A 72,089-nucleotide genomic window follows, 5' to 3' on the forward strand; every position below is an offset into this window, starting at 1 on the left:
GAGCTGGTGCTCTACTCCGTGGCCGTTTGACTCCACTGACACTGCTGCGACCCTGCTGCCTCCTGGGCAACCCACCGACTGTTTTGCTCGCTGGCAAGCTGGCACCCTCTTCTCCTGATGATGCGGAAGCAATAGCCTGATGACGATGAGGCTGCCAAGTGCGATCAGCCTCATCATCAATTAGGGTCTCCGCGTCACTACTAGCCCCCTTGGCTGCGTGTGGGTCAGGAGACAGACCTGTCTCTAGACCGGCTACCGAGCCACTCTCCTCGCCAGTACTTCTTCGCCTGGCTGCTGAAGAGGCGGATGTCTCCCCCCGTTCCTGACCGCCCTCTGTTAGCTCTTCCTCACTGTACAGTGGGGCTGAGCCCACAGCATGCGATACTTCGCTTGGTGAGGGAACACCAAAGGACAGGGGCAGGTCGAGGACACGTGATTTCAGTGGGCTTGCTCCCGGGCCATGCCAACTAACGGTTGTGTCTGACGTACCCACCGACCGTTGGCTGTAGGTGTCAGAGGTGACCTGGGAAGAGGAAGACGACCGAGTCAACCAATCCATGACGGCAGGGTTGTCGGTGGAGACACGACCGCTGGATGACACCAGGAGCACTGGCCTCTGACTGCGACTAGTGCTGCCTCGACCCCTTCCTCTGCTGCCACGTCTGCTCGCTCCTGAAACATTGCCTCCTCTGCCACTCCTCTGCGTGTTGTCTGACATACTCTTTAATTTAATAAGCACCCCAAAAATAAAACCGGATTTAACTCTTTGAACGTACAATAGTGGTTGTGAAGCAGAAAGTCAGTTTATTTAGCACAAATCGGTCAATTGCAGCTTGCCGTTGGCTGGAAACTGTACGTTTATGTCACTGGAATGCACTAATCACCCAAAAAATATTACCGCCAGCCGGCGTGTAAATGGATCTAACTCTTTGAAAGTACAATGGTGGTTGTGAAGCAGAAAGTCAGTTTATTGTACACAATCGGTCAATTGCAGCTTACCGTTGGCTGGAAACTGTACGTTTCTGTCACTGGAATGCACTAATCACCCAAAAAATATTACCGCCAGCCGGCGTGTAAATGGATTTAACTCTTTGAACGTACAATAGTGGTTGTGAAGCAGAAAGTCAGTTTATTTAGCACAAATCGGTCAATTGCAGCTTGCCGTTGGCTGGAAACTGTACGTTTATGTCACTGGAATGCACTAATCACCCAAAAAATATTACCGCCAGCCGGCGTGTAAATGGATCTAACTCTTTGAAAGTACAATGGTGGTTGTGAAGCAGAAAGTCAGTTTATTGTACACAATCGGTCAATTGCAGCTTACCGTTGGCTGGAAACTGTACGTTTCTGTCACTGGAATGCACTAATCACCCAAAAAATATTACCGCCAGCCGGCGTGTAAATGGATTTAACTCTTTGAACGTACAATAGTGGTTGTGAAGCAGAAAGTCAGTTTATTTTGCACAATCGGCAAACTGCAGCACCAACTGTGCACGACAGCCACCAAAAAAAAAAAAGGGTGTATGTCACTTTAAATTTTCGATTCTTTGATAGCTGTGGCCCTGAGTAACGATTCTGTGTCCCTGAGTAACGATTCTGTGTCCCTGAGTAACGATTCTGTGTCCCTGAGTAACGATTCTGTGGCCCTAAAGTCTCTGTGGCCCTAACTCTGTCCCTTAATACAGACAGGTCTGTCTCTCTTGAATGACCGGAGGCTAATGGAGAATTCTAAGATGGCCGCGATTTATAGCTCCACCATTACACAGTGCTGGCTGGCTGCTGATTGGCTAATGCGATCACATGTCATGATTCATGACTCATGAATGCATTATGGGTCAGCGCGCCTTGTCTGCGCGCCTTCCCAGAGATCTCCGCCCCATCTTCTCTGTCCATTTTCTCCTGTCGCCACACATGTCGCCGCCATTTTTGGGAAAATTCGATTCGTGCATCCGAAGTTTGCTAATCTTCGGATTCGTCGCGAATCGAATTTTTCCAAATCTTCGGAACGAATTCCACTTCGTCATGTTCGATTCGCTCATCTCTAGTCTTCACCATAGTGGAGTTTGGAGTGTGACTGTTTGAGGTTGTGGACAGGTGTCTTTTATACTGATAACAAGTTCAAACAGGTGCCATTGATACAGGTAATAAGTGCAGGACAGAGGAGCCTCTTAAAGAAGGTACAGGTCTGTGAGAGCCAGAAATCTTGCTTGTTTGTAGGTGACCAAATACTTATTTTCCACCATAATTTGCAAATAAATTATTTCCAAATAAGCCAATGTGTTAAGTGGGAGAACTTGCACAATTGGTGGCTGACTAAATACTTTTTTGCCCCACTGTAGATATCTGCTTTGCTGGCAAATTCGATCTAGAGTTCAGTCAGCCATCGTAGTGAGGGAGCCTTTAAATAGTGGATCTCACATCATTTGGGCACGCTTTGAGTGAGTGGCAGGTTAGGTCAAGGAACTCGCTGGTTAGGGACAGTGCTTGGAGCAGGGAGAGGTTCCTGGGAAGTAGGGACAGAGTAAAAGTGCTGTACACTGCCGGGTGCTATAACAGCCTTCCGAAGATTCCTTCTGATTAGTCAGTGCAGTCCAGTCCAGTAGAGCCCGCCTTCTAGTAACATTATCATGAATAGCACTACAGAGAACTGTGTTAAAACTGTCACCAGTGTGCCATAACGCTCTTACATTGTGATTGCTATAACTCTGAACAACTACTATAAAACTACTGCAGTGCTATAGGACCTGTGTGTGTGGTTCTTCCCAAGTGGGTACCTTGTTTGAGACATAAATTGTATCTTTTGCTGCTCTAAAGTCCGCATTTGCATCTGCATTATACCTGACCCTGACCACTTACACTTGCCAAGCCAAGTGTCAGCTTTCTGTGGCAAGTTATTCAGGAGGCTTTGAAGCCATCTAATCAATTCCACACATCCCAGAAGGTACTGTCCCCTCACAGTGTATCTTGGGCTCTGCTGTTTCATTAATAGGCCCCAGATTGGCATGTCGGCCGGTAGTTACATTTGCCTTCTGATCTTCCCTCCTATTAATAAACTGGAAGAGACGTATTGCTTCCTGGTCACTTCCTGGTTCAGAGCTGTCATTCCCTGGCTTCTGTGGTTGGGGAGGAAGCTGATCAAGCATGATCGCTGCTTGATCAACTTCAATGGCCTCCAGGGGTAAAATCAGGATTCTAATGGGCTCCTGATGTCTCCTTAAAGAGGATCTGTCATGTCCATTAATCTATCACATAGGGGGATATTAGCTACCTATGTGATAGCAAAAAGTTAAACAAATTAAAATTACACATAACAAATAAAAAAAACACTCAAAATGATATGTAAAACCAATTTCCTGTCTGTATGCACATACCTAAACATGCATTTCTGGTGACCCTACATAAGAAAATGATAACTGCACTACACATATTAGGTGTTTAATATTAAATTTTTTTCTTCAAGGTCTCTTCTTACTTCTAAATATGCAGGGACTGCCCACTCATGGCCCCAGTCCCCACAATCAATGCTTTACTGTGCATGTGTAGTATGCCACCAAATAATGTTGGTGCTGTGATCCCAACAGCATTGGCAAGATAGAGAGGCAAGAAGCAGGACTGCCATGGAAAATGTGGGACAGTTGACATCTATGCAATTCTGTGGTTTACCATTTGTTGTTGGAAATCTTTCCTACCTCTAGCATCCAGCTCAGTCCAACTCAGATATACTTATGATTTCTAAACTGTGAAATGTGTTATTCCGGAAAAACCATCAACTGATGGTCCCTACTGGACAAAGCTATGGCATTCCCTGGTAGTGTCAAACCTTGACCCTCCTCTTCCTGCCTCAAGCACATTTTTATTGCCCAGTGAGGCAGCCCATCAAAGTGATGGACCAATAGCCAACTCCCATGGCCTGCAATATTTACCTGATAGCAGTTGTTTTGTATTTTTTTGAATGACAGATTGCTTCAAAATTAACCTGATGCCCAACCAGTTTTTATATAACTTTGGACAGAATAGGATGGTTAAAGGCCCTCTAAGGATATTTTTCTGTTGCTCTCTGTGGCCCTTTGGGGAGATTTATGTTTACCTCCTGCCTTGATATGTAAGAAGTGAAAGGAAATCTGTTGCAGTCATTCCACAGTATTAACAGCAGTTTAGGTTTTTTTGCACCTTTCATAACATTGATTCATTACCTATTTTTCCACTTCCTGTAGCAGGCCAAGCTGTCCAGTTAGAGGGTTGGGGTATGTAAAACTGCCAGTGGTGTTTACAATTGTCAGTTTTTATTCACATGGTTTAGACCTTTTTTACCAAATGAAAAAAAAAATATAACTGCTTAAAATGTGTAAGCTGGACCTGGAGTTGGGTTTTAAAATGACTACATTATCAAAAGGGTAACAATAGTGCTGTGTGATTTCAGTGCAGAATGAACAGCATTGTCACCATTTAAAAGGAAGTGAAAAAATAATGCATCACCTTGCAACATAAACAAGTAATCAATCTATATTATAGGGCAGTTCAGAAAACCTGCTGGTGACAGAGAGCAAAATATGTCATTTTTTTTTCTTTTGCATAGTGTTCTACAAAAAACTTCATACATCATAATGTACTCACTCTCTTTTCTTTGCCAGGCTGTGGTGTCTATGATCCTTCCCTATGACCAGCTTGAGGAAGCCATCAGATTGTTGGAGACTCGTCTAGACAATGTGGGCCAGCTGAATAATTACACCGTTCTGAAACCTGCTGAAGTTCTCAAACTCTTTGAGACAAAGACTACAGAAGATCTGCTTCCTGGTGGTCTCCTGATCCAGGGATGGCTTCCTCTTACCACCCAAAGGTCCAATTTGGAGAAGCTTTTTGAAATGAATATCACTTGGATCTACTCACAAGCACAAAATACAAGCTACAGTGAAAAAGAACATCAAACTAACCATGAAGACAAAATGACCAGAGGATCTCCATCCCTACCACCCTCTTCTGCTGGGTTCCTCAGCCTTGGTACTCCAGCATACCCGGTGCCTTATGCAGATGCCACATATCGATTCGATATTGACATGTTTGGCAATGAACCAGTCAACGCAAAAATGCATGTCATACAACAACTTAAGTTGTGTATACAGTCCCTGCCTGCCAAAAGCAGTATAATCTGCTACATGTATGGAGAGGAGCGACTGCGAGCTGAATTCAGTCAACTACGTGAGGGACTGACACCGTTCTTTTATGTAAAGGATCAGCTGGTCCTAGAAATGGACGTTTAACCCCTTGAGTGGCAATTTTTCAAGATCATTGGGCTAAAAGTTAGTGGATATCTGATCATCACACCTACCTATATGGCCATAAATATGTGGACACCCCTCAAAATTGTGAATCTCTGGTGTTTCTAGTCAAGTGTACCTTTTATTGCTACAGCATAAAATGAAATTTTGGACAAATGTGTGCTTGGGAAAGTTCCTTCTCTGTTCTCTATGCACAAAGCCACCCCTTGAGTGGCAATTTTTCAAGAACATTGGGCTAAAAGTTAGTGGACATCTGATCATCACACCTACCTATATGGCCAAAAATATGTGGACACCCCTCAAAATTGTGAATCTCTGGTGTTTCTAGTCAAGTATACCTTTACTGCTACAGTATAAAATTAAATTTTGGACAAATGTATGTTTGGGAAAGTTCCTTCTGTGTTCTCTATGCACAAAGCCAGCTCATAAAGCCATGGTTTGATATGTTTGGGGTGAAAGAACATTATTGGCATTTAGAGATCCCTGATCTCAACCCTACCAATCACTTTTGGCATGAATTGGATTGCTGATTTCTAGCCATGCCAGGGACCCCACGGTATTGCTCATGGATTTGGAATGGGATGTCCAAAAATCTAATTTAGATGTGATGGCCAGGAGTTCACATAATTTTGTCCATATAGTAGTAAAGGGAATTTTTGGGAATTATAGATAGCCAAGGAAGTTTCAGTTGTTTTTGAAGGCTATGGGCCATGCCATCTATTTTTTTTTCAGTAGAGTTCTATCCAGGGGTGGACTGACAACTCATGGGGCCCTTTGGCAATAGGGAATCATGGGGCCCCTGTGTCCTCACCCACACTCAAACCACACCCAAAAAAAGCCTATGAAAGGTACTAGGGGCATCTCATGGGGCCCCCTACTGACCATGGGCCCTGGGGCAGTGTCCGAGTGCCCAAATGGGCAGTCTGCCCCTTGTTCTATCCAAACATGTCAAGATAAAACTGAATACCAGCTTATGGTACAATAGTGGCCATTATTTTTTTTCTCCGACTACAAGTCTGACGGTCAGTATCATTCAATCCATTTTCTCTGGGCCTAGGGCATCCTGCATCCACCTCAGTTTGTCACTGGACAATGAAAGGAAAAGAAACACAGTGATGAGTTCATCTGTCACTCTGCTCTCTTCTCCAGTCAGCATGCTTTTTGTCAGCACATGTATTGATTAGATCCTTGTGCTGCCTTTTCCTCTTACACGCCAGTCTTGCAGTACAGGGATTGCACTGGGCTGATATCAGGTTAAGTTCACATAAATGATCAAAGAGTGCAGTGCTACACTCTTTGATCATTTATGCTATTGAAGATTTTTGGTTCCTTTTTAGTGCATTTGCTGCTGATCTTACCTTAAGCGCTCGCTGATTTTCTTCACTGTATTTGTCTAGGTTAAGTTCACATGCTTACATTGTTTGCATCTAAAAAATTAATGTATTAATGATTACAGAGTTGCACAATTTTGTGTCTTTAATATTTTGTTTGCAGTTTCATGTTATAAAATGCATGGCTATTTTTTTGCCCTCATTAAAGCGCTACTAAACCCAGGACCCTGCATTCACTATATCCGGTCTCCCAGGACCCTGCATTCACTATATCCGGTCTCCCCAGGACCCTGCATTCACTATATCTGGTCTCCCCGGACCCTGCATTCACTATATCTGGTCTCCCCAGACCCTGCATTCACTGTATCCGGTCTCCCCAGACCCTGCATTCACTGTATCCGGTCTCCCCAGACCCTGCATTCACTATATCTGGTCTCCCCGGACCCTGCATTCGCTAAATCTGGTTTCCCCAGACCCTGCATTTGCTAAATCTGGTCTCCCCGGACCCTGCATTTACTATATCTGGTCTCCTACAGTACACACATGGAAATACAATTATTTTAGTAAATATAAAGTGCTAAATACCTTTTCCCATCAGCAGTTAGAGCAGTCTTGTGACTTCTATCAGTGTCCAGCAGAGCACTGGTTAAAGCTTGTAGGAGGAGTTTTCATTCTCCTCTAGGAGGCTGCAGGACCTGTGACCCTCTGTCTGGACAGTGCTGATTGGCCCTGTGCTGATCACATGCACTTTCCCAAGAAAAAAAAAACCTCTCAAGCATTACACACCAAATTGAGTATGTGCAGAATGACTCCAAACCTATGTTCTATCAGGAGATATTTAGGGGACAATTAAAGAAGGGGAGGATCAGAGAAGAGAGGATCAAAACGCCTTTTTATACAATGTGGAGAGTTAACTCTTAGGTTCCACAGTGAGTATAACAAGCACGCTTTACTGCATATACAGACTGATTGTACTGCTGTGGGTTTAGTGACACCTTAATCTCTGATGTCCAGTCCATATTGGTAGTTCCCCAAAGTCATCACATTACTTTTAAAGTATCTGCAATCTTTTCTATGAAAGACTCGTCTTTTAAAAAAAGTGTCATGATACATGTCCACCACAGGGACTCATTTTCCTTTTGCTCACACATGTTGACTGTTGTACTACTTTCTGTGGCAGTCAACAAGCAACCCTTTGAATAAATGATTGTTATTGTGTAGGGCCCTGTTAGAGCTCCTTGATGGGTGGAGGTCCTTTTAGTTCGATGAAGTCCCCATTTCCCTTCCATTCGGGGATGAAGGTAAAGAAGATGAGTGAGTGTGGAGAGGATTTTGAGTTTTATTCCTCATGGGATTGTGAGGGTGGCTGCAGATTATGTAATACACTTCAGGGGGCATTTTTATTTTAAAGCTGAACTGGGGGCAAACAGCTAAATATACAGAGTTTAAATACATATATAAAAACTGTTTTACCTGCCATAGGATATGTAATTTTGCTCTTCCAATCCTGAAATTTTACACAGCAAGTTGAATGACACCACTTACAGTTAAGGAATACAGTGCTTTCACTGCCCCCTGCTGTTTGGACCATGAAAGTGCAGCAGAAAATGGATGAGGTCAACCCTCCGCTCAATTTTTCTCCTCCTGGAACCATGACAACTGAGAAATAGTAGTGTTGCATTTCCTTCCTACAAGGGTGGCCCTATGTCCTCAATAATAGTGCAGAAATGAGCAGATGATGAAGAAGCAGTTTAAAGTGAATTTAGGGTTGGGACTACTGAACTCTTGGTGCCCCACCAGCAAGCCTGAACATGCCTATTTTCTCTCCCTATTAAGAGTTTGTCGTAGCTCTATCGGCCGTTTTGCCTTGCCATCTTTCACTGATTTTGACTCTAAAGCAGAGTTCCACTCAAAAGCGGAAGTTCCGCTTATTTGCCTCCTCCCCCCCCCACTGCCATATTTAGCACCTTTTGGGGGGAGCAGATATCTGTTTTTGACAGGTACCCATTCCCACTTCTGGCTCAGTTCACCGCAACGAAGTGAGACAGAATTTTGGCCCCCTCCTCCCTCCCATAGTCTCCTGGGAACTTTCACAGGTCCCAGTAGACTGCCGGATCAATTAGGAGGCGCAGCACGACTTACGCATGTACAGTGGGCACTAGGCTGTGAACCTGCAAGCTGTCACAGCCTGGTGCCCACAATAGAGATGCCAGCACCGTGGAGGAGAGAAGGGACAATGCGGATGAGCACATCGCTGGACTTCGGGATAGGTGTGTGTTTACTAAAAGTCACGCACTTTTCTGTCTTCATAATATTGGAGTTGGACTATCACATCTTTGGGGCTTTCTGCCGACACTCCTTCTGGCCGCCTAATCCTATGCACTCTCTCAACTTTCAGGTGATCTGTCACTGATCTTCTCAGCAATGGATTGAACACTCTCTTAATTTTATCACGTAGGTCCTCTCTTTGCTCTTCTCCTGGCAGACCCCGAATCCTTAAATGACCTCTATCACAGTTCTCTTGGTCCTCCAGGATATATGAGAGTATTCTCTGTTCCCTACATATCTCCTCCACCTGCATTTCTAGTTTAACTGCCTTGGCGCTGGCCAAGGGTTTCAGAAGCCGAGAGGCGAGGCGGGGTTTTAAGGTTATGTGACTGCCGTGATTCGCCGTCACATGATCGGGAAAGGTCCCGATTGAAAGAGGAGATTGGGACCTTTCCATGAGTACTGGACATGTGTAGAATGAAATGAAAATGAGAAGCGCACCAACCTTGCGCATTACCTCAGTAACCAAAATTTATTAATTGTAAAAAATATACTCACAAACAGCGAATGAAATCAGGCATGTAAGTCCTCACAGGGACTTGAAGCGCGAGTCCCATCAAGGGAATGGGTGTTCAGTATAGCTGACACGTTTCGAAGGGGGTCCCTTCTTCATCAGAGCTTACTGAACTGTGAGTGCTCTCTCCTTTATATACTCCTGGACTGAACATAGGCCCTCCCCTCTGGGTTGGGCAGTCTCAGGTTAGTAGGTGGGGCCAAGGTATCGTCAACAGACAATAGCTATTTGTAATGTCATCAGGGAGAAATATAAAAAAACATAAAATATATAATATATAAAACCACATTTTGCCACAGCCCTTTATGCATTGGTGGACTATTTCTCCAGGCCTGGTTCCATCTATTCGCCACCTGTCTGAGTCTTAGAGCGCAGGAGAATGCGTTTTTGATTTACTGGACATGTGTGCTGGGAGCGAGCTCTCAGCACATATGTTTTTCTTAATTGCGCACAAATGTGCGTCAAGGCCCAGACGCCGGGAGGCCACACATTTGCGTGCGGCTGGCACAAAGAGGTTAATTAATTGAGCTTATGCCTCCATAGTCTCCTCTGCTTCTTCCACTTTGTCCGCAGTCATTGCGTAGCTCCCCCATCTCGCATTTCATGGATAACTCCAATTTTACGAACATTTCCACCATCTCGTTTTTTGTGGGTAATTGTAACGAAGCACCTTGATGTTCCATGCCGCTTAGTGCCGTTCCACTGTCCGCATTTATCGATTCATTAATCTGGTTCCCCGCCTGGGCCCCAAATGACAATCTAGATTGATCTCCAACCAAGTTTCTACTTCCTTCTTGCTTTTTATCCCAAATGTGTTTTTTTGGGCTATTCACCTGCGGATGGATGTATATTTTAATTGTGCTAACATTTGTACTCTGTTGGGGGGTTTTAGAGCCCCCCCCCTTTCACTGATCTGCTCTTCATACCTATTTTAGTTCTCTGAGTACTTTCTTTTTTTTAATATACAAGTGTATTTGTGCTGTCCCCAGAAAAGTTCTTATTTATACTATTTTTCTATACAGTCTATGGCTCTGCCGGGTGACTTTAGGGGCAACAAGATGCACAACAGTTCCACCCTTCACTGAGAACTCCCAATATATGTTGTTTCCCTGCACCCCCCACTGTTCCAGGTTTCAAATTTTTACTGCCAAACCTTCTATGTTAATAAACATTTTAATGTCCTACTGTGAAGCACAGCAACTCACCATCCCCGACCATGGTCCAGGTACATAGGCAGCCGTCTTGTAACGCTTTGTAACGCTCTCATGTATACGGCAGGTGTCCGATCCTTTGTCCTGTATATACTATTTTGCCCATGGGGGGGGCCATTTTAGTAGGTCTGAGTAAGGAGTTTCAGGATCCCCAGTTTCCCAGTGATGTTTCCCTGAGAGTAGGGGGGAGACTCACCTCCTGTGCTCAACCCCCTCCTCATCTGCCGGGTTCCACTCTTCAGACTCACCCAGGTGTCTGAGCATGGTCTTCTAGGCCGTCTCCACCTGCTGCACTCTCCTGCTCACCAGTCCCAGTATCTTAGGGAAAGAGAGTCTCCTACCGCCACTGTAGCCACCTTCTCACGGTCCATTACAGACCTGACTCCGGCTCTATCCGGCCACCAGGCCGGCACCTCTCTCCAAAAATCCCAGCACTACAGCTGTCACCTCCATGTCCCTAGCACACGATCCCAGCTTGGACCGTGAAAAGATCCCGGGCAGCCTTCCCACTTCACGGGGAAAGAAGCTAGCAGGCTGGGATCTAGGCACTCCTCCAGCGATAGGTGCCCAGAGCTCCTCACACACATGGCGCCATGTTCCGGCCTCTCCCCATGCAGAATCTTTAGAAGTTCCTGCCCCATGTCAGCACCTGTGGTAGTGAGCTCTTAATCCACAGCTTGGGATTCCCCAGGGCGCGGAGTCTAAGCCCCAACCTGCTTGTTCACCAGAGCCCCTGATGGTGGGGATGGACTTGCAGCAGGCTGGGACCAGGTCGCGGCCCCCAGGTACACCCAGCTGAGGTAGAAGAGACCGCTAGCAGGAGCAGAGTATGATCGGAGTAGACTCAGGAGATCCAGTAGACTAGCCGAGGTCAGGACAGGCAATGTCAGGAACGAAGCCAAAGTCGGTACACAGATAGACAATATAGGAGGAATGTCAGGGACAAGCCGGGGTCAGTACACCACTATACTAGAACAGCCTCTCAGAGGAGTACAGACAACAACCGTTGCTCAGGCAAAGTGAGACAGACTGAGCATGTCTTAAATAGACAGGCCAGCTAGGAGGTGGGCCAGGAAGTGATGAAAGGAAAGCACATAAAACCCAGGGAATAGCAGACGACGCCCGTAGGTGAGGACAGAGAAACACATGTGAAAGAACAGCAAGGAGGTAAGACAAACAAACGAGGCTGCAAGCTAACTTGTGACACCCCAAGGTTTTGGTGTGTATTTTGCGAAGTGGCTAGTGTAGGGACAGTTTACCCGCCCGTTAGGGGCAGCACTAGCGATAAAGAGAGGTTCTGGAGGAGTAGGAAAAGCTCAGAGACCATGTCTACCCTTCCACAAGCTCCTTCTTGGGTTGGACAAACCAGGCTGCATTTCACATACCTTGGCAAGCGCGGTCTTCAGCTCAGGCCTACTACTGTTGGCTCTCCAGTGCACTGATTGTTCCCAGTTGGGTGAGCTTCTCCACTGGGCTGTGTTCTTCAATACATCCGTACACTTTGGGCCTCTGTATAATTACTGCAGCTACCCAACACCTATGCATCTCAACAGTCAAGATGTTTAAAGATACAGTAGAACAGAAAAATGTTCTGAAGAAAAGGCCCTCAAGTGGTGTTGGGGAAGTACTATGATTAAAGAGTCTGCAATGATGTGGAAAGATGAGTGACCAAGAGAAGAAGACCCTGTGGTAGATAACTAAAGCTAAAGTTGGAAGGAAGAGAAAACCGTGTAAGAAATCATTTGCAAGGCAGGACTTTCTCAAAGTCAAAAAGACAGCATAATGTCACCAAAGAAATAGTAAACGCTACAAAGCAAATGTTTTGTAACAGTGCAGGGAATGTATTGAGAAAAAAGGTTAGTTTAACAAAGAGCACCCAAAGAAATGAATTTAAAGTAAAAAGAAGTTCCTTTAAAAAGGGTTTGACATTTGGTAACTGTGCACATTCCAGGTTGCTGGTAAGTGGATCTTGGAAATGATAAAGAAGCAGAGTGTGATAAAATAATTATATATGTAGGACTACCCCCACAGGAGCCACTTTGTAGATTGGGTGTCAGAACCGGGGTCTGATCCTTCAACCTCTGCTGTGTCTGTGCTTGCTGAGGCACCTGGAATGCTGGACAGCTCCCTGGACAATTCCTTGAATAATCCTGCTTTGAACCTTCTTTCTCTTGAACTTTAAATCCTTTGCACCTCCCATGAACATCCTATTTTACCCAAGCCTTTGCACTTCCTGTTTGCCAGGTTATTGTGCTCTCTCCAGCTGATATCTTGCTCTTGTCATTCATGATGCCATCCTTATCTCCCCTGCCACTTGTTACTGACCTCTATGCATATTTACCCCTAACTCCTGTACTCTACTACTGACCTCTAAACTCAGTGTTATTACTCCTGACCCCTGCACTCTGCATTACTACTGCCCTCTGAATCCTGTGTTACATACTACTGACTTCTGAATCTGGTGTTACATACTGCTGACCTCTGAATCCTGCGTTGCATACGACTGACCTCTGAATTTTGTGTTATATACTACTGATCTCTGAATTTTGTGTTACATACTGCTGACCTCTGAATCTAGCATTACATACTACTGACCTCTGAATCCTGCATTACATACTACCGACCTCTGAATCCTGCATTACATACTACCGACCTCTGAATCCTGCATTACATACTACTGACCTCTGAATCCTGCATTTCATATTACTGAGCTCTGAATCCTGCATTGCATACTACCGACCTCTGAATCCTGCGTTACATACTACTGACCTCTGAATCCTGCGTTACATACTACTGACCTCTGAATCCTGCCTTACATACTACCGAGCTCTGAATCCTGCGTTACATACTACTGACCTCTGAATCCTGTGTTACATACTGCTGACCTCTGAATCCTGTGTTACATACTGCTGACCTCTGAATCCTGCGTTACATACTACTGACCTCTGAATCCTGCGTTACATACTACTGACCTCTGAATCCTGCGTTACATACTACTGACCTCTGAATCCGGTTTTGCATACTACTGACCTCTGAATCCGGTGTTACATACTACTGACCTCTGAATCCGGTGTTACATACTGTTGACCTCTGAATCCTGCGTTACATACTGCTGACCTCTGAATCCTGCATTACATACTACTGACCTCTGAATCCTGCGTTACATACTACTGAGCTCTGAATCCTGTGTTACATACTGCTGACCTCTGAACTCTTTGAACTCTCCTTACTTTTTTAATGGGGCCTTGCAAGGTTATTATTATTATTATAATACAGGATTTATATAGTGCCAAGAGTTTGCTCAGCGCTTTACAATATAGTTATCCTCTTTTCAGGTAGATCTCCACCTCTCCATGGGTTGCCTACCCCTTTTTTATAATGACAAAAATGCACACATTTAAAAGAAAAAAAAAAGAAAAGCATACTGTTGCTCCGTGTTATCAGGAATGTATTGAAAACTCATAAAGTTACTGATAAGTCCTCTTTCAGATTAATTATTTGCACTGGGTAATTGCACACTTGCTACTTTGTACTTTGATTAGAAATAACTTTCAAGAGGATTTAAAAAAAAAGATGACCCCAATATGTGCCATGATTGATCTTGTTCAGATATTACTTTTTGGACTTGTTCCCGCTTGCAGAGGGTGTGACGTGTTTGCTGAACTTTGCGCATTCATATCCTTTTCTCTCATGATCTTCAGCAGCCACACATCTCTCAATATGTCGGAATCACCCAATGCACACATTGATTTTGTACCGGCCACTGCTGAGGACTATGAGGAGCTGATGTCTATCTCGGGTGGTATATACAAAGGAGCAGACTATCTGCCATTCAGTTATCATGCATGGCTGAAGGATCATCGACGACACATGTTTATGGCCAAGAGTGAGGGGAAAATAGTGAGTATTGAAGGCTACAGAAAGAAATGTTCTTTGTTGTCTCACATGTTGCAAGAAAATGTCAGTTAAAGTGATTCTAAAGATTAAAATGAAAAAAAAATATATATTTAAAAATATATCTCCCTGCTCTGTGTATTGGTTTTGCACAGAGCACCCCTGATCCTCTTCTTTTTGATTCCCCTGCCAGCAGTCCTGGTTTCTTCCCCTTGCCGGGTGCCCTCAATAGCCTTTTGCTGTGGGAGCACTCGAGCAGGCTTGCTCCTGAGCTGCACTTCTGTGAATGCACATTGTCCATTCAAAAACAGGGCAAGGCACGGCCCTGCCCCCTGCTCTCTCCTCATTGGTTCACTGGCTGTGATTGAAAGCAGCAGGAGCCAATGGCTCCTGCTGCTGTCTGAGCCAATGAGGAGAGATAGACCAGGAGAGCCGTAGTTCTCATGTGCATCACTGGACCGAGATAGGGCTCAGTTAAGTGTAAGGTGGGGGTTGAGGGAGCAGATGCACCCAGAAGGTTTTTAATCGGGCAGCACAGTGGCTAAATAGTTAGCACATCCACTAGGCAGTATTTGGGTCGTTGGTTTGAATCCCAGCCACGGCACCACTTGCCTGGAGTTTGCATGTTCTCCCTGTGCCTGCGTGGGTTTCCTCCGAGTACTCCGGTTTCCTCCCACACTCCAAAGACATACTGGTAGGTTAATTGGATCCTGTCTAAATTGGCCCTAGTATGTGTATGTATGAATGTGAGTTAGGGACCTTAGATTGTACGCCCCTTGAGGGTTAGGGACTGATGTGAATGTACAATATATATGTAAAGCGCTGCGTAAAATTGACTGCACTATATAAGTACCTGAAATAAATAAATAAAAGAATGCATGAAGGTAAAACAAACTTCAGTCTTTAGAACCACTTTATCTGCTAGATCACTTCATGCTGGCCCCTTTTGCACGTATAGCTATGTAAAACATTAAAAATAAGTGTCTATACTGTTTAGAATCCAGTAGTACCCTATCTCACCCTGCTCTGCACATGCTCAGTTGCTCTCCACATTTAGGCATTTTTAGGCACTGCTGAATTTGTACTGGCCAATCTGCTAACAGCCTTAGGCTAGGTTCACACCTATGCTATTTGCGTTTGATGCGTTTCTGCAGTGCCTTTTGTGGTGCATTTTGCGTTTTTGCACATGCGTTTTTGCTGCTTTTTTTATGTCTTGTTGCTGGGCAGAAAAAAAAGCATCAAAAATGCATTACATGCTTTTCTGCAGTCTCCATTGAAGTCTATAGAACCAAAAATGCAACATTTTGCGTTTAAAGAAATCCCTGACCCTTTCCAAAAAATGCACGGGGTGAAAAAGCGAAGATGTGAACCTGTCCCATAGGAAATCATGTTAAATGGGCTACTGTGCGTTTCTGCAAAATGCATAGGTGTTACCTAGACTTAATGCGGAATTAATCCCTCCTGTCCTTTACAAGCAAGGAATCTGCTTCTGTTTGATCTGCAACTGCCATGGTGCTGCACACGTGATCAGTTATGACACCAACCATTTGATGGTTTGACACTTTGGTTGAGGAGACAAGTAAATGTGACATTCCAAGAATGTAACTGTTTTTTAATCACTTGCCGCCCAGCCACTGTAGAAATACGGCGGCAGGGCGGCACTGGCAGGCAAAACCACGTTTTAAAACGTGTTTTGTAAACAAATAGGGGGCGCGCGCGCGAGGCGCGCCGCCGCCTTATCTGTCCCGCCGATCACCGCCGCGGATGTCAGTCGCCGGGTCACAGCCGGTCCTTCGCGGCTGTTTCCCGGCGATCAGCGGTAAACAGTGACAGAGAGCACAGCTGCAGTAGCTGTGCTGTCTGTCACTTCCCTGTCAGCTCGAGGATGAGCTGATCGAGAGAAGAGTTTCTCTCTCTCGATCAGCGGTGTCCCGCCCAGTACACACCCCGCCCCCTAGTAAAACACCTCCCTCAGACAGATAACCCTTCCCTGCAAAATAAAGTTAACCCCTTCCTCCCCATTGCCATTAGTACAGTGTCAGTGTTTTTCTTTTTGCACTGATCACTGTATTAGTGTTTTTGGGGATGTCAGTGACCCCAAGTCAGTACCCCCCAATGTCAGAATGTCCGCCGCAGTCCCGCCATAAGTCGCTGGTCGCTGCCATAAGTCCCTGATCGCCGCCATAATTCACTGATCGCCGCCATTATTAGTATAAAAAAAACTCTAAAAATCCCAGTATCTTTCCCACCATTTGTAAACGCTATAACTTTCACGTAAACCAATTAATTTACACGTATTGGTTTTTTTTTGTAGCAAAGACATGTCGCAGAATGCATTTTGGCAGAAATTTTATGACAAAATTTGATTTTTGCATTTTTTTTTTTACTGGACATGTTTTATAGCAAAAAGTCCAAAATATTGTTTTTTTTCCTCAAAATTGTCAGCCTTTTTTTTTTTATAGCACAAAAAATAAAAACCGCACAGGGGATCAAACACCACCGAAAGAAAGCTCAATTTGTGGGGAAAAAAAGGATGTAAATTTCATTTATGTACCAAATTGCATGACCGCGCAATTGTCCGTTAAACTAGCACAACGCTGTATAGCAGAAAAATGGCGTAAATTGCAGTATTTATACCATAGTTTGTAGACGCTATAACTTCCACACAAAGCAATCAATACACACTCATTGGGATTTGCTTACCAAAAACATGGAGCAGAATACATTTTGGCCTAAATTTATAACCAACTTTGAGTTTACTATATATTTTTTATAGCTGAAAGTAAAAAATATTGTTTTTCTTCCAAATTTTTGGCCTTTTTTTGTTTATAGCGTGAAAAATAAAAAGCGCACAGATGATCAAATACCACCAAAAGAAAGCTCTATTTGTGTGAAAAAAAGGATGTAAATTTCCTTTGGGTGCAGCATTGCATGACCGCGCAATTATCAGTTGAATTAGTGCAGCGCCGAGTAGCAAAAAGAGGCGTGCTCATTAAGGGGGGTAAATCCTCTGGAGCTCAAGTGGTTAATAACCATTGACAGTGGGAAGCAGCCATGTTTAACTGGTAGTAATACTGCAGTTGTATATGACTTTCTTCTCCTATGTTCTATATCTGTGAAGGTTATAAGCTGGATATCCACAACCGGAGCTGCTGGGATGAAGGCTGCGCTGGCCAATAGGGTTCCTATGCTTGTCCTATGCTCTATATGTGAAAGCCATTGAGCTGTGGTAAAAGTTTTTTTATTTGGGTACGTGGATTCCGCTACACTGGGGGAAATTGCTATAAGGAGTATCTATCTTCTGGATTCACTTCTTCACAAGGACTTTTTTTCATTTATATTGATGGTACTTATGTTCTGTGTACTTCTTATAATTTGGTTAACTCTTGAGTCTTGACATGTATCATTTATGAATGATGCATTATTTTTTTGCACTGAGATTTGTGCTCAACAGTTTTCAGCACTGTTTTTCAACCAAGTATGTATGTAAAACAGTGTTGCCAACTTACCAGATAGAAATTCATTGACGGGACACCCAAATTTTACTGGCACAGCCAAGTTTTTTACTGGCATTTCCAAAAGTGAAACAATTATAGTTTTTAGAGCAAATTTCAGTATTCAGGCTACAAACAAGTACAATTTGCAATTGGCAATATGATTTAAGGTAGCTATTAAGGCAAAAAACACATTTCCTATTTTATTATCTATATAGTGAGTAAGTAGGTCACGGACAGGACTCAGGGGGGCAAGAAATTAGAATGGGCAGACACACAAAAATTGACTCTCAAAGTGACACTGACAGCAGTGTGCAGCAGAGTAGATGATGACATCTCACCGACATGACACGTCCACTCCTGAGTCACAGTGACCGTCTCTATCCATGCCAGGTGGACCCTTCAGTCCACTCCAGTCCAAACAGCACTAACTCCTGTCCGGCTGACCCGCACATGAGGCTCCGGGCACTCTGCTCGGTTCCCTTGCACCATGACATCACATGACACGTTCAGGCACCACCTTCATCAGACCCGCCTCCCACCGGTGCTGCCTTAACACACTGTAGCAGACACTCAGATGGTCTCAACTGGCTTTGGGCTGGAACTGCGAATGCGCAGTTCCGAGGCAAGCGTCACAGCCATATTTTTAACAGGCAGCCTTTTTTTGTCACTGGCATTTACTGGCAGGAGAAAAGTGCCCGTTTTTTACTGGTTGCCAGTAAAAATACTGACGGTTGGCAATACCGACATAGAATTTTGAGCATACACAGAGACAATTTATGAAATTTTTGCCTGGTTTTTACATGTGGTTTCATGTATGCACTACCACCTGTAGTTTTTTTTAAAATTGTGTTAATTACAATATGTATTTACATATGAGTTTATATGAAGGCACAATTTATTTTCACTTTTTTGAACACAGTTCTTGGATCAATTAGTTCATGTGACTTAGTGCTGCCTTTTTACCTCTCTCCAAGTTCTGAGATTCTCCAGGTCTTCAGGAGCTTACACACGGCTGAGGACCTGCTTGCTAACATATGACATCTCTGATCCAATCAGGGGCGGACTGACAACTCATGGGGCCCCCGGGCAATAAGGGATCATGGGGCCCCTGTGTCCTTGCCCAAACTCAAAAAAGCCTATGAAAAAGGTACCAGGGGCATCTCATGGGGCCCCCTACTGACCCTGGGGCCCTCGGGCAGTGTCAGAGTTTCCAAATGGTCAGTCCGCCCCTGACTGTGTCTCCAGTCTGTGACGGTCTCCTGAAGCATGTCCCCAGTCTCTGAAATCTCCTACAGTATCTCCATAGTCTCTGACAGTCTCCTGTTTCATGTCTGTAGCCTCTGACCTTCTCCTGTACCATGTTCTCAGTCTATGACCATCATTTGAATTTTGTCCACGCTCTCTGAGGAGTATTGTGTTCACAGTAAATGCAAATGAAAAAACAATAAGAGGGCGCACCGGCCTAGTGCATTATCGTTTAAAAATATTTATTGAGAGAAAAAGGTAATTATCATACTCACAATGGACATATAAAACACAGGCATATCACAATGAACAAGGTGTTCAATCCAAATAGCATCTGAGTCCATACGATGGAACCCTGGATGACCAACTGGCTGCTATGGCTCTGAAGGAAGAGGCTGAGTCCTCGAAACGCGTCAGCCAGTTGGTCATCCAGGGTTCCATCTCATGGGGCCCCCTACTGACCCCGGGCCCTCGGGCAGTACCTGAGTTTCCAAATGGCCAGTCCGCCCCTGGATCCAATTACCCTTTCCTATCTGTCACACTGAATAAGTCACATGCACCTCCATAAATAGAAATGCTTGATATTTGTTTTTCTCTCAATAGGTGAAGGAAGCAAAAGAAAGCGGAGTATGTGCTGCTATAGGAGGTGGTCTTTGGTTTTCATGGGCAATGCACAGGTTCGCTTTAAAAATGAATCTGTGCTATGAAAGGCTGACATCAATATACTAGATTCATGGATGTCAATAAAAACCTGAACTTCTACTAATTTAAATTGAAAATTGGGTTTTACTTCTTTTGTAAAACTTCCATAAATTAAACCTAATCGGATTTTTTAGTTTTAAACCATGAGTTTCTATTTTGAGAAATGTGTGACACTTGAATGACCCATAATTTCCTAATGAATCATAAATGGATTCATAAGCATTTGCTGTAAAAACTCTGCCAGGTGTGCACTGGCGTATGAGCTTGATGCAAATGTACTATAAAATACAAGAAAATTGTTGATGCTTCAAATTTATTTTCCAGCTGATGAAGAGGTTTAAAAGAAAACTCCACTTCTTCTTCTTATTATTATTATACAGTATTTATATAGCGCCAAAAGGTTTGCTCAGCACTGTACATTATAGTGGGGGACAGAACATGAGACAATACAGTAACAAAACAATACACGAGGGGTTCGAGGGCCCTGCTCTTTGGAGCTTACAATCTAGGAGGGAGGGGATAGTGGTACAGGAGGAAGTGGCTGTGGGGGATGGAGTGGTAGGAGGAGTGGAGGAGATCGGCTGTTAGGTGAGGGTGGGGTAGGCTTCCCTGAAGAGATGGGTTTTCAGGGTGCGCCTAAAGGTGAGGAGGGTAGGTGACAGTCTGATGGATTGGGGTAGGGAGTTCCAGAGGATGGGGGAAGTCCTGGAGAAGTCCTGCAGTCGGGCGTGGGAGGAGGAGACCAGGGAGCTAGAAAGTAGGAGGTCTTGTGAGAAGCGAAGAGCACGGGTTGGGTGATATTTGGGTATCAGGTCAGTGAGGTAGTTTGGGGCGGCGTTGTGAATGGCTTTGTATGTCAGAGTTAGTAATTTGAATTTAATGCGTTGGGCAATCGGGAGCCAGTGAAAAGATCAGCAGAGGGGGGTGGCAGAAGTGGAGCGGGTGGTGAGGTGGATGAGTCTGGCCGCTGAGTTCAGGATAGACTGGAGTGGGGATAGCCTGTGTTGGGGTAGAGAAGGGAGTTGCAGTAGTCCAGGCGTGAGATAATAAGGGAGTGAATGAGTTGTTTAGTAGAGTGTCTGGGGTGAGGAAGATACGTATCTTGGAGATGTTGCGGAGGTGGAGCATGCATGAATTTGATAATGATTGGACATGAGGTTGGAAGGAAAGGTTTGAGTCCAGGGTGACACCCAGGACTTTGGCTTGCGGGGTGGGATTGATGGTGGCGTTGTTAGTTGTGATGGAGAGGATGGACGGGGGGGGCTCGGGCTGGGGGGAAAACTAGGAGCTCTGTTTTGGAGAGGTTTAACTTGAGGAAATGGAGCAACATCCAGTCTGATATGTCGTTTAGGAGGTGGGTGATACAGGCGCAGACTGAGGGGGTGAAGTGAGGGGTGGAGAGGTAAATTTGTGTGTCATCGGCATAGAGGTGATAGTTGAAGCCGTGGGAGTGTATCAGTTTGCCAAAGGAGGAGGTGTAGTGGGAGAAAAGAAGGGGTCCGAGGACAGAGCCTTGGGGGACCCCAACAGAGAGGGGAGAGAGGGGGAGGTGGCAGCGTTATAGGTGACGCTGAAGGAGCGTTGGGATAGGTAAGAGGAGAACCAAACAAATATACACAAATATAAACAAATATACACAACATCTATTAGTAAGCTATTCAATAATGTGGTGTTCTTTTAAAATGACCTGTCCATTTCAGTCTTCAGTCCAAATGCTAAACCAATGCAAATGTTGCTTCTTTCCAGTATGGCAGACTGAGGGCATTCTATGCACAATTTGTGTACAGGATACGTCAGAAAGCTCCCTCCCGCTTCTGTGATTGGCTCACTGCTTTTTCTCAAAAATCTGCACAGAGCCAGACTGTACAGTTGCAAGAAAAAGTATGTGAACCCCTTGGGATTACGTAGAGTTTTGCATGAATTGGGCATAAAATGTGCTCTGAACGTTATCGAAGTCACAACAATAGAAGAACACAGTCTGCTGAACATAATACTACACAAACATTAGATGTTGCTATGGTTTAATTGCACATAACATGTAAACATTCACAGTGCAGGGAGGAAAAAGTATGTGAACCTTTGGACTTAATAACTGGTTGACCCTCCTTTGGCAGCAATAACCTCAACCAAATGTTTCCTGTAGTTGCAGATCAGACCTGCACAATGATCTGGAGTCATTTTGGACCACTCCTCTTCACAAAACTGTTTCAGTGTAGCAATATTCTTGGGATGTCTGGTGTGAATCGCTCTCTTAAGGTCATGCCACAGCATTTCAATCGGGTTGAGGTCAGGACTCTGACTGGGCCACTCCAGAAGGCGTATTCTGTGCTGTTGCAGCCATTGTTTTGTTGAATTACTTGTATGCTTTGGGTCATTGTCCTGTTGCATCACCCATCCTCTGCGGAGCTTCAGTTGGCGGACAGATGGTCGTACTTTTTCCTGCAAAATGTCTTGATAAACTCTGGAATTCATTTTCCCATCAATGACAACAATCCGTCCAGGCCCTGAGGCAGCAAAGCAGCCCCAAACCATGATGCTCCCTCCGCCATGTTTTACAGTGGGGATGAGGTTTTGATGTTGGTGTGCTGTGCCTTTTTTTCTCCACACATAGTGTTGTGTGTTCTTCCCAAACAACTCAATCTTGGTTTCATCTGTCCACAGTATATTTTGCCAGTAGTGCTGTGGAACATCCAGGTGCTCTTTTGCAAACTTCAAACGCGCTGCAATATTCTTTTTGGACAGCAATGACTTCCTCCGTGATGTCTTCCCATGTACTCCATTCTTGTTTAATGTTTTCCTTATTGCAGATGTGTCAACAAAAATGTTAGCATGTGCCAGAGATTTCTGTAGGTCTTTAGCTGACACTCTGTGATTCTTCTTTACCTCATGCAGCATTCTGCGCTGTGCTCTTGCAGTCATTTTTACAGGACGACCGCGCCTAGGGAGAGTAGCAACAGTGCTAAACTTTCTCCATTTGTAGACAGTCTGTCTTACCGTGGACACATGTACATCAAGGCTTTTGGAGATACTTTTGTAACCCTTTCCAGCTTCATGCAAGTCAACAATTCTTGATCGTAGGTCTTCTGAGAGCTCTTTTCTGCGAGGCATGGTTCACATCAGACAGTGCTTCTTGAAACCAGTAAACCCAAAACAGGTGTGTGTTTTTTAAGGGCAGGACAGCTGTCAGCAACACATCCAATATCATCACACTGATTGGAGTCAAGGTTGGCTCACTCCTGGCTCCAATTAGCTCTGGGAGAAGTCATTAAGCTAGGGCCTCACATACTTTTTCCTCCCTGCACTGTGAATGTTTACATGTTATGTGCAATTAAACCATGGCAACATCTAATGTTTGTGTAGTATTATGTTCAGCAGATTGTGTTCTTATTTTGTTGTGACTTAGATGACGTTCAGAGCACATTTTATGCCCAATTCATGCAAAACTCCACGTAATCCCAAGGGGTTCACATACTTTTTCTTGCAACTGTAAATGTTACATACATAGTTACATAGTTAGTCTGGCTGAAAAAAAGTCCATCCAGTTCAACCATTAATAAAAAAAAAACTTATAATCCTACAACCACAGTTGATCCAGAGGAAGGCAAAAAAAACCCCAGCAAAGCATGATCACCTGCAGTGAAACAAATTCCTTCCTTATCCCCCAAGAGGCAATCGGATATTCCCTGGATCAACTTTACCTATAAATGTTATATCCAGTTATATTCTGTGTATCTAAGAAACAATCCAGGCCTTTTTTAAAGCAGTCCACTGAGCTGGCCAGAACCAACTCTAGAGGGAGTCTATTCCACATTTTCACAGCTCTCACTGTGAAGAAACCTTTTCCTGTTTGGAGATTAAATTTCTTTTCCTCCAGTTCATGGAGATCATCTTTTCTATGTGTAAACCCCAGAGATTATTTGTACTCATTTAGCCAAAGTAACTTTTGTAAGGTCAGGTAATGGAGGAGACCTTGCTTAAAATTTGGGTTCCAACTCATCTCAAAGATGTTCAGTAGGGTTGAGGTCAGGGCTATGTGCAAACCACTCAAGTTCCTCCATACCAAAATTTCCAACCTAAATGTTTATGGAGCTGGCTTTGTGCACAGGGACACAGTCATGCTGGAACAGAAAGGACCATCTCCTACCTGTTGCCAAAATGTTGGGAGTCCACTATTATCTACATTTTTTGTATGCTGTAGCATTAACAGTACCCTTTATTAGAAATACCTCAACTCAATATTTTGGAGAGATAGCCATATACTCATTATATAAGGCAGGTCTAGAGTTTATATGATTGCTGTGGGCATATTAGATTAACCTTCCCTAGTGATCAGGAAATAATGTGAATAGTCAACAGTTTTCTAGAAAATGCTACAAATAGGAATGATCGGGTCAGTTTAATCACCAATACATCACTTTCTGATGCTCTTTATTTTTTGCCTGTAGTGCTGTCTGCTCATCAGACATCATATAATTCAGGAATCTAGGCAACTGTGATTTATGAATTCTATGGTATACTAAACATTGGACATGCATATTATTTTCTCGAGGGGAAAAAAATATCATGATTCATGTTGTTGTCCAACCAGTTGTCTTCACCTGAACATGTCTTGCTGGTGTCTCTTCTCCAGGTAGGCTTTGAGTCCTTCTTACTTGTTGATGGCGGTGAGACTGCTGTGGTGCAAGGTCTTCGTGTGGCCCCCTGGATGAGAGGACAAGGTGTAGCTGGGACAATTGAAAAATTTATCTTGGACAAACTTCATTCTGACCACCCACAAGTGAAAAGAATTCGTCTGACCCGGGCAGAGGACCCTCCCCCGGGAATGCTGAAGAAGTACAAAGTGATCGCCTCCAGGGTACTCTTTATGTTCCTATTCTTCCTACCATTGAATAGATTCCCACATTCTCAAAAATATATATACCAAAAACACTGCGCCCGGAATTTCAATAAGGACAAAGCAGCTTGCACATATATAGGCAGACAAAAACATTCATATGGTAAAGAATTGCAGCGCGAAATTGAACAAAAAAAGACCCCATGCACAAAAATGGCAATTAATTAAATTTGGAGTTCCCATATATAGAGGTAGAAAACTGTGCATTGGAAAGAGAGTTCCAATCCAAGGATGAGACCGTCACCTTCCACCCAAATAAATTGGCCTCTCACCAGAAAAACTGACCGCTCAGCGGGTCGGCCAACATAAGCAGTATAATAAATCCAGTAGAAGCTGCAACCGGTCTTATATGGGAAACATCCAGGGCAATCCCCTGATGTCTTCTGATGACAAAACGCGTAGGATGGAGCCACGCCATGTGACGCCATCACGCTCTGGAGGGACAGCGGCCATCTTGCTGGTTTTAAACTTACTACATTGTTACTGTCATGGTGTTTCTTGCTATGTAGGTGCAATTTTAATAAATCATTTTGTGCTACTAATCCACTACACTATGAGCTGGCAATTTTTCTTTATATGTGGTGTTGTGGTTGCCTGATGGAAAATTTGCTTCCTGAAGTTCTGTTTGGAGAAATTTCTTGGATTGCCCTATGAGTGTTTCCCATATAAGACCGGTTGCAGCATCTACGGGATTTATTATACTGCTTACATTGGCCAAACCGTTGGGCGGTCAATTTTTCTGCTACGGTCTCCTCCTTGGATTGGAATTCTCTTATGTATGGTTTTCTACTTCTATATATGAGAACTCCACATGGACTTTACTGTCACAATTTAATTTATTGCCATTTTGTGAATAGCGCTGCAATTCTTTACCATATGGAGATTCCCACATTGTCTGCTCATTACAGAAGAACTCAAATTAGACATTTTGTTAAAGAACCTTCAAAAAATATTTTTTTTTTCCCTTCCAAGCTGGAGTTATTTGCCTCTTTTATGAAGACCACATGCCAGGGGCGGACTGACCATTTGGAAACTCGGGCACTGCCCGAGGGCCCGGGGTCAGTATGGGGCCCCATGAGATGCCCCTGATGCCTGTTTCATAGGCTTTTTTGAGTTTGGGCAAGGACACAGGGGCCCCATGATACCCTATTGCCCGGGGGTCCCATGAGTTGTCAGTCCGCCCCTGCCACATGCATGGAAAATTTTTGTCACAGTTACCATTTAACAACATTTTGTCATAGTTAACCATTGTAAAAAACAACAACAAAAAAACCTTTTATGGAAGAATGACACCAACCACCAAGAGTTTCTGCAAAATGATCAAAAGTGTTGGTGGTAGATTACCCTAAAACATTTGGTTGATTTTGCAATTAAAAGCTAGTAACAAGTGGTTCATCCTGTTTACAGACTGCCATGTGGTGGCAAGCATAAATGTTAAAAAATGATCAAGTTGAACAGATTTAAAATACTTGGAATGATCCAAACGTACCTGGGACTGGTTTGGGGCAGGTTTACAGAACTCCATAAAAGTTTGGGTAGTGAATCTCAAATCCATTGAAGCCTATTGGAGTCGAATGTTGACAAAAAGAGTAATGGCCATTTTCTGGGCTAATAGGCAAGGGATTTTCAAATAGACAGTTTGGCTGGAGAATATACCAAAGCAAAAATACATTTTAAAAAATTCTGTTTGGCAGGGAGCAGTGATTTTTAATAATGTTGCCACCTACTAGCTTCCTAACAAAGAGACAGTTTTTTGCAGCACAACCATGATTTTGCATTACAAAGGCAGAAGCAAAGCTTGAATGTGTAATGAGCACACATAGCTTCCCCCACTTACATACAGCATATAATTACATATTATATATAGAAATGTCATATATTATTTTTCCATCAATCCAATCTTTTTATGTGTTTATTTTAAAAGAATTGAGAATATACACTCACTGGCCACTTTGTTAGGTACACCTTGCTAGTGCCAAGAAAATATATCCCACATTTTTACACCACCACCAGCCTGAGCCATTGATACAAAGCAGGATGGATCCATGCCAGGGGCGGACTGACAACTCATGGGGCCCCCGGGCAATAGGGGATCATGGGGCCCCTGTGTCCTTGCCCAAACTCAAAAAAGCCTATGAAAAAGGTACCAGAGGCATCTCATGGGGCCCCCTACTGACCCCGGGCCCTCGGCCAGTGCCCGAGTTTCCAAATAGTCAGTCCGTCCCTGATCCATTGCTTTCATGTTGTTTATGACAAATTCTGACCCCACTATCTGAATGTCGCAGCTGAAGCATTCTGCCCATTCTCCTCTGCCTTCTGACATAAACATCCACACAACTGCCGCTCACTGGATATTTTGTCTTTTTCAGACCATGCTCTGTAAACCCTAGAGATGGTTGTGCGTGAAAATCCCAGTAGATCAGCAGTTTTTGAAATATTCATTCCAGCCCATCTGGCACCAACAACCATGCCACGTTCAAAGTCACTTATAGTAAATCCCTTTTTTCCCCATTCTGGTGCTCGGTTTGACCTTCAGCAAGTCATCTTCACCACGTCTAGATGCCTAAATGCATTGAGTTGCTGGCATGTGATTGGCTGATTAGAAATTTGTGTTATCAAGCAATTGTACAGGTGTATCTAATAAAGTGGCTGGTGAGTGTAGCTCAACTGATATTTCAGTTTAAATCGGCTAAATACATCAAAGGCACATCAAAGCAAAATTAGCTTGTTTTTAGAAAGCAGCCACAGACTTCCATAGTTACATAGTTAGTCTAGCTGAAAAAAGACAAAAGTCCATCCAGTTCACCCATTAAAAACAAAAAAAAAGTTATAATCCTGTACCCACAATTGATCCAGAGGAAGGCAAAAAAAACCCAGCAAAGCATGATCCAATTTGCTCCTGCTGGGAAAAAAATTCCTTTAGGATCCCCTGAGAGGCAATCGGATATTCCCTGGATCAACTTTACCTATAAATGAATGTTATATCCAGTTATATTCTGTGTACCTAAGAAAGAATCCAGGACTTTTTTGAAGCAATCCACAGAGCTGGCCAGAACCAACTCTTGAGGGAGTCTATTCCACATTTTCACAGCTCTTACTGTGAAGAAACCTTTCCGTGTTTGGAGATTAAATTTCTTTTCCTCCAGACGTAAAGAGCGCCCCCTTGTCCTCCAAGATGACCTCAGGGTGAATAGCTCTACACTGAGTTCACTATATGAACCACTGATGTATTTATACATGGAGATCATATCCCCCCTTATGTATTATACATGGAGATCATATCCCCCTTATGTATTATACGTGGTGATCATATCCCCCCTTATGTATTATACATGGAGATCATATCCCCCCTTATGTATTATACATGGTGATCATATCCCCCCTTATGTATTATACATGGAGATCATATCCCCCCTTATGTATTATACATGGTGATCATATCCCCCCTTATGTATTATACATGGTGATCATATCCCCCCCTTATGTATTATACATGGAGATCATATCCCCCCTTATGTATTATACATGGAGATCATATCCCCCCTTATGTATTATACATGGAGATCATATCCCCCCTTATGTATTATACATGGTGATCATATCCCCCCTTATGTATTATACATGGAGATCATATCCCCCCCTTATGTATTATACATGAAGATCATATCCCCCCTTATGTATTATACATGAAGATCATATCCCCCCTTATGTATTATACATGAAGATCATATCCCCCCTTATGTATTATACATGGAGATCATATCCCCCCTTATGTATTATACATGGAGATCATATCCCCCCTTATGTATTATACCTGGAGATCATATCCCCCCTTATGTATTATACATGGAGATTAGAGATGAGCGAAGTATTCAAAAATTCGATTCGACTGATTCGGCGAATTCGTAGAAAAATTTCGATTCGAGTCGAATATATTCGCTGTGAATTTAACTTAAAAAAGGGTGTTTCTAGGCTTCAGAGAGCCTTTATATTAGTGCTGAACACTGTACCTTTAATTTAAATGCCCTTGGAGTCTGCTGGGGAAGAGAAATAATACTGTCAGGCAGTATGACATGCAGATGAGTGCCGTCGATCTTAGAATCACCGCACACTTCACTCATTTGGGCAGTCACGGGGCCAAAACCAGAGTGTGGAGCCACAGTGTGGCGGTGGAGGCAGCAGCAATGGGAGGCCATACAGCACCCTATGACAAAAATGGAAACCACCAGCAGTGTGAGGAGACCTGAAAGTGGCACATGGCAGAGTGTGGCGATAGAGACAGCAGCAATGGGAGGCCGTACAGGGACCCATGACACACTCTGGACCTGGCAGCAGCATGAGGAGGCGGTACAGGGGCCCATGGCAGATTACGGGCCTGGCAGCAGCATGAGGAGTCGGTACGGGGGCCCATGGCAGATTACAGGCCTGGCAGCAGCAATGGGAGGCCGTACAGGGACCCATGACACAATCTGGACGTGGCAGCAGCATGGGGAGGCGGTACAGGGGCCCATGACAGATTACGGGACTGGCAGCAGCATTTGGAGTCGGTACGGGGGCCCATGACACACTCTGGACCTGGCAGCAGCATGAGGAGGCGGTACAGGGGCGCATGACAGATTACGAGCCTGGCAGCAGCAACTTGGACAGGAGGACGTTCAGTTTCTGCACCGTCTGGTGCGTGCTCGCAAACTGTTGTCTCTTGGAAACGGATTCCAAGAAAGACTGCTGACGGAATCCGTGAAGAGGAGTAGCAGGAGAAGGAGCATCTGAACGAGCGGAATATGCCAACAAGCGACAACAGGGGCCCATGGCAGATTAGGGGCCTGGCAGCAGCTATGGGAGGCCCGTAATCTGCCAGCACCCTATGACAAAAAATGGAACACACCAGCAGTGTGAGGAGACCTGAAAGTGGCACATGTTTGGGGCATGATTCATGGCGGATTTAGTCAGTTGTGTCAGGAACTGGTGGTTTGAAATCCAGACTAATCCACGCCTGATTCATTTTCACAAACGTCAGTCTCTCCACACTTTGGGTGGACAGTCGTGTCCTCCGCGGAGTTGCAATACCTCCTGCCGCACTAAACACGCGCTCCGATGCCACGCTACTGGCCGGGCATGACAGCCTTTCAAGGGCAAATTCAGCTAGTTGGGGCCAAAGGTCAAGTTTCGTTGCCCAGTAGTCAAGGGGATTGTCTACCTCGGTTGGCAGGGTGCTGTCCAAGTAGGCCTAAGCCTGTTGTTTGAGGTCCTGCTCCAGGTCCACCTGATGCTGCTGCTGCTGCTGCTGCTGTGGCTGGTTAGTAGTTTCCTCACTGCGCTGGTGAAGAAAGCTACTCATCATCGACTGCAGACTGAGGCAGCCGCTGCTGGTGGAGCTGCCACTGCTCCTACCACCCCACCCCTCCCCTGCTGCCATGGCAGCGGAACGCGAGCGCACAGGGCCCACAGTGTCTGAGGATGGACGTTGGCGCAGACAGGCAGAGACCAGCTGACTACATAGGTGGTTTTTATAGTACGTTATTTTGGCCTCCCTCTCAGCAGGTGTGAAAAAGGCCACCATTTTTGAACGGTAGCGAGGGTCCAACAAGGTGGACAGCCAAAAGTCATCCCTCTGTCTGATGGTTATTATTCGGCTGTCGCTACGCAAGCAAGCGAGCATGCTATGGGCCATTTATGCCAAGGAATGCGAGGGACTCCCTGCCTCCATCTCCACAGCATACTGCCACGGTGCGTCTGGGTCCTCTGTCTCCTCCTCCTCCTCTACCAGATGCTCCTGCTCCTCCACTCCTGTCCGCTGAGTGGAAAAACCACCCATTTCACTCAATAATTCCTGAGCACCAATGTCCTCCTCTACCTCCTCCTCTTCTTCCTGTCCTGCCCCCACAGGGGTCATGTGGCGTTGAGATCTGTGCGCCACGTCTACCGCACCCTGACCAGCCATTGTTAACAGCATTTGTTCCAGGACGTGCAACAGAGGAATGACGTCGTTCATCCCATAGTCCTGCCGACTCACGAATAGCGTGGCCTCCTCAAAGGGCCTGAGCAAGCGCAGGTGTCACGCATGAGCTGCCAATGGCTGACATCTAAGTTACACAGGGAATACCTTTATCCGCTTTTAACATCAGGAAATCGGTGATGGCCTTTTGCTGTTCGTAAAGGCGGTCTAACATATGTAGGGTTGAATTCCACCTTGTTGCAACGTCACAGCATGAGGAGTCGGTATAGGGGCCCATGGCAGATTAGGGGCCTGGCAGCAGCTATGGGAGGCCCGTAATCTGCCAGCACCCTATGTCAAAAAATTCTACACACCAGCAGTGTGTGAGGAGACCTGAAAGTGGCACATGGCAGAGTGTGGCGATGGAGACAGCAGCAATGGGAGGCCGTACAGGGACCCATGACAGACTCTGGACCTGGCAGCAGCATGAGGAGGCGGTATATAGGGGCCTATGGCAGATTAGGGGCCTGGCAGCAGCTATGGGAGGCCCTTAATCTGCCAGCACCCTATGTCAAAAAATTCTACACACCAGCAGTGTGAGGAGACCTGAAAGTGGCACATGGCAGAGTGTGGCGATGGAGACAGCAGCAATGGGAAGGCCGTACAGGGACCCATGAGAGACTCTGGACCTGGCAGCAGCATGAGGAGGCGGTATATAGGGGCCTATGGCAGATTAGGGGCCTGGCAGCAGCTATGGGAGGCCCGTAATCTGCCAGCACCCTATGTCAAAAAATTCTACACACCAGCAGTGTGTGAGGAGACCTGAAAGTGGCACATGGCAGAGTGTGGCGATGGAGACAGCAGCAATGGGAGGCCGTACAGGGACCCATGACAGACTCTGGACCTGGCAGCAGCATGAGGAGGCGGTATATAGGGGCCCATGGCAGATTAGGGGCCTGGCAGCAGCAATGGGAGGCCCGTAATCTGCCAGCACCCTATGTCAAAAAATTCTACACACCAGCAGTGTGAGGAGACCTGAAAGTGGCACATGGCAGAGTGTGGCGATGGAGACAGCAGCAATGGGAGGCCGTACAGGGACCCATGACAGACTCTGGACCTGGCAGCAGCATGAGGAGGCGGTATATAGGGGCCCATGGCAGATTAGGGGCCTGGCAGCAGCAATGGGAGGCCCGTAATCTGCCAGCACCCTATGTCAAAAAATTCTACACACCAGCAGTGTGAGGAGACCTGAAAGTGGCACATGGCAGAGTGTGGCGATGGAGACAGCAGCAATGGGAGGCCGTACAGGGACCCATGACAGACTCTGGACCTGGCAGCAGCATGAGGAGGCGGTATATAGGGGCCTATGGCAGATTAGGGGCCTGGCAGCAGCTATGGGAGGCCCATAATCTGCCAGCACCCTATGTCAAAAAATTCTACACACCAGCAGTGTGTGAGGAGACCTGAAAGTGGCACATGGCAGAGTGTGGCGATGGAGACAGCAGCAATGGGAGGCCGTACAGGGACCCATGACAGACTCTGGACCTGGCAGCAGCATGAGGAGGCGGTATATAGGGGCCTATGGCAGATTAGGGGCCTGGCAGCAGCTATGGGAGGCCCATAATCTGCCAGCACCCTATGTCAAAAAATTCTACACACCAGCAGTGTGTGAGGAGACCTGAAAGTGGCACATGGCAGAGTGTGGCGATGGAGACAGCAGCAATGGGAGGCCGTACAGGGACCCATGAGAGACTCTGGACCTGGCAGCAGCATGAGGAAGCGGTATATAGGGGCCTATGGCAGATTAGGGGCCTGGCAGCAGCAATGGGAGGCCCATAATCTGCCAGCACCCTATGTCAAAAAATTCTACACACCAGCAGTGTGTGAGGAGACCTGAAAGTGGCACATGGCAGAGTGTGGCGATGGAGACAGCAGCAATGGGAGGCCGTACAGGGACCCATGACAGACTCTGGACCTGGCAGCAGCATGAGGAAGCGGTATATAGGGGCCTATGGCAGATTAGGGGCCTGGCAGCAGCTATAGGAGGCCCATAATCTGCCAGCACCCTATGTCAAAAAATTCTACACAGCAGCAGTGTGTGAGGAGACCTGAAAGTGGCACATGGCAGAGTGTGGCGATGGAGACAGCAGCAATGGGAGGCCGTACAGGGACCCATGAGAGACTCTTGACCTGGCAGCAGCATGAGGAAGCGGTATATAGGGGCCTATGGCAGATTAGGGGCCTGGCAGCAGCTATAGGAGGCCCATAATCTGCCAGCACCCTATGTCAAAAAATTCTACACACCAGCAGTGTGTGAGGAGACCTGAAAGTGGCACATGGCAGAGTGTGGCGATGGAGACAGCAGCAATGGGAGGCCGTACAGGGACCCATGACAGACTCTGGACCTGGCAGCAGCATGAGGAAGCGGTATATAGGGGCCTATGGCAGATTAGGGGCCTGGCAGCAGCTATAGGAGGCCCATAATCTGCCAGCACCCTATGTCAAAAAATTCTACACACCAGCAGTGTGTGAGGAGACCTGAAAGTGGCACATGGCAGAGTGTGGCGATGGAGACAGCAGCAATGGGAGGCCGTACAGGGACCCATGAGAGACTCTGGACCTGGCAGCAGCATGAGGAAGCGGTATATAGGGGCCTATGGCAGATTAGGGGCCTGGCAGCAGCAATGGGAGGCCCATAATCTGCCAGCACCCTATGTCAAAAAATTCTACACACCAGCAGTGTGTGAGGAGACCTGAAAGTGGCACATGGCAGAGTGTGGCGATGGAGACAGCAGCAATGGGAGGCCGTACAGGGACCCATGACAGACTCTGGACCTGGCAGCAGCATGAGGAGGCGGTATATAGGGGCCTATGGCAGATTAGGGGCCTGGCAGCAGCTATGGGAGGCCCATAATCTGCCAGCACCCTATGTCAAAAAATTCTACACACCAGCAGTGTGTGAGGAGACCTGAAAGTGGCACATGGCAGAGTGTGGCGATGGAGACAGCAGCAATGGGAGGCCGTACAGGGACCCATGACAGACTCTGGACCTGGCAGCAGCATGAGGAGGCGGTATATAGGGGCCTATGGCAGATTAGGGGCCTGGCAGCAGCTATGGGAGGCCCGTAATCTGCCAGCACCCTATGTCAAAAAATTCTACACACCAGCAGTGTGTGAGGAGACCTGAAAGTGGCACATGGCAGAGTGTGGCGATGGAGACAGCAGCAATGGGAGGCCGTACAGGGACCCATGACAGACTCTGGACCTGGCAGCAGCATGAGGAAGCGGTATATAGGGGCCTATGGCAGATTAGGGGCCTGGCAGCAGCAATGGGAGGCCCATAATCTGCCAGCACCCTATGTCAAAAAATTCTACACACCAGCAGTGTGTGAGGAGACCTGAAAGTGGCACATGGCAGAGTGTGGCGATGGAGACAGCAGCAATGGGAGGCCGTACAGGGACCCATGACAGACTCTGGACCTGGCAGCAGCATGAGGAGGCGGTATATAGGGGCCTATGGCAGATTAGGGGCCTGGCAGCAGCTATGGGAGGCCCATAATCTGCCAGCACCCTATGTCAAAAAATTCTACACACCAGCAGTGTGTGAGGAGACCTGAAAGTGGCACATGGCAGAGTGTGGCGATGGAGACAGCAGCAATGGGAGGCCGTACAGGGACCCATGACAGACTCTGGACCTGGCAGCAGCATGAGGAGGCGGTATATAGGGGCCTATGGCAGATTAGGGGCCTGGCAGCAGCTATGGGAGGCCCATAATCTGCCAGCACCCTATGTCAAAAAATTCTACACACCAGCAGTGTGTGAGGAGACCTGAAAGTGGCACATGGCAGAGTGTGGCGATGGAGACAGCAGCAATGGGAGGCCGTACAGGGACCCATGAGAGACTCTGGACCTGGCAGCAGCATGAGGAAGCGGTATATAGGGGCCTATGGCAGATTAGGGGCCTGGCAGCAGCAATGGGAGGCCCATAATCTGCCAGCACCCTATGTCAAAAAATTCTACACACCAGCAGTGTGTGAGGAGACCTGAAAGTGGCACATGGCAGAGTGTGGCGATGGAGACAGCAGCAATGGGAGGCCGTACAGGGACCCATGACAGACTTTGGACCTGGCAGCAGCATGAGGAGGCGGTATATAGGGGCCTATGGCAGATTAGGGGCCTGGCAGCAGCTATGGGAGGCCCATAATCTGCCAGCACCCTATGTCAAAAAATTCTACACACCAGCAGTGTGAGGAGACCTGAAAGTGGCACATGGCAGAGTGTGGCGATGGAGACAGCAGCAATGGGAGGCCGTACAGGGACCCATGAGAGACTCTGGACCTGGCAGCAGCATGAGGAGGCGGTATATAGGGGCCTATGGCAGATTAGGGGCCTGGCAGCAGCTATGGGAGGCCCGTAATCTGCCAGCACCCTATGTCAAAAAATTCTACACACCAGCAGTGTGTGAGGAGACCTCAAAGTGGCACATGTTTGAGGCATGATTCATGGCGGATTTAGTCAGTTGTGTCAGGAACTGGTGGTTTGAAATCCAGACTAATCCACGCCTGATTCATTTTCACAAACGTGAGTCTCTCCACACTTTGGGTGGACAGTCGTGTCCTCCGCGGAGTTACAATACCTCCTGCCGCACTAAACACGCGCTCCGATGCCACGCTACTGGCCGGGCATGACAGCCTTTCAAGGGCAAATTCAGCTAGTTGGGGCCAAAGGTCAAGTTTCGTTGCCCAGTAGTCAAGGGGATTGTCTACCTCGGTTGGCAGGGTGCTGTCCAAGTAGGCCCAAGCCTGTTGTTTGAGGTCCTGCTCCAGGTCCACCTGATGCTGCTGCTGCTGCTGCGGCTGGTTAGTAGTTTCCTCACTGCGCTGGTGAAGAAAGCTACTCATCATCGACTGCAGACTGAGGCAGCTGCTGCTGGTGGAGCTGCCACTGCTCCTACCACCCCACCCCTCCCCTGCTGCCATGGCAGCGGAACGCGAGCGCACAGGGCCCACAGTGTCTGAGGATGGACGTTGGCGCACAAAGGCAGAGACCAACTGACTACATAGGTGGTTTTTATAGTACGTTATTTTGGCCTCCCTCTCAGCAGGTGTGAAAAAGGCCACCATTTTGGAACGGTAGCGAGGGTCCAACAAGGTGGACAGCCAAAAGTCATCCCTCTGTCTGATGGTTATTATTCGGCTGTCGCTACGCAAGCAACCGAGCATGCTATGGGCCATTTGTGCCAAGGAATGCGAGGGACTCCCTGCCTCCATCTCCACAGCATACTGCCACGGTGCGTCTGGGTCCTCTGTCTCCTCCTCCTCTACCAGATGCTCCTGCTCCTCCACTCCTGTCCGCTGAGTGGAAAAACCACCCATTTCACTCAATAATTCCTGAGCACAAATGTCCTCCTCTACCTCCTCCTCTTCTTCCTGTCCTGCCCCCACAGGGGTCATGTGGCGTTGAGATCTGTGCGCCACGTCTACCGCACCCTGACCAGCCATTGTTAACAGCATTTGTTCAAGGACGTGCAACAGAGGAATGACGTCGTTCATCCCATAGTCCTGCCGACTCACGAATAGCGTGGCCTCCTCAAAGGGCCTGAGCAAGCGGCAGGTGTCACGCATGAGCTGCCAATGGCTGACATCGAAGTTACACAGGGGAGTACCTTTATCCGCTTGTAACATCAGGAAATCGGTGATGGCCTTTCGCTGTTCGTAAAGGCGGTCTAACATGTGTAGGGTTGAATTCCACCTTGTTGCAACGTCGCAGATCAGGCGATGCTGTGGAATTCCGTTCTGCCGCTGCAGCTCAAGGAGGGTGTGCTTTGCGGTGTAGGAATGGCTGAAATGCATGCAAAGTTTACGTGACATTTTAAGGATGTCTTGCAGTGGGATGGTGGATTTTAAGAACCGCTTGACAACCAGATTGAACACGTGAGCCATGCATGGCGCATGGCACAACCTTCCTTGACGCAGAGCAGACACCATGTTCTTTCCGTTGTCGGTCAACATGGTTCCGATTTTCAGTTTGCGCGGAGACAGCCATCTGTCGATTTCTCTGTTCATTACACTCAGAAGTTCCTCCCCTGTGTGACTACGTTCGCCAAGGCATACCAGGTGCAGAACAGCGTGACACCGTTGCGCCCTGCACATGTGATATGCCGGTCGGGTAATGGGACTTGGCACGGGGGTGGCGGCTGAGGACACGGCGGAAGAAGAGGTGGTAGAGGCGGACATCTTTGCCGGACCAAGGACGTGCAAACGTGGAGGCAAAAGCGGCGTGACCTGTCCAAGTTGCTGGTGCGGCTGTGACGGCACCACGTTCACCCAGTGGGCCGTAAATGACATGTACTGTCCCTGACCATAGTTACAGCTCCACACGTCGGCGCTGCCGTGCACTTTGGCAGAGACCGACATGCTCAAAGACTGGCCCACCATGTCTTCTACATGTGAATGCAGGGCTGGCACTGCCTTTTTGGCGAAGAAATGACGGCTTGGCACTCTCCACCGCGGCGCGGCACAAGCCATCATTTCTCTGAAAGGTGCTGAGTCCACCACTTGGAAAGGGAGGGACTGCAGCACCAGCAACTTGGACAGGAGGACGTTCAGCTTTTGCACCGTCGGGTGCGTGCTCGCAAACTGTTGTCTCTTGGAAACGGATTCCAAGAAAGACTGCTGACGGAATCCGTGAAGAGGAGTAGCAGGAGAAGGAGCATCTGAACGAGCGGAAGATGCCAACGAGCGACAACTCCCCTCAGCAGAGGTGTTGGAGCCTTGACTGGCTGATGGAGGGCGATTGACGTCGGGTGACGGAGCAAGTAACGGAGCGGGTGATGGAGCGGGGGCTGGGGCGGGCAGAACCGCCGTATCTTTATCACGGTTTTCCCAGGCCACCAAATGGCGACGCTGCATATGCTGCCGCAACGCTGTAGTCCCAACATGGGCCCCCTGGCCACGCTTGACTTTCTGGCCACATAGTCGACATACGGCTACGTTTACTTCCTCGGGCGGCTTGACGAAAAATTGCCACACCGCCGAGTAGGAAACTTTGCCCCCGATACTCCTCACTGGCTGACTGCTGCTTCCTCCATGCACACCGGCACCACTACTGGCCGTGGTGGTAGGCTGCAGTGGAGCTGGTGCTCTACTCCGTGGACGTTTGGCTCCACTGACACTGCTGCGACCCTGCTGCTGTCTCCTGGGCAACCCACCGACTGTTTTGCTCGCTGCCAAGCTGCCACCCTCTTCTCCTGATGATGCAGAAGAAATTGCCTGATGACGACGAGGCTGCCAAGTGCGATCAACCTCCTCATCATCAAGTAGGGTCTCCGCCTCACTACTAGCCCCCTCGGCTGCGTCTGGGTCAGGAGACAGACCTGTCTCTAGACCGGCTACCGAGCCACTCTCCTCGCCACTACTTCTTCGCCTGGCTGCTGAAAAGGCGGATGTCTCCCCCCGTTCCTGACCGCCCTCTGTTAGCTCTTCCTCACTGTACAGTGGGGCTGAGCCCACAGCATGCGATACTTCGCTTGGTGAGGGAACACCAAAGGACAGGGGCAGGTAGAGGACACGTGATTTCAGTGGGCTTGGTCCCGGGCCATGCCAACTAACGGTTGTGTCTGACGTACCCACCGACCGTTGGCTGTAGGTGTCAGAGGTGACCTGGGAAGAGGAAGACGACCGAGCCAACCAATCGACGACGGCAGGGTTGTCGGTGGAGACACGACCGCTGGATGACACCGGGAGCACTGGCCTCTGGCTGCGAATAGTGCTGCCTCGACCCCTTCCTCTGCTGCCACGTCTGCTCGCTCCTAAAACATTGCCTCCTCTGCCACTCCTCTGCATGTTGTCTGACATACTCTTTAATTAAACGATTATGTGTCCCTGAGTAACAATTCTGTGTCCCTGAGTAACAATTCTGTGTCTGTGCGAGTAACAATTCTGTGGCCCTAAGTAACAGTTCTGTGGCCCTCAGTAACAATTCTGTGTCCCTGATTAACGTTTCTGTGGCCCCAAGTAACAGTTCTGTGGCCCTCAGTAACAATTCTGTGTCTGTGCGAGTAACAATTCTGTGTCTGTGCGAGTAACAATTCTGTGGCCCTAAGTAAAGTTTCTGTGGCCCTAAGTAACAATTCTCTGGCACTCAGTAACAATTCTGTCTGTCCCTGAGTAACAATTCTCTGGCCCTAAGTAAAGTTTCTGGGGCCCTGAGTAACAATTATCTGGCACTCAGTAACAATTCTGTCTGTCCCTGAGTAACAATTCTCTGGCACTCAGTAACAATTCTGTCTGTCCCTGAGTAAAAATTCTGTGGCCCTAAGTAAAGTTTCTGTGGCCCTGAGTAACAATTCTCTGGCACTCCGTAACAATTCTGTCTGTCCCTGAGTAACAATTCTCTGGCACTCAGTAACAATTCTGTCTGTCCCTGAGTAAAAATTCTGTGGCCCTAATTAAAGTTTCTGTGGCCCTAAGTAACAATTCTCTGGCACTCAGTAACAATTCTGTCTGTCCCTGAGTAACAATTCTCTGGCACTCCGTAACAATTCTGTCTGTCCCTGAGTAACAATTCTCTGGCACTCAGTAACAATTCTGTCTGTCCCTGAGTAAAAATTCTGTGGCCCTAATTAAAGTTTCTGTGGCCCTAAGTAACAATTCTCTGGCACTCAGTAACAATTCTGTCTGTCCCTGAGTAACAATTCTCTGGCACTCCGTAACAATTCTGTCTGTCCCTGAGTAACAATTCTCTGGCACTCCGTAACAATTCTGTCTGTCCCTGAGTATGAATTCCGTGGCCCTAACTAGCGTTTCTTTGTCCCTAAGTAAAGTTTCTGTGGCCCTCAGTAACAGTTCTGTGTCTGTGCGAGTAACAATTCTGTGTCTGTGCGAGTAACAATTCTGTGGCCCTAAGTAAAGTTTCTGTGGCCCTAAGTAAAGTTTCTGTGGCCCTAAGTAACAATTCTCTGGCACTCCGTAACAATTCTGTCTGTCCCTGAGTATGAATTCTGTGGCCCTAACTAGCGTTTCTTTGTCCCTAAGTAACAGTTCTGTGGCCCTGAGTAACAATTCTGTGTCTGTGCGAGTAACAATTCTGTGGCCCTAAGTAACAGTTCTGTGGCCCTCAGTAACAGTTCTGTGTCTGTGCGAGTAACAATTCTGTGTCTGTGCGAGTAACAATTCTGTGGCCCTAAGTAACAGTTCTGTGGCCTTCAGTAACAATTCTGTGTCTGTGCGAGTAACAATTCTGTGTCTGTGCGAGTAACAATTCTGTGGCCCTAAGTAAAGTTTCTGTGGCCCTAAGTAACAATTCTCTGGCACTCAGTAACAATTCTGTCTGTCCCTGAGTAACAATTCTCTGGCACTCAGTAACAATTCTGTCTGTCCCTGAGTAAAAATTCTGTGGCCCTAAGTAAAGTTTCTGGGGCCCTGAGTAACAATTCTCTGGCACTCCGTAACAATTCTGTCTGTCCCTGAGTAACAATTCTCTGGCACTCAGTAACAATTCTGTCTGTCCCTGAGTAAAAATTCTGTGGCCCTAAGTAAAGTTTCTGTGGCCCAGAGTAACAATTCTCTGGCACTCCGTAACAATTCTGTCTGTCCCTGAGTATGAATTCTGTGGCCCTAACTAGCGTTTCTTTGTCCCTAAGTAACAGTTCTGTGGCCCTGAGTAACAATTCTGTGTCTGTGCGAGTAACAATTCTGTGGCCCTAAGTAACAGTTCTGTGGCCCTCAGTAACAGTTCTGTGTCTGTGCGAGTAACAATTCTGTGTCTGTGCGAGTAACAATTCTGTGGCCCTAAGTAACAGTTCTGTGGCCTTCAGTAACAATTCTGTGTCTGTGCGAGTAACAATTCTGTGTCTGTGCGAGTAACAATTCTGTGGCCCTAAGTAAAGTTTCTGTGGCCCTAAGTAACAATTCTCTGGCACTCAGTAACAATTCTGTCTGTCCCTGAGTAACAATTCTCTGGCACTCAGTAACAATTCTGTCTGTCCCTGAGTAAAAATTCTGTGGCCCTAAGTAAAGTTTCTGTGGCCCTAAGTAACAATTCTCTGGCACTCAGTAACAATTCTGTCTGTCCCTGAGTAACAATTCTCTGGCACTGAGTAACAATTCTGTCTGTCCCTGAGTAAAAATTCTGTGGCCCTAATTAAAGTTTCTGTGGCCCTAAGTAACAATTCTCTGGCACTCAGTAACAATTCTGTCTGTCCCTGAGTAACAATTCTCTGGCACTCAGTAACAATTCTGTCTGTCCCTGAGTAACAATTCTTTGGCCCTAATAATGTTTCTGTGGCCCTAAGTAACAATTCTCTGGTACTGAGTAACAATTCTGTCTGTCCCTGATTATGAATTCTGTGGCCCTAACTAGCGTTTCTTTGTCCCTAAATAACGATTCTGTGGCCCTCATTAACAAGTCTGTGTCCCTGAGTAATGGTTCTCTGTCCCTAAGTAACTTTTCTCTGTCCCCAATTATCGTTTCTGTGGCCCTAACTCTGTCCCTGTCCCTAGTACAGAGCGGTCTGCCTCTGTTCAATAACTGCAGGCAAATGAAGAATTCCAAAATGGCCGCTATTTATAGCTCGACCATTACACAGTGCTGGCTGGCTGGCTGCTGATAGGCTGATGCGATCACATGTAGTTGAGGAATGCATTATGGGTCAGCGCGCCTTGTCTGCGCGCCTTCCCAGACATCCCCGCTCCGTCGCCGCACATGTCAGCCGCCATTTTCTGAAAAATTTCGATTCGCGCGTCCGAATTAGGCTATTTTTCGGATTCGGCACGAATCGAAATTTTTCCGATATTCGACTCGAATTCCACTTCGGATACTTCGATTCGCTCATCTCTAATGGAGATCATATCCCCCTTATGTATTATACATGGAGATCATATCCCCCTTATGTATTATACATGGAGATCATATCTCCCCTTATGTATTATACATGGAGATCATATCCCCCCTTATGTATTATACATGGAGATCATATCCCCCCTTATGTATTATACATGGAGATCATATCCCCCCTTATGTATTATACAGGGAGATCATATCCCCCCCTTATGTATTATACATGGAGATCATATCCCCCCTTATGTATTATACATGGAGATCATATCCCCCCCTTAATCTCCTCTTCTCAAGAGAGAATAAATTCAGTTCCTCTAATCTTTCCTCATAGCTGATCTCCTCCATGCCTCTTATCAGTTTAGTTGCCCTTCTCTGTACTTTCTCCAGTTCCCCAATGTTCTTTCTGGGAGTTGGTGCCCAAAACTGAACTGCAGATTCCAGATGAGGTCTTACTAATGATTTGTACCGGGGGGGAATGATATCTCTCTCTCTGCAGTCTATATCTCTTTTAATACAAGAGAGGATTTTGATCACTTTAGAAACTGCAGCTTGGCATTGCATGCCATTATTAAGCTTGGGATCTACCGGGACTCCCAGATCCTTCTCCAGCCTGAGTAGAAAAATCTGTTCTGTCTACTTTGTAGGTTGATCTCTCCCAGATCCCACCTTTAAATATGTGGGGACTGACCACTCATGGCCCTGCTCCTCACCTCCCGATATAGCATATCAAATAAACTTGATGCCATGATCCCAGGACATGGCCCGAGACATGTCCTTGGCAGAACAGGGGGCCAAGATGTGGGACTCTGCAAGCAAATCTGGGAATGTTGGCATGTTTGCAGTTCAGTGCTTTATCTTATTTGTTGCTGGAAGATTCTTTTTTGATGCCTGCTTGCTGAGAGTTCTTTACTTTCATCTCTCTGCTTCCTGCCACAATATATTAACCTTGTTTATTATCTTCTTGCATTCAACTTAGTCCAAAGATATAATTATGATGTCTAAATTGTGAAATATGTTCCTCTTGGAAAATCAATCAACCTATTCTGATTGGCTGAAGCTCTGACATTTCTGGTAGTGTTGAATCTTGTCCCCTCTTCCTATCTAAAACACATTCTAGTTTCCCAGTGAGGCGGCCTATTAAAGTGATGGACCAATAGTTAGGCAGAATGGTGGTGGGGGGAGGCAAGCTTTGACACAAGAAAGATGTCTCAGAGTTTTGCCCATCCAATTAGCTTGGAATTCATGTGTAGGTGGGGCTTGGAGTTGCCAAAACTTTTTTAATATAGTTTGGACAGAGTAGGATATGGCTGAAACTCTCTCAGGGTATTTTTTGCTGCTGTCTGTTTTCCTTTGGAGAAATTTTACTTCACTTCCTATCTTGAGACACAATAAAAAGTAAAAGAAAATCTCTTGCAATCAATAGCATTAACACAGCAGTTTGGGGTTTTGGCACTTCCCATAACATTGTTTCATTACCCATTGATCGTCCAGGAGATTCTAATTTTTCCACTTCCTGTAGCAGGCCAAGCTGGCCAGTTAGAGGGGTTGGGGCATGCAACACTGCTGGGGAGGTTTACGATGGTCCCCCTTTTATTTGAATAGTTTAAACCTTTTTCGAAATTAAAAAAAACAAACAAAAAAACCTTAATGTAAGTGCTTAAAAATTTTAAGGAGGAGTTGGGCTTTAATATGACTATCCTACCCAAAAGGATAGCAACAGTGCTGTGTAATTTCACTGCAGAATGACCAGAATTGTTAAAGGAGGTAAAGCTGAACTGTGAACAGAGAAACTGTTGTGTTAGTGCTAGTGACAAATCACATCATACATGCCATTTTTTAAATTTTGCCAATAGACTGTAAGCTCGAAAGGGCAGGGCCCTCTAACCCTCGTGTATCGTGTACTGTTTTGCTACTGTATTGTCTCATGTCTTGTCCCCCATTCTAATGTACAGCGCTGAGCAAACCCTTTGGCGCTATATAAATACTCTATAATAATAATAGTTCTACTTAAGGGCTTCATACATGCCAATGCATTCACAGTCTTTTCTTCTACAGGCTCTGGTGTCTATGATTCTTCCCTCTGACCAACTTGAGGAAAACATCATGTTGTTGGAGGCTCGTCTGGACAATGTAGGCCAGTTGAATAATTACACCATTCTGGAACCTTCTGAAGTTCTCAGGCTTTTTGATGGGACAAAGACTGCAGAAGATCTGCTTCCTCGGGGTCACCTGATCCAGGGATGGCTGCCACTTACCACCCAAAAGTCCAATTTGGAGATGCTTTTTGAAAGGAAAATCTCTTGGATCTACTCACAAGCACAAAATACAAGTGACAGTGCAGGGCAACAGCAAATTAATCAGGAAGACAAAGTGAGCAGAGGATCACCATCTCTACCACTCTCTTCTGTTGGGTTCCTCAGCCTTGGTACTCCAGCATTTCCAGTGCCTTACACAGATACCACATATCGATTCGACATTGACTTGTTCGGCACTGACCCAGCAAGCGCTAAGATACATGTCGTGCAACAACTTAAGTTGTGCATAAAGTCCCTGCCTGCTGCGCAGAGTTTAATCTGCTTCATGTATGGAGAGGAGAGTCTGCGAGCAGAACTCAATCGACTGCAAGAGGGACTGACACCTTACTTTTTAGTAAAGGAACAGATGCTCCTAGAAACGGACATTTAACCTCATAGTTGACAATCTTGCATCAAGCCAACCCAAATGGGCAAAAATATGTGGACATCCCTCAAAATTGTTAATCTCTGGTGTTTCCAGTGAAGGGTACTAGTAATGCTACAAATATGTGCTATAAATATGCATTTTCCGTTCCAGCATGACTGCACCCTTGTGCACAAAGCCAACACCATAAAGAAGACATGGTTTGATGAGTTCCATGTGGAAGACCATGAGTCTCTTGCACAGAGCCTTGACATCAACCCTACTGAACACCCTTGAATTGGAATGCTAACTACCAGCAGAGGTCTTCTTGTCCAAAATTAGTATCTGAACTAAACAATGCTCATTTATCTGAATGAGCTCAACTAACACATGCAGAATCCAAAATCTTGAGTCAAACCTTCCCAGTACAGTAGAGGTTGTGTTAACTGCAAAGGAGACCCTATATTATTGCTCATGATTCTAAACAGGAATGTCCAACAAGCTCATTTAGTTGTGATGCTGAGGTGTTCACATACTGTACATTTGGCCATATAGTAGGAAAGGACATTTTATGGCTTTGTACATAGCTGTGAAGAATCCAACTGTTGTTTTTGAATGGTATGGGCCACACCATCTCCATTTTTTAAGCAGTACTCTCCAAAAATCACAAGATAAATACTTTACCTTTTTGTCCTATTCATAACAGAACAAGAGTTTGCTGCAATATTGATCACTGCAGAGATTTGCTCCCATAGTACTTTTTTCTGATACATGTCTTTAACCTGATGGCTGGACTCATGGAACTCACGTCCTCTGAGCCCAGATCATCCTGGACCCACCCCAGCCTTTGATTAGACAGTGAAACGAGTAGCAGCACACTCCAATCAATTCACCTCTTCCTGTCGCTCTGCTTTCTCCTCCTATTAGTGTGAATCTTGTCAGCACATGTACTGACTGAATCCTTGTGCTGCTTCTTACTGTACTCTGCTGTTATTGTAAGGCCTCAACATGTGCTTGGCTGGAACCTGGACTTAAGGAAATCTGCTTGAGGACACCTACCTACCTAAGGAAGCTGAGCTTGAAAAGGACCTCTTTCACCAAAGAGTATTGCAGGGAAGCTGGTTGGATTGCTATCTCTGGACAATGTGACTAGGACCTTTTGCCTAAAGCTTCAGGCATGCCTGTACTTTGAAGGCTAGACGCCAAAGGTTGCTACAAGGATTGTGACTGCTCCTATAGAGTCTCAAATTAGCTGGCTGTTACCTCTTCCTCCAGAAATACTTAAAGGAGAAGAAGGACCAAAGATACTTTGGCCCTACTTTTCCTATGGATCACAGGAGTAGTTTGTCCTGCACTCCTGTGATCCCTTTTTGGCCAACAGCGGGCTAAAATGTGCCGTTGGCTGACATCACTCAGCCAGTCCAGGTTCAGGAAAGATCCCAAAATCCAGATGCCAGGACCAGAAGCTGGTTCAGCCTCTCAGCCAGCTGCTCCCGTCTCCTCCACAGCTTACTGCTTCAGAGGGGCAGAGCAGAGAGCCGGTGACTGACAGTCACTGACTCTCTGCTCACTGAAGGCTGAGACCTAAGCTACATCCACCTACAGTAGGTGTATATATACATTTTAGCAACTCCATACTTTTAAGGCTGATATGGAAGGACTTTCCTGAGAATCTTTCCTCCAAGATCCACATATGTTTTAGAGTATCTTTCACCCTCATCCCTCTCTCCTGTTCAATTACTGCAATAAAACTTCAAAAATACATACCCTAGACTGAGCCTGTGTTTGTCAGTATGCTCTGGAACTGGTACCTGGGCTGGCAGGTAGGGGAGACTGGTCTGTTTCCAGTGGCACCTCTGGGGGTAAACGGTACATTCCTTAAAAAATGCTTTGAAATTTAGTAACTCTTTTTTGCAAGTGAATTTGAAGGAAATGGGAAAGAAGCAGAGTATATGAAAGCCATTACTGATAATATGTAAATTAAAATAAAGTTAATATCACTCAACAATAAAGCTCCCCCCATACGTTTTGAGGTGGCTGTCAGGAAAAGAGAAACACAACAATTGTGTGTGTGTGTGTGTGTGTGTGTGTGTGTGTGTGTGTGTATATATATATGTATATATGTACATAGTAGTGGGGTGCCTGTATATTCACATGTATATATGTGTGTGTGTATATGTATGTGTGTATATATATATATATATATATATACACACACATAGTAGTGGGGTGCTTGTTAAAAATGGTTAGAGTGGCAGCAAAAGTGATCGATGGAATATATGTTCCTCCACGGATTCTAAGATTTGCAATCTAAGGTAAGGCTAAAAAAGATTTCATGGAAAAAGATTTTTTTTTTACCCTGTGTTAGAAAAGCTCATTCCAGGGCTGGTTTGACTTGGAGCCTGATAGAGCTGTAAGAGGGACAGACTCCCAATTTCATGGACTGCATTTTGATGTTTTCTGCCTAAGTTTTGAGTAAGATAGATGGTCTTATCTCTCAGGGAGAGTGTATGCGTCTCCATGTGAGGAGGTGACGAGGAGCTTGGCTGAAATGGTTTGCTTTATAAAGAACACTTACCTTTAATCAAGGGCTTGGTCGGACCACGGGCACAGTAAGGCTCAGTAGAGCAGAAGTTAATTTTCCTATGAGTTATGACCAGAGGCCCCTACCTTCTGTTTGTGACTATCCTTTGGATTAAACCTGACACTTTTGTTAAAGAAACTGTGAGTTGGTCCCTGCCTATAGCCTAAGCATATATATATATATATATATATATATATATATACATACATACAGTGGGGATCGAAAGTTTGGGCACCCCAGCTAAAAATTTGTATTAATGTGCATAAAGAAGCCAAGGAAAGATGGAAAAATCTCCAAAAGGCATCAAATTACAGATTACACATTCTTATAATATGTCAACAAAAGTTAGATTTTCTTTCCATCATTTACATTTTCAAAATAACAGAAAACAAAAAAATGGCGTCTGCAAAAGTTTGGGCACCCTGCAGAGTTAATATCTTGTACTGCCCCCTTTGGCAAGTATCACAGCTTGTAAACGCTTTTTGTAGCCAGCCAAGAGTCTTTCAGTTCTTGTTTGAGGTATCTTTGCTCATTCTTCCTTACAAAAGTCTTCCAGTTCTTTGAGATTTCTGGGCTGTCTGTCACGCACTGCTCTTTTAAGGTCTATCCATAGATTTTCAATTATGTTGAGGTCAGGAGATTGTGAAGGCCATGGCAAAACCTTCAGTTTACGCCTCTTGATGTATGGATTTCGAGGTATGTTTAGGATCATTATCCATTTGTAGAAGCCATCCTCTCTTTAACTTCAGCTTTTTCAAAGATGGCATCAGGTTACCATCCAAAATTTGCTGAAATTTTATTGAATCCATTTTTCCTTCTACTCGTGAGATGTTCCTGTGCCACTGGCTGCAACACAACCCCAAAGCATGATTGATCCAACCCCATGCTTAACAGTTGGACAGAGGTTCTTTTCATTAAATTCTGTGCCCCTTCTTCTCCAAACGTACCTTTGCTCATTCTGGCCAAAAAGTTAAATTTTAACCTCATCGGTCCACAGAACTTGTTTCCAAAATGCATCAGGCTTGTCTATATGTTCATTTGCAAAGTTCAAACGATGATTTTTGTGGTGAGGATGTAGAAGAGGTTTTCTTCTGAGGACTCTTCCATGAAGACCATATTTGTACAAGTATCTCTTTATAGTGGAATAGTGTACCACAACTCCAGTGTCTGCCAGATCTTTCTGGAGGGATCGTGCAGTCAAACGTGGGTTTTGAATTGTTTTTCTCACAATCCTGCGAGCTGTTCTGTCTGATATTTTTCTTGATCTTCCAGATCTTGCTTTAACTTCCACTGTTCCTGATGACTGCCATTTCTTCATTACATTCCGAACAGAGGATATTGACATCTGAAAACGCTTTGCTATCTTCTTATAGCCTTCTCCAGCTTTGTGAGCGTCAACTATTTTCAGTTTCAGTTTTCTAGACAACTGCTTAGAAGAACCCATGGTGCTGATTGTTGGGGCAAGGTCAGATGAGTCTGGGCATTTAAAACCTTTGAGATTGACATCACCTGGTCTTCCCAGACGATGATTGAGAACAATCCATGACACTGGCAGGTCTCAGCTTTGCAAAGGGGGCAGTGCATGCTATAAATTCTGCAGGGTGCCCAAACTTTTGCAGACGCCATTTTTTGTTTTCTGTTATTTTGAAAGTGTAAATGATGGAAATAAAATCTAACTTTTGTTGACATATTATAAGAATGTCTAATCTGTAATTTGATGCCTTTTGGAGATTTTTCCATCTTTCTTTGGCTTCTTTATGCACATTAATACAAATTTTTAGCTGGGGTGCCCAAACTTTCGATCCCCACTGTATATATAAATTTATACATAGAGACATGAATGCAGCCAAAGCTTCTGGATGTCATAGCTAATACATTACAATACAAATACTCAATACTACCATCACAACAAATCTAGGTGAGATATAATATTCAGTTATAATCTAATAATGATGATATATACCTGTGCTAGCACAGAAATGCAGGCAACGTATAAGATAATTATAAAAATCAATATGTAGCGCTTATTCACCCCGCTCTTACATAAATTGTAATATGACAACAAAATGGCCTAAATGCGTGGCATGATGATGGCATCACGCCACACACTACGGCCGTTTTGTCGGTTGGAAACTGTGCTGATTTTACATGCTGCTTTCTTCTTTTGTTTGTAAGTGCAATATTTTTTATTAAATTCTGGGTTATTTTAAATACTACATTATGAGGAGCCTTTGTTCTCTTTGCATACATCCCATTATCTCTGAGGTATAATACTGGATCTTTACCATCCAGTTACTAATTGTGGAACTCTTTGGTGGAGAAGATTCATTTAGGATCCATTACATCCATTGATTCCCCATACTTGCTGTTTTTGACCGCATGGTCTGCGGTCATATTCTCTGGTAAGAAGCTGTGAGTGGTGACGGTGGAGGATCCTTTCTTCTTCTCTTTGGCGGCACATCACCTTTCCAAAGATAAGGGCTTCATATATAATTTAGTCACATTTTATGGACTTTTTTTGAGGACTCTCATTCATTGCCACATTACAATTTATGTAAGAGCGGGGTGAATAAACCTTACATATTGGTTTTCATAATATTCATTTATACCCAGTGCTGGGACAAGGTCATCAAGTACCCAGGGAAAAAAATGGGAAACTGTGCCCCCCCCCCCCATATGTTTGTAAAAGAGTCAGTCTTTTCAAGACAAAAAAATAATTAAACAATATAAATTTAATTGTGCTGGCACTGGGCAACTCCAAGCATTGATGTCAATGGATGCAATAATAACTCCCAACATTGGTGTCAGTTTTCACAACAACCCCCAGCATTAGTGCCAGATTCTGAAATAGCACCTAGATTGGTAGTCAGTGGTGTTATGCTATTTACCCCCCCCCCCCCTTTATTAGTAGCCTCTTAACCTTCCTGCATTGATGGCCAACAGCTGTGTTAGGCTGACCATACGTTATACAATTTTCTTGAGATTTTTGCTTTAGATTTACCAAAAACCATATAATAGGAGGCCAAACCCAAACAACACTTTCAATTGTATCCAATTAGGTATGCGCTTGCACTACACAGTTCAAGGTAAATCTAAAGAAAATTGGGCAGAAATTGGACAGAAAATTGTATACTGTATGGCAATCCTTTAACATATAAATGCATATGCATATAAATCAAAGTAATAAAAGTAGTTCATGGCGAGTCAGTAGATCAGCTAAACTGACTACACGAGTCTATGGCTGGCCATACACTATACAAATGTCTACCCAATTTCCTTTAGATTTACCTTCAACTATGTAGTGCAAGGGCCTGCTTAATTGGATACAATTGAAAGTGTTGTTCAGGTTTGACCTCATAATATGTTTTTTGGTAAATCTAAAGCAATTTTCTAAAGAACTTGAATAAAGGAATGTGCTAAAACCACAAACTATTCCTAATTTAGTGTAGAAACATTAGTGCAAAAGATATATATATCTATTCTCAATTAATATCAAAAAAATATCAATTATGTGCAAAACTATTTTTTAGTGCATAAGTAATTTAAATAATTAAATTTGTGAATATAAAAATTGATATAATGCTCCTGGAACCATTATATTGAGTGGTGGATACCTACCTTATGGATGAATGTGTAGCTATTGATCATCACACCTGAGAAGTTGATTCATTGCATCTGCTCCCAGAGCAAAAAGCGTTTTTTGCTGATCTAGAGATTGATCAGCATGGAGCTCTGGTGAGTTACCCAACTTTACTTTGGTGGTGGATTTTGGCACAATTTCTTTGAGAGCACCTGGATTTGAAAAGGATTTGTTTGGACATTTGAAGAAATTCAAAATTGGACAATTTTTATATTCACAAATTTAATTATTTAAATTACTTATGTACTAAAAAATAGTTTTGCACATAATTTTGATATTTTTTTATATTAATTGAGAATAGATATATATCTTTTGCACTAATGTTTCTACACTAAATTAGGAATAGTTTGTGGTTTTAGCGCATTCCTTTAAGTTATAGCACTAAGAAATTTATTTGATTTCTTTGAGGTTGAATTGCTGCTTTAACTTGTTGCCGACCGCAGATAGCCGAATGATGGCTGCACTGCGGCCGGCCAGTTCTGAGTGGACGTCATATGACGTCCCCCCAGAACGCGCTCTCCTGCGCGCCCCAGGGGGCGCGCACCCGGCGATCTCCGTGATCGCTGTGTCCTACGGACACAGCTAATCACGTGATGTGGTAAAAGGCCAATCACAGCGGCCTTTTACCACCTGATCAGCGGTGTCCAATGACACGCTGATCAGAGGGAAATGCAAGTGCCGGTTCTCGGCTGCACTTTCCTCACGCTGTCAGATCGTGAGGAAAGTACTGCCGAGAACCGGCAGTTGTCAGAGCGGGGATCGGCACCGATCATCAGGGCACTGATGATCAGTGCCCTGATGATCGGTGCCCAGCAGTGCCACCAGCAAGTTCCGCCCAGCAGTGCGCCCACTAGCTCCGCCCACCTGTGCCCAGCAGTGCACCCACCTGTGCCAATCTGCAATGTCACACCTGTGCCCAGAAGTGCCACCTACCTGTGCCCAGCAGTGCCACCCACCTGTGCCCACCCACCTGTGCCCACCAGTGCCCACCCACCTGTGCCCACCCACCAGTGCTGCCAGTCAGTGCCACCAGTCAGTGCCCAGCGGTTGTGCCAGTCAGTGCCACCAGTCAGTGCCCAGCAGTGATGCCAGTCAGTGCCGTCTATCAGTACCCATCATCAGTGTCACCTATCAGTGCCGCCTATCCGTGACATCTCATTAGTGCTGTCTATCAGTGCCGCCTATCCGTGCCACCTCATTAGTACTGCCTATCAGTGCCTTTTAGTGCTGCCTATCAGTGCCGCCTATCAGTGCCCATCAGTGCTGCCTCATCAACGCACATCAGTGAAGGAGAAAAATTACCTGTTTGAAAAATTTTATAATAGAAACAAAGAAACTTTTTTTTTTCTTCAAATTTTTGGCAATTTTTTATTTATAGCGCAAAAAGTAAAGTGCCCAGTGGCGATTAAATACCACCAAAAGAAAGCTCTATTTGTGAGAAAAAAAATGATCAAAATTTCATATGGGTACAATGTTGCATGACCGCGCAATTGTCAATCAAAGTGCGGCAGCGCTGAAAGCTGAAAATTGGCCTGGTAAATAAGGGGGTATAAGTGCCTGGTAGGCAAGTGGTTAAAGTATTAAGGGTGTGGCGCTTTTATTACATTTGTGAAATTTTCTAAAGAAAATTGTATAATGTATGGCCAGCCTATGGCCCTTGTAAAATTTCCACAACAAGGTGAAACAGATTATAGGATGGTGATAAAGCAAATCCAATTTCTTGCATGCACTAGTGTAATTGAGGCTTGTAATGAAGGCAATAGTACTGATAATAATACATATGTAGGAATTTTAGGTTGAATAAAGTGACTCATCTGGTGGCCAAAGTGTAATGGTGTACCAGTAAATCTACCAGAATATGTATGTTTAAATTTGTATCCCCAGGGATTGATCTCACAAATATCCAGGCAAAATTGTACAGACCTGACACACTCCCTCTTGGCATTTGATAGGAAGCATGAGCCATATTAAACTCTTTTACTGTAGAGATTTCCAGGCAGGGGCGGACTGACCATTTGGAAACTTGGACACTGCCCGAGGGCCCAGGGTCAGTAGGGGGCCCCATGAGATGCCCCTGGTACCTTTTCATAGGCTCTTTTGAGTTTGGGCAAGGACACAGGGGCCCCATGATCCCCTATTGCCCAGGGGCCCCATGAGTTGTCAGTCCGCCCCTGTTTCCAGGACAATTTTTCTTGGGATATTGGTAAGATTTTATCCATTTGCAGGCTTCTTTTAGGGGGTTATGAGTAATGGTGCTAAACCTGTAGGTAAATAAGCGCACCAGAACCTTCACTTAGGCTGACCATACACTATACAATTTTCTTGAGAATTTTGCTTTAGATTTACCAAAAAGCATATAATGTGAGGTCAAACCTAGCAACACTTTCAATTATATCCAATTAGGCAGGCCCTTGCACTACATAGTGAAGGCTAAATCTAAAGGAAATTGGCCAGAAAATTGTAGTGTATGGCCAGCCTAATTGGAAAAGAGGGTTTCATGATTAAGTTGGTAGTGCTTTCACTCAGAACAGGGTCTCTGTGAACAGAGGGGATTCTCTTCCTAATAAATTCATCAGTAATCTAAACAAAGTAATTGGGGGGGCAGAAGGACTACTGCAACCAGCATATACCATTAACCATAAGCCTATAGATGCACGCCAGTATAGAATTAACATAAACTTTATATAAGAAGAGATGAATAATAGTACATACATCCAAGGTACAAACCGCAAAAGGCCTAAAAGAAGTCCTGGTGCAATTGTGTACACATACCCAGGTATATATATATATATAATTAATTTAGCTACCTCCAGATGAATATTGCAGTAAAGTCCAGTTGCAAGGGCCCCTGAGGATGATGTGTCAGAGACCTGAAGATCAGCAGGATACAGTCCAACTGTTGTCCAACCAGCCTGGAATACAGTCCCCACCACCAGGAGCGGTGTGGCACTGGAATTCAAGTCCGCCTTTCTATTCTGTGCTTTAGTCCCTTCCTAACAGTTTCTAATCTAACATGAAATCGGGTCTCTAATATAAAATAGAAAAAAATTGCCATCCTGGTCGAATATAATTATATCCTTATAATATCTCCGTCTCACTTCTAATTTAAGTGAGGATTATACACCCAGCAATACTTCAGAAAAACAAAATGGCAGTAGACTAGTGCAAAAACTGCCTAAAGATGGTTTGTAATAAATCCCATGCGGAGCAATTTGTCACTATGTAGGTGAATGCAATATTGTATTTATTAGATCTCATAGATCGTAGGAAAGGTAGACAAGGACATGGTGAACATAATACAATAACATCAGTTTATAAACTAAAACAATTCGAAAAATAGTAAAAAAAAAAGTGAGTACAGTTAGTCAAAAGCAGTTTTTGTTCCCTTTAAACCCTTTTGCTGCCAGGCCCTGCATTCCACTTTTAAACACAGGTGGCCAGGCTCTTTTTGTAATTTTTCCATTGATCATTTCTTTTTTCCTTACAGCTTTCAGAGTTTGTAAAAGACCCGTAAACCATATATTTTTTTGAAAGCACATAACTAGTAGAATAAAAAGAAGTTGCTACTGAATTTTATGACCCTGAAATATTTTTATTCACAACAATATTTTCAGTAAAAATACACTAAAATCCTTATTAGCAGATACAAACAGCAAATTGTACACAATTCCTGCTAAATTCCTACTAAATATAAAAGTGTACCCTGTATTGAGTTAATAAATAACAAATATTTGTAAATTTTAAATTGCTAATTTTTGCAAAATGGTGAAAATCGAACGTACTCAAAAATTAGTGTGAACCTAGCCTTACTTTTTTAAACAACTTTATTTTTATTACCAAATACATTTTTTTTTAAATTATTTCCTTTAAACGTTTTTTTCCATTTTTGGGAGGTGGGGGCTTTGAGTTTTAATGTCGCTGAAGGCAATCCCTTTCTCTGCAGCCTGAGCGGACACAGTGAATACAGCTTACTATGTGTCAGTGATTAAAGAATTCAGAAACAATCTGTACTGACCACTGTCTGTATTCATTAAGGAAAGGACCAGCCTCCCCTCATCCTGACAGCTGTTAGCGCTGCTGGGAGGGTGAAGAGGGAGAGCCTGCTAACAGTGCTGCATTGGGGGGATATAGGGGGTGCCACAGGGGATGGGGTTGCGGAAGGCAGGGTTTGTGCAGGGAGCAGCATACAGCTGTGCTCTTCCTCCTTACCCCGCTCTCTCCATCCAGACAGATGTCCCTCTGTTTTTTCTTGCACCAAATTGTATTGTCACTGTAATGTCTACCTTCATTTTGTAAAGCGCTGAGCAAACTGTTGGCACTATATAAATCCTGGATAATAATATTAATAATGTCAGCACTGCAGCTGGCCAGAAGGTGAGGAGGGAGAGCTTGCTAGCAGTGCAGCATGGGGGGGCATGGGGGATCGGGGGTAATGGTGGGGGCCTGGGGCAGTTTGCACTGAAGGGGGAGTCACAACTTAGGCTGTTACCTCCTCTGCCTCTCCCGACTTCCCTCCTCTGCCTATTTCCTCCTCTGCCGCTCCCATGCAATTACCCGCTTCCCTCCTCTGCCTCTCCAGTCTTCCCTCCTCTGCTTATTTCCTCCTCTGCCGCTCCCGTCCAATTACCCTCTTCCCTCCTCTGCCTCTTCCATCTTCCCTCCTCTGCTTATTTCCTCCTCTGCCGCTACCATGCAGTTATCCGCTTCCCTCCTCTGCCTCTCCCGGCTTCCTTCCTCTGCTTATTTCTTCCTCTGCCGCTCCCATGCAATTATCCGCTTCCCTCCTCTGCATCTCCTGGCTTCCCTCCTCTGCTTCTTCCCTCCTCTGCCGCTTCCCCTATATTGTTGGTGACAGCTCGGGGTGCTGTTATTTGGCGTGTGGCAACTTTGTGTCTTAAGGTCGTACGGTTATACACTGGTAGAACATGCCCCAGACATGTTCTTCTGTCCTTTCTTCCTCCCCTCTGCCACTCCTCCCATCAGCTGGAGGATCATTCATGATGCGGCGGCATCCCACACAGAGAGAGTGCTGGTCTGTGCTCCACTCAGGTGCCCCTAGCTGGCAGTGCGCCCTAGGCTGCCACCTAATTTTCCTAGTGGAAGCACCAGCCCTACCTGTACACATATATAAATAGTGATCACATCACACATGTGAAGTATCACCCCGAACGTAAGAGTGAGAGCAATATTTCTAGCCCCAGACCTCCTGTGTCACTCTAAACTGGTCCTCTGTAAAGGCTTTCAAAGCATTGCCTATGGAAAATTTAAAGCACTGTAGTTTGTCACCAGTCCACTAGTGTGTGACATGTTTGGTATCTATTTACTCGGTGCAATATCATCTTTTATATTTTACAAAAATATCTGGTATTATATTGTGTTTGTGTTCACTAAAATTCATTAACCTCCCTAGCGGTATTCCCGAGTGTAGCTCGGGGTAAAATGTCAGTGCCAAAAGCGGTAACCCCGAGCTACACTCGGGCTTACCGTGCGGCGTTGCTCAGGGAGTCCCTGCAGCGCTTACCTTTTCCTGCGCTCCCGCGATGTGTCCCCTGCAGCATCCCCGGCCATCTCCTCTGGCCGATGCCGGGATCCGGCTTCTGTGTTCCGGTCCCTGTGACGTTGGGACGTACGGGCGCCGCCGGTGGCGGGAAATTTGAAAATTTTAAAAAATTTAATTTTTTTCCAAACACATTTTACATAGCAAAACATTTCTGTATCAAACCATTTCACATACATTTTGTCCCGAGTGCTTTGTCCGGCGCCCTGCCTGCATTTTGTCTGTTCTTTCTGCCTGGAAACTGAGAAAAGTCCATGGCGTCCAAAAAGTGTCCCTTTAGGTCAAAAGCGGGTTTAGATCAGCTGGAGAAGAGCGATAGTAAATCAGAACCACTTGCAGAATTGAGTGATAATGATTCGTGGGGAAATTCGTCATCAGACATTTTGAGACTTTGCTCAGTGATGTGCGAACTTGGCGCTCTATTTCAAATTTCAGTGTTTTTGGTTTGAATATATTATTGAATTAAATGTATTATTATTATATTATTATTTGTTATGATTATTTATTAAATTATAATTTATGATTTCGTGTTTCAAATTTTATCATCATGTTTAATAGACTCTTGTTCGGACAGATTTCAGTGAGTTATTCCTAAAAATTACAGGCCTACAATAAAAAAACAACATATTTCCATGCAAAATAATGGTACCGCTTTCAGCACCAAAAATCTGAAATAATCAGACCGCTAGGGAGGTTAAAGTGTATTTGTTGGCAAATACTTTCTTTAAAACAACTGCTGCACAACTACTGTGTGGCATAAAAAAAATTTTCAACATCGATCATTTCATTCTCTAGGGCCTTTGGGTAAAAAATTTTATGTTTGGGGGCTCTAAGTCATTTTCTAGCAAAAAATTCTAATTTTTACATATAGGAGAGAAAATATCAGAATTGGCCCAGTAGGCAAGTGGTTAAAGAAATTTATAGTGGATTTCTAAATATATTGGCCTAGGGGAGAATTACGAAAATGGGAGTGTGTACCTGACAGAAAATGGTGCCCACATTAAAAAAAAAATGCTATTTTTGGAAGGGGGAGGAAGAGGATGAGTCGAACTTTTACTTTTAATTAAATGTCCCATTTTAAGTGTATAGAGACATATATGTGTAGCTAGTACAAATCTGCCAGATCGGCAGCGTGGAGACAACCGTGATCCCTATTAAAGAGAAGTGAAATATCTCTCTAAGATATAGGTGCATTCTCCCTCAAGTACAGTCAACACATTGCTTGTCTTAAATGTCTGCAAACAATTCTCAGGCTACAATGTACATCTTTCCAAACATGATCCGCATGGAACAACTTGTGGTGCTGCAGAGCCACCTAATGGTTGATATATATTATTGAAAGATTTCTACCTTGGGGTTAAGTCACCAAACCACACCAATTAATATAATGCCATTTGTAATTTAATCTCAGAACAGGGACGGATTGACCATTTGGAAACTGGGGCACTGCCCGAGGGCCCGGGGTCAGTAGGGGGCCCCATGAGATGCCCCTGGTACCTTTTTGATAGGCTTTTTTGAGTTTGGGCAAGGACACAGGGGCCCCATGATCCCCTATTGCCCAGGGGGCCCATGAGTTGTCAGTCCGCCCCTGTCTCAGAACATGTATTTTTTTTTCATTGAGTGGCTTAGTTCACAAACAAGTGTAACATTGCGGAATTATTATTCTTTCACATCAAAGTCTAAGTTTAGCAAAAAAAAAAATCAGTACAAGGGACATTACTTACTATCAGTGCGAGGTGTCCCTTGTGCTGTTGTCTCTTGGTTTAGTAGAAATCTTTCTCCTCTGACAACCCGCTCCCCACACACACACCCCCACCCCTGCCACCATTATCTTCCAGTGCTGCAGGGGTTAATAGAGCTGATGGACCTGTGACAGACAGTCATTGAGAGTTCCTGACTTAGCCCACCCTTTCCGTCTACCTCCTCCATTCATCTACACTATAATGCCAAAAGTATTGGGATGCCTGCCTTTACACGCTCATAAACTGGCACCCCAGTCTTAGTCCGTAGGGTTCAATATTGAGTTGGCCCCACCCTTTGCAGCTATAAAAGCTTCAACTCTTCTGGGAAGGCCGTCCACAAGGTTTAGGAGGGTGTCTATGGGAAGGTTTGACCATTCTTCCAGAAGTACATTTGTGAGGTCAGGCACTGATGTCGGGGGAGGAGGCCTGGCTCGCAGTCTCCGCTCTAATTCATCCCAAAGGTGTTCTATGGGGTTGAGGTCAGGACTCTGTGCAGGCCAGTTAAGTTCCTCCACCCCAAACTGACTCCTCCATGTCTTTATGGACCTTGCTTTGTGCACTGGTGCGCAGTCATGTTGGAACAGGAAGGGGTCATCCCCAAACTCTTCCCACAAAGTTGGTAGCATGAAATTGTCCAAAATGTCTTGCTATGCTGACGCCTTAAGAGTTCTCTTCACTGGAACTAGGGGGCCAAGCCCAACCCCTGAAAAACAACCCACCACCATAATCCCCCCTCCACTTAACTTTACACTTGGCACAACGCAGTTAGGCAAGTACCGTTCTCCTGGAAACTGCCAAACCCAGACACGTCCATCAGATTGCCATACCGAGAAATATGATTCATCACTCCAGAGAACACGTCTCCACTGCTCTAGAGTCCAGTGGCGGCCTGCTTTACACCACTACTACTACACACTCTGCATTGCACTTGGCTGGATACAACTGCTCGGCCATGGAAACCCATTCCATGAAGCTCTCTACACACTGTTGGTGTGTTAATCTGAAGGCCACATAAAGTTTGGAGGTCTTCAGCTAATGACTTTGCAGACAGTTGGTGACTTCTGCGCACTGTGTGCTTGTGTCCTTTTACGTGGCCTACCACTTGGTGGCTGAGTGGCTGTTGTTCCCAGTTGCTTCTACTTTGTTATAATCCCACTAACAGTTGAGCGTGGAATATTTAGTAGCCAGGAAATGTCACGGATGGACTTATTGCACAGGTGGCCACCTATCACGGGACCACGCTTGGAGTCACTGAGCTCCTGAGAGCGACCCATTCTTTCACCAATGTTTGTAGAAGCAGTGGCCATGGAAGTGATTGGAACACCTGAATCACATTTGGATTTGGAGGGGGGTCCTGTTACATTTTGGCAATATAGTGTACCATTAACCACTTGCCCTCCTGAGGATTTACCCTTCTTCTTGACCAGGCTATTTTTTGCGATACGGCACTGCGTTATTTTAACTGACAATTGCGCGGTCATGCAACGCTGCACCCAAATTAAATTTACGTCCTTTTTCCAACAAATTTAGCTTTCTTTCGGTGGTATTTGATCGCCTCTGCGTTTTTAATCTTTTTGCGCTATAAAAAAGACCAACAATTTTGAGAAAAAAACAATATTTTTGACTTTTTGCTATTAAACATGTCCATTAAAAAAATAAAAAAAATCTAATTTTGTCATAAATTTACACCAAAATGTATTCTGCTCCATGTCTTCGCTAAAAAAATAACCAATACGTGTACATTAATTGGTTTACGTGAAATTATAGCGTTTTACAAATGGCGGTATATATACTGGGATTTTTTATTTTATTTGTTACTTTTACTAGTAATGGCAATGATCAGCGACTTATAGTGAGACTGCGGCAGACATTCTGACACAGGGAGGAACTGACTTGGTATCACTGACATCACCAGTGACACCAATAGAGTGATCAGTGCTAAAAAAAAGCACTGACACGGTACTAATGGCACTGGGCAGGAAGGGGTTAACATGAGGGGCGATCAAAGGGTTAACTGTGTGCTGGCTGTGTTTTACTAGGGGGCGGTGTCTGTGTGCTTCACTGTAATCACACTGTTCTGGATGCACAGCCATCCAAAGCAGTGTGCCTGAGCTGACAGGGAGGAGAACTGTTAGTAAACAAAACAGTCCTCCTCCCCATTGGAGATCTTCAGAAATCACAGGGCGCCGGTGAGTAATTAATGGCGGGACCTGGTGATTGACGGCTGCAAATGGCAGCGCGGGTAGGGCGTGCGTGTGCCCCCTACCCGGAATGGCAAAATCACGTATATATACGTGATTTTGCGCACCTGCGCTGCCCTGTAGCAGTATTTCTACTATAGGGTGGATGGGAAGTGGTTAAACTACCTCAGTTGCAAAAATATACAAGCTCTCTTTGATCTGGAGAGCAAGGCCTTACCTTATTCTTAGAATTTCTTAGAAAGCTTTTTCCGTTCCTGGAATGTAGACAGAGGACGGAAGAACCAGTAGGACCTGGAAGTAGATTACCAGCTGATCTCATTAGCGCGCACATCCTGCACTGACCTCATTAGTACACACCCTTCACCCATCAACTATTTTTCACAGAATCCCCAGTATCTCTCCCCACATGCAGATGCCTGGCTACCCCAGCGTCTCTACAGATGGGCTCAGGCTGAGTGATTGGATAGATGCTGTGTCCTCCTATTATATATTTTTGGTAAATCTAAAGGCGATCCTGCACTCCTGCCTCCTTCCTCTCCCACAATCAGGCATTTTTATTTTTGTTTTATTGACATTTTTTGGGGAACTCTCACCATGCTTACTAGATTTTTGCTTGAATGACAACCTTAGTTGTCTGCAACCTCCTGAGATACATCCCTGGAGACCTTGTGGTATTAGATAGCGAATGCACCACGGGTCATTATCAGTGAGCCAGCTGTCTCTTCCTAGTCCTTTTTCCCGACTCCCTGATCACACGCCATGGGGCGTGCATACGATTTCCAAAGATAACAGAGAACAGGGGCGGACTGACCATTTGGAAACTCAGGCGCTGCCCGAGGGCCCTGGGTCAGTAGGGGGCCCCATAAGATGCCCCTGGTACCTTTTTCATAGGCTTTTTTGAGTTTGGGCAAGGACATAGGGGCCCCATGATCCCCTATTGCCCGGGGGCCCCATGAGTTGTCAGTCCGCCCCTGACAGAGAATAAAATAATTGGCTGGTGTTATGCTATGTGCATATGCATGCAGTGGATGACAGTTACTGTTAATATATCAGCCTCTAAGTACACCTTAGAAAGTGCTTGTGCAGTTCATATAATCAAATATCGTGTAATGGTGCCAGTCCTTAATATATCAAAAAGGAACACTTTCCTGCACACAACCAGTCCACGTGCAATAGGGTACGGAATAACCATCTTCTCGTATCACTACTGTGTTCACAGTGCTCTCACCTTGATAGCATGACCTACAATGCATGTAAGATCATAAAAAAATTAAGAACAAAAATTCAGCGCTCACATGATATGGAATGGGATGGTGACATAGGGCATAATGGAAGGAAAATAGGGAACTGACTGAGTACAGAAATTAATGAGGAGGAGTCACTGGGTGGAATGGTCCATAGGATGGACAATAGGAAGACGAGGCAGACCGCGGAGCTGAAGCACCTGGAAGGGAGCTGGCAAGCCTCATCATGGATGGTGGAGATCCTATGAGACTGAAGAGGTGGCAGGGTGAACTCAGTGGGTGCGCCCTGGGGTGGATGATGGAAGAAGGGATGGACCGGAAGGCAAATGTGTGGAAAGAGACCTGTAGGTCCTCGTCGAGGATGTGGGGAATCCCTTGAAGATATGCAGAAGAAAAGGTGGGCACCCTCCTTTTCTTCTGCATAAGGTCATAAAAAGCATTTGATGTTTCCTTCAGTTGTCACTTAATCCTCAAATGGCCCTCTGCACACTTGCGGTAATAACCCCAGATGCTCCTGTCCACTAGGGTGCCCTTCTGTGCTCCTGAATACTCTTCCTGGAAGTTGGGTGTTGGTCCCTTTAAGGCTACCCTCAAAATGTTACCGTGCTATATCACTCAATAAACATGCCAAGAAAAGAGGGAAAGAACAGCCTCCAATGGTGTAGTAATGATAGTTCACACACTTTATTATATTAACCCCTTGGTGCCAGCGCCTCCCGACCCTTTAAGGGTTCCAGAAGCCAGGAGGTGGGGTGGGGTTTTAGGGCCATGTGACCGCCGTGATTCGCTGTCACGGCGGTCACATGATCAGGAAAGGTCCCGATCGAAAGAGGAGATCGGAACCTTTCCATGAGTACTGAACATGTGAGCTGGGAGCATGCAGGGTGCGCGCTCTCAGCACATTTGTTTTTTAATAGAATGCAAATGTGCGGCTGGGAGGCGTCTAGGCCCAGACGCCGGGAGCCTGCACATTTGCATTTGCCCAGCACCAAGAGGTTAAACCACACTCACATTTATTTAAAATGAGCTTGCATGTCAAAATAGTGTTAAAAAATACTGCAATTCCTTGAAAAAAGGTCACTTCTGGTCTGCGATCACCTAGGCTCCACGCTACGTGTTTCGTCACATATCACGTGATTTCATCAGGGGAAGTTTATTTATAATTTTTATTATAAATAATATATTATAATTTAAATTATTTAATGTGATGATGTGCCATTGCACTTTTATATGATCACTAGCACTGCTGATTGGTTTCTTTTATCGCACAGGTAGAGCAGCACTTAAAATGATTGTAAAGCCTTTTTATTTTCTTAAAATAACAAACATATTATACTTACCGTCTCTGTGGGTTTTCACAGAGCAGCCAAGCTCTTCCTCCCTGCCAGCACTATTGGCTCCTCCACCTCCAACGAGTGCCCCCATAGCAAGCCGCTTGATGTGGGGTCACTCATATGTGCTTGCTCCCAAGTCACGCTCTGAGCAGGGGTGGACTGACCATTTGGAAACTCGGGCACTGTCCGAGGGCCCGGGGTCAGTAGGGGGCCCCATGAGATGCCCCTGGTACCTTTTTCATAGGCTTTTTTGAGTTTGGGCAAGGACACAGGGGCGCCATGATCCCCTATTGCCCGGGGGCCCCATGAGTTGTCAGTCCGCCCCTGGCTCTGAGTGTCCATAAAACACACAGTGGGGCTTGGACCCGAACCCTGCTCCCTCATCACTGGCTATGATTGGCAACAGCAGGAGCCAATGGTTCCTGCTGCTGTATCTGAGCCATAAGGATTGAGAGACCCAGGAGAGCCACTGCTCTTGTGCACATCGCTGGATTGAGATCAGGCTCAGGTATGTATTTAGAGGGGTCTGTGGGGGAGCTGAACACTGAAGGTGTTATAACTTACTGCATGGTAAGATTGAGATTTTTAGGGACTGTACAGTAGTTTGGCGCCCTTCCACCGGCAGAAGCAGTTTTTAAGCATGATATGTTTGGTATCTGTTTACTCGGCATAACATCATCTTCTATAGTTTATCAAACAATTGGGTATTATATAGTGTTTTTGTGCTTTAAAATTCACTAAAGTTTCTTTTTTCCAAAAATTTGCATTTGAAAAACCACTATTCAAATACTGTGTGACATTTTATTCTCTGGGGCCTGTGCCTAAAAACTATATAATGCTTGGGGATTGTAAGTAGTTTTTCAGCAAAAACAAAAAATGTTTTTACCATGTAGCAGAGTGTCACAGATTCACCCCGTCACGCGTCTCCCACATGCCACCCCCACAGCGACTAGCTAACCGTGACGCACACGTGCGGCCGCGACAGGGTGGTAAAGAGGGGATAAAGGGGATTTACACTTGAATATTTAAAACCGTATATAAGATCAGCCGTGATACCTTTTCACAGCCCGTACTACCTCTGGCCACCACCAGATGGAGACTCCACTCCAATCCAGCTGGTCAACCACACACTGGCAGATACGATCTTACATACAACCTGGTGCCCTGATTAGAGTTGAGGACCAGCTTAGTAATCATACACCCTTCTAGGATCCCTCCAGCTATCCTAGCTTGAACCCCGGTGTTGATAACCCTTCCACTGTCCAAACACCCCCACATCAGACACACCACAAAAGGTAGCCTGCCATCACCCAACAGTTTATCTGCAGAATGGTCTGTTGAGACACCCCACACACACCGATCTCCGTCTGGCTGATCTGTTATCTTTTACAATCTGCACGCAATCTGCCCACACACAGAGCAATTGCATACAGATTAACCGAGCGTTTTAAAAGCACTAAAATACAATACAATCTAATCTCTCCGATCTAGTCTCTCCGAAGATATGAGCACGTGCTTAAATACACAGAAGTTCACTAATTAATTTTAAGATTTAATTTCCCAAGTGGGCGGTGCATAATATATGTACAAAATATAAAAAAAGTTACAGAAAATACAAAAGATATAAGAAGACACACAAATGACTAATTACTATAAAATAAAGGGAATAAAAAGACAGAATAACACTTTACCCTGCAGCTGGAGCAAGCCAGAAACTTAGCAATCCATTGGTCAATCGAACCAGCTCCGTACGGATCACACATGTCCAAATGTCCGTGTACTCAATTTATTGGGATTTGGACATAATTATTATTACATCGAGTTTATATAGCGCCAAAGGGTTTGCTCAGCGCTGTACAATAGGGGGGACAATACATGGCACAGTACAACAAAAACAAACAACGTAAGAGGGCCCTACTCTTTCAAGCTTACAATCTAGGAGGGAGGGGGTAGTGGAACAATAGGAAGTGGCTGAGGGGAATGAAGTGGCTGAGGGGGATGAAGTGGTGGGAGGAATGAGGGAGAATGGCCGTTAGGTGAGGGTGGGGTAGGCTTCCCTGAAGAGATGGGTTTTGAGGGAGCACCTGAATGTGGGGAGGGAAGGCGACAGTCGGATGGATTGGGGCAGTGAGTTCCAGAGGATAGGGGAGGACCTGGAGAAGTCCTGCAGTCGTGGGAGGAGGAGACCAGGGAGCAGGATAGGAGGAGGTCCTGTGAGGAGCGAAGGGTACGGGTAGGGTGGTACTTGGGGATCAGGTTGGTGAGGTAGTCAGGGGCAGTGTTATGAATGGCTTTGTAGGTCAGGATTAGAAGTTTAAATTTGATGCGTTGGGCAATCGGGAGCCAGTGGAGGGAGAGGCAGAGGGGGGTGGCAGAGGTGGAGCGGGTGGTGAGGTGGATGAGTCTGGCCGCTGAGTTCAGGATGGTCTGGAGCGGGGAGAGCCTGCACTTGGGTAGGCCAATGAGAAGAGAGTTGCAGTAGTCAAGGCGTGAGATGATGAGGGAGTGTACAAGAAGTTTGGTGGTGTCTGGGGTGAGGAAGGAGCGTATCTTGGCAATATTGCGGAGATGGAGCCTGCAGGTGTTTGCAAGTGATTTGACATGAGGAAGGAAGGAGAGGTTCGAGTCAAGAATGACGCCAAGGACTTTGGCTTGCGGGGCGGAAATGATAGTGGTGTTGGTGGTGGTGATGGATAGGATGGGGGGGGGGGGGTGAGCAGGGGTAAAGACGAGGAGTTCGGTTTTGAAGAGGTTAAGCTTGAGGAAATGGAGCGACATCCAGTCTGAGATGTCGTTTAGGAGGTGAGTGATGCGGGCGGACATAGTGGGGGTGAGGAGAGGGGTGGAGAGGGGTGGACATGGGCAGGACATTAGTCTTTGGCCAATTGACCCTGGAGGAGGTGGTCCTGACCTGCCCACAGGAAGTACTGTGTGTGGACCTGCCCAAGTTCAATTGGGCCAAGACTGGCCTAAACACCAAGTCGGGTATTGGATTTCCAACACCAGCGCGTCAGCCCGATCGCGACAGTACCAAGCACCATCCGACCGTCGCGATGCAACGCCACTTAACCATTCCATGCATTTTCCTGGCTTCCTCCCCAAGCCACAAATATGATTTTCATATGCAAATGCAGCGTACAGAAGGGCCTACAAGAAGGGAGTATGTTCACCTCTCTGCAACTAATATTTTAGCTTTTATGAGAGATGAAACATACTTCTTTGATGTGAATTATACCTATAGAGCTTTCCACATCAAGCAGACAGTCTGTCTGCTGTCCTTAGCTCCAAACCCGTTTTCCCAGAAAGTGAAAACCTGATTGACACACAAAAGGTGTCACATCCAGGAACCTGGCTTTAGACTAATTAACACTAATTGATGCTAAATGATGATTGAGTCTGTAAGGCCTATTGAGTAATTGTGTATACATACACATCTGTATCCCAGATCAATTGATAACCATTGTTCGTACTAGTCTATTAATTTCCCTACTGCCCAGGGGCTCAATATACATCCTTAATGACCAGACTGTTCCTGAACACACCTTTGCAATGAAAGGGCCTGGCCTAATTTAATCTACTCAACCTGTTATGGCTATGATACCATATTAACATTCAAATCTTACATGTCCCTTACAATAAATTTTACATGTCCGTTACACAGAGGAATGTCAGAATTGGCCTGGACTGCAAATAGTTAAGGACCCTTTGGATTCTTGATGTTGTAGTGAGATGGTAGTGGATCTTAACCATTTGCCGCCCGCCCTATGGCCGAATGGCAGGCGGCAAATGTCATCAGCGTTCCAGGTGGACGCCATATGGCGTCCTCCCGCACATGCGCAGATTGCGCTCCTGCAGAGTGGCGCAGTGGCGCGATCTGTCACCGGCCGTGTACCTCGGACACGGCAGATGACAGATCTGAGAATCGGCCCCGTTGCCGGTACCATGTGACCTGCTGTGACCAATCACAGCAGATCACATGACAGTTGTATACAATGGATGGCTTCATTCATGCCATCCATTGTATACTACTGCCTAGCTGTGAATGGTCACAGCTAATCACATGCACATGTCATGTGATTAGCTGTGGCCAAATCACAGCTAAGCACAAAAAAAAAAAAAAACCCTGAATGAATCGATGTCATTCAGGTAAATGCTTGCTTATAGCAAAGTAATTCTTTGCTATAAGCAAATTGTGTAAAAAAAAAAAAAAAAAATACTGATCACTTCCCCAAAGTAGTACAATGTTACTATGGTAACATGGTTACTATGGTAACATTGTACTACTTTGGTCATAGTGAAATATGAAAAAAAAATCTTAAAAAAAATAAAACAAATTAAATAAAAAATAATAAAAAAAATTAAAAAAAATACCAGTCAGTGTCCCTGATCACCGCCATGCCAGTTATATGATGATGCTGTACTGCACTGGTGACAATATGTAAAAAAAAAATAGTGAAACTAATTTTTTACATTTTTTCATTTTCCGAAAAATTATGACAAAAAAAATACAACTTCAAAAAATTCGCCATTCCTCTTATGAAGTACGTCGGACTGTCTACTTTGCAAAAAGGGGTCATTTGGGGGATATCTGTACTGTCCTGACATTTGGGGGATATCTGTACTGTTCTGACATTCTTGGACCTCAAGAAATGAGATTGGCTGTCAGTACTTCAGGATTGATCAATATTCAGATCTATACCATAGTTTGTGAACTCTATAACTTTCCTACAAACTAAAAAATACATCCTAATTTGGGTTATTTTCACCAAAGACATGTAGCAGAATACATCTTGGCCTAAATTTATGAAGAACAATTCTTTATTTGCAAACTTTTATAACAGAAACAAAGAAATACTTTTTTTTTTCAAAATTTTTGGTCTTTTTTTGTTAATTTAGCAAAAAATAAAAACCCCAGCAGTGATTAAATACCACCAAAAGAAAGCTCTAGTTGTGTGAAGAAAAGGACTACATTTTAGTTTGGGTACAATGTTGTATGACCGCGCAATTGTCATTCAAAATGTGAGAGCGCTGAAACCTGAAAACTGGCCTGGGCAGGAAGGGGGTAAAATTGCCCGGTATTGAAATGGTTACAGACTCCATCAGGGGAATTCAATAAAGCTATAATGACAATTTTCTGGTGGTGATTCCCTTAAGAACTATGTGTGTCTAATTCAGACACACATTTGTACCAGTGTCAGCAAACACAGGTAGTTCTTTTGCTGCCACTTTAAAAACCTATGGCTTAAAGATTTTCCACCAGTTCTCAGGTTAGGAAACTGGCTTTAATTAATGCGATACCAAAGGTTCACATTAAAATAAAAAACAAACATGTTCTACTTACCTGCTCTATGCAATGGTTTTGCTCAGAGCAGCCCTGATCCTACTCTTCTCGGCTCCTCCACCGGTGCTCCTGGCCATTCTCCTGTTGAGTGCCCCCAGTCAGTGGCATCCCGAGGCAGGTGCGGGGGGTGAGGTTCGCACTGGGTGACACCGACCTGCTCCACAAAATGGTAAGTTGTAAAGCAAAGCAGCGACGTTCCCCGCAGGATGGATCCGATCCATCCTGCGGGGATTGTCTGCTTTTTTTACAACTTTTGCTTGGAGCGGGTCCGGTGTCACCCCATATAGGTTGCATGCCAACGATCCTGCAGAAAAGAAAAGGTAAGTTGTAAAGAAAGCCGACTATCCCTGCAGGATGGATCGGATCTGCGGATTGAGCATAATGGATCGGAGTCCGATCCATTATGCTCAATCCGCAGATCTGATCCATTCTGCGGGGATCGTCAGAGGGGGTGTCACCAAATGTTACCGCACCGGGTGACACCAATCCTGGGGACGCCTCTGCCCAGGGGCATATTTACCACAAGGCATTTGCCTAGGGCGGCATTTTTCAGGGGGGCAACAGCATTTTTCAGGGGGCCAGCACCGCCCCCAAAAAGAAGGGATGGAAGATGGGACACACGTAGCATGGGGACCAGGTGGGATCTGAGAGAGGCTGCAGGCTGCTTGATGTTGTATGCAGAGCCTGATTCCTGTTCCCGGAGATATCCAGAATTGTGAAGGGGAGTGTCTACTCTCTCACCAGGGTGGGAGGAGATTGCCACTGTATGGAGGGTGGTGGTAATGGAAGGCTCTCCTGGGTGGGGGGGGGGCTGGGGTGTTGTTGGTGAATGTCAGGATCCCTTTGTGGGGGAGGGGGGTGTTGGTCGGTGTCAGGATCTCTCCGTGACGGGGGGGGGGGACAATTTTTGTATTGCCTAGGGCAGCACAAAACCTAAATACACCCCTGCCTCTGCCCCCAATGCAAGTTGCTTGCTCTGGAGGCACACATGCATGCTCACTCCCGAGCCACCTCTGTGTGTCCCTCCCCCCTTTCCTGTGTCCGAGCCAATGAGGAGGGAGAGACCTGGGAGAGCCGCTTCTCTCATGCACAGCACAAGATTGTGATCTGCATGCATGAAGGTAAGAAACCTATAGCCTTTAGAACCATTTTAAGACCAGCTGTGAGCTGCCGCACAGAGCTACACCAGTGCTTAGAGTGGGGCATGTCTGTACAGGGAAACTATTATGTGTGCTATAGCTTCCCACACAGTGCTGTACTACCAGCCCCATTCAGCTATTGGGCAAGAGATTCCCCAGTCTAAAGCTGAATGTAAACAAAGGGGCCGGGATAGTGGTGATGTCATTACCCTAATAAGGTAATGACATCAGATATGTCCATATCTGAGAAATGACTTGTCTTAGGTGGGTGGAGCCTGATGGGGAACTGAAAGACTAGTTGTTCAATCAGGTCCCCTTTACTTTGATTGACAGAACACAACATGCCAAGCTCAGTTCAGGCACTGACAGTTTTGAGTACCTGGACAGGTACATAAATCAGACTCAAGCATCCACGCCTTCAGACCTTTGCCACAATGAAATTGTAAAGGATGTCTATGACACCGTGTATGAATCCCCCAACTTATGCTTTGTAGGTATCTCCTCAATTATAGGCACCCTCTCCCTGCTAATGGACCTTAAGTAGAACCTAAAATGTCCACCTATCTTTATGCTTAAAATCAGAATTAAATTGTGGTGGGTCAGCCAGCATTTGCCATTATGTGCAAGTATACACAGTGTACCTGGACATTAGGACTTACTTCTGGGTCTGCTCTCCTCCAGCAATGTGAAGTCCAGGATTCCCACATCCACTGCACCCCTGCTGGTACCATGTTATTCTCCCCTTCTTCTGGATTCACCAGCTTGCTTCACCGACTGAGCAGGAACTGATGATGTCTGCTCATGCATTCTGGAGTTACATTATCTTGACACCTGGATATCTGCAGGACATATGCAGTGCAATAGATGCCAGGACTTTACACTATACAGAAATGCCCGTAGCGGAAAAGGAAAAGAAAATTAGCGCAGGGCAGGCATGACTAGGCCTAGAGTGGGAAGGAGAATAGAAAGGGTTAAGTATAGTGCCAGGGGGTTTGGAAAGTATAGCTGGGGTGCTGGTTGGTAGAGAGAGAGCGTGGGTGGGCTCTGCCACACCATAGGGTGGGGTGTCCTGGTGGGGGGGGCGTCAGTTGGAGCTGGATGTTGGTGAGAGAGCTTCCCTCCCGCCCTCCCTATTTTAGTGAGTATTGTGTTCCTCTCGGGGGGAAAGGGGGGTTATTTCGGTCATGGGCGGTGGTTGGTCTTTGGAGGCAGTTCTTATCTTGGAGGTACAAAATGGTGTGGGACCCATCGTTGGTATGGTGTGCCCGGGGACATTCCAGTTAACCAAGGTTTAACTGGAAGGTGGTGGTGCTGCACTGCGGACGGTATGGTTGTCTCCGAGCTGGTTGGTTGCGGCTGGAGGCCTAGTGGTATATGGTTGTCCGCAGGTGCATTTCAGATCATTTTTGGGGGGTGCCTTCGAAGACCTGTTATAAGGAATGGTTGGTGTGTTAAAATGTTTGTTAATAAAAGGCCATGTTGGCAATTTACTCCAAATTGGTGTCATGTTTTCTTTTAAGTATAGCAAAAAAGGGGGGAGATTTGGATGACCTATCTCTGGTGCTCTAGTCATGCACATACACAGTAGTCAGTGTACAGATTTTAAAAAATTGCCAGCAGGCAACCAAAATAATTTTTTGACCCAAGAGACCTTTAAACCCTCTTCCTTCAAAAGACCTTCCCTATCAGCAAATCTTAGCTTAAAAGGTTTACGTCCACTTTAAATGTGACTAGGCAGTTATCAAGATGTTGAAGAAAGGATTGGTTAAATCTCCCAGGGAGGAAGGAAAACACTTTAATGCTATTCCAAATTCAGCTTTTCAGGCATAGATAGGTTCGGATTCTGGGAATCAGCCTGGCTCCCGGGAGATCAGCTGTTTGCATGCCGTCTTTTTTCAGAAGACATCTGTGTGCTCTCGAGATCAGTCTGGGAGCAATCAGATGCTTTATTTGCAACACGAGGCTGTCATTATTCCTGATGAGCTGTTTGTGGTTCCATCTGAAGGACTCTATAGAGATCTCTTATTTTTGGCACCATGGCTTCTGAATTAGACTTTGCTGCGTCATGTAGCGCTACGACGTCAGAGGTACTGGGAGCCCCATTCATGGCCCGGGTGGCGGTAATAAAGGGCTCCTAGCTGTGAAAAAGAAGATATGAATAGTTCAGCCTTTCAATTATTCATCTCAAAAAATGTCTTTCAGTTGGAGGCCACATTCTGCAAGAAATGTTATTTTAGGTGAATCTCATGACTTAGATTAAGCTTTCTCTCTTTGCTTGTGTACATGAGAAACATAGCAACATGGCGAGGGAGGCTGAGAAGAGCAAAGGCCATCAAGAGTGATCTGTTGAAATTCAAATACTTTTCTGATAACTGTTAATCCAGGAAAAGGCAAAGCAAAAAACCCAGTAGGTCTTCTACCTTACAAAACAACAAACAAAAAAAAAATACAGTGCGTGGTTCCCCCAAGGACTCTTAGCTGACCCTTATGGTTTGGTATGGATTTTAAGAGGCACCCCATGCAAAAAATAAATGAATAAAATGGCATGAAGCCCCGTAAAAAAGTCAACAAAAAAAGCCTTAGCCAAGCATGCAGTCTAGCTGTTGAGGAAAGGGGGTGACGTATGAGCCTCCGATCATCTCACGATCTCAACTTGGGGAGGGCTTCTTGCTATTGGTGATCCCTCTAGCAAAGCACCTTGCTCCCGAGTTGATGAGGACAAGGGCCTCTTCCCAAAAGCCCTGACCCGGTGGTTGTGGCAGTCTGCGGGTATGGGGCTTATTAAGATCTGGAAAACCCTATTAAAAATAAGGGGACCCCCAGATGCCGACCACCTCCATGTGAATGAGTAGAGGGTACTCTTACTAATTAACAAAAAAGCAAATAAAAGGGGACCCCACCCTATTTTATTTATTGTTTTTGTGAGTGGGTCCCCCTTAAAATAAATCCTTGTCGGGACTCCATACCTTTTTTTTGTTGTGTT

At 45.4% G+C, this 72,089-nt stretch overlaps 2 protein-coding genes across 2 annotated transcripts in view; both read left to right on the top strand.

Moving 5' to 3' along the window:
* The window catches only part of LOC149434911 (putative N-acetyltransferase 16), a 20,466-nt gene extending 13,634 nt beyond the window's left edge, over nt 1–6,832 (top strand). The window contains exon 3 of the mRNA XM_089663220.1: nt 4,632–6,832. Coding sequence (XP_089519346.1) covers nt 4,632–5,258 — 627 coding nt within the window. The 3' untranslated portion in view covers nt 5,259–6,832. The remainder of the gene's footprint in view (nt 1–4,631) is intronic.
* A 7,548-nt stretch (nt 6,833–14,380) lies between these two features.
* LOC149434912 (putative N-acetyltransferase 16) lies at nt 14,381–46,088 on the top strand. Its single transcript, XM_089663221.1, has 3 exons — nt 14,381–14,560; nt 24,629–24,853; nt 43,722–46,088. The coding sequence occupies exons 1-3, from the start codon at nt 14,381–14,383 to the stop codon at nt 44,349–44,351; spliced, it is 1,035 nt and encodes a 344-aa protein (XP_089519347.1). The 3' UTR covers nt 44,352–46,088.
* The last annotated feature ends 26,001 nt before the right edge of the window (nt 46,089–72,089 follow it).

Source organism: Staurois parvus, unplaced genomic scaffold (assembly GCF_062004578.1).
Source record: "Staurois parvus isolate SC_StPar_1 unplaced genomic scaffold, SC_StPar_1.0 ptg001642l, whole genome shotgun sequence".
Taxonomy (NCBI): Eukaryota; Metazoa; Chordata; class Amphibia; order Anura; family Ranidae; genus Staurois; species Staurois parvus.

Coding starts and splice junctions, on each gene's coding strand:
- LOC149434912 (XM_089663221.1), top strand. CDS start 14,381: ATGTCGGAATCACCCAATGCACACATTGATTTTGTACCGGCCACTGCT. Junction 14,561..24,628: donor CCAAGAGTGAGGGGAAAATA/GTGAGTATTGAA, acceptor TCTCTTCTCCAG/GTAGGCTTTGAGTCCTTCTT. Junction 24,854..43,721: donor ACAAAGTGATCGCCTCCAGG/GTACTCTTTATG, acceptor TTTCTTCTACAG/GCTCTGGTGTCTATGATTCT.